The sequence below is a fragment of the Astatotilapia calliptera genome, chromosome 2 (assembly GCF_900246225.1).
Source record: "Astatotilapia calliptera chromosome 2, fAstCal1.2, whole genome shotgun sequence".
In the NCBI taxonomy this organism is placed as follows: domain Eukaryota; kingdom Metazoa; phylum Chordata; class Actinopteri; order Cichliformes; family Cichlidae; genus Astatotilapia; species Astatotilapia calliptera.
Genome location: NC_039303.1, coordinates 13,065,698 through 13,137,786, shown reverse-complemented (window position 1 = coordinate 13,137,786; position 72,089 = coordinate 13,065,698). Strand labels below are relative to the sequence as shown.

Here is a 72,089-nt window from a genome sequence, read left to right as displayed (position 1 = left end):
TCTCGCACTTTTTTTCCCGCTTCACTCCGCATGCGAGCCTTGTGCTTTGCGCTGGGAAGAGGGGGGAGCGGCGGTAGTTACACTGGCAGTAGCACAGGAACAGAGCAGGAGGGGGAGACAGAGAAAGAGAGCCAGGGACAATAACATCACATTAGAAAGGTATAGTAATCATCCACAACTATTTTCAGTTGCGGATGATAAAGGATTCAGAAAGTTTATTCATGCAGGCCCACATGACAGAGAATGTTCTGTATTTGTATAGCACTTTTACTAGTCCCCCCTAGGGACCCCAAAGCGCTTTACACACCCAGTCATCCACCCATTCACACACTGGTGGAGGCAAGCTACAGTTGTAGCCACAGCTGCCCTGGGGCAGCTGTCTGCCCCGGGGCAGACTGACAGAAGCGAGGCTGCCATATCACACCATCGGCCCTTCTGTCCAACACCAGTGGTGAAGTGTCTTGCCCAAGGACACAACAACCGAGACTGTCCGAGCCGGGGCTCGAACCGGCAACCTTACGATTACAAGGCGAACTCCCAACTCTTGAGCCACGATCACCCATCACTATTTCATGGCAAAAAGGCTCAGGCTGAGGCTCCAAAACAGAAAGGGTGATGTCATCGTGGTTGTCTCCATCTATTATGCACTATATTGCCAAAAGTATTCACTCACCCATCCGAATCATTGAATTCAGGTGTTCCAATCACTTCCACAGGTGTCACAGGTGTATAAAATCAGCATCTAGGCATCCAGACTGCTTGTGCACACGTCTGTGAAAGAATGGCTGCTCTCAGGCGCTCAGTGAATTCCAGCGTGGTACCGTGATAGAATGCCACCTGTGCAACAAATCCACTCCGTTATTTGTGGGATTATAACAAAGTGGAAGTGATTGGGAATGACACCAACTCAGCCTGGGGTCTGTGAATGCTGTGACACGTAGTGTGAAGAGATCACCAACGTTTTCCACTGAATAGCTGCAGACCTCCAAACTTCAGTGTGTGGAGAGCTTTAGGGAATGGGTTTCCATGGCGACCAGCTGCATCCAAGCCTTACATTACCAAGTAGCCTACAATGCAAAGCATTGATGCAGCAGTGCAAAGCACGCTGACACTGGACTCTTGAGCAGTGGAGAAGCGTTCTGGATCTAAAAGCTTTTTTGTACCCAGTGAAACAGCCTAAAGACCTTCCTGCTAAATCATTCCTCATTGACCGATTGGCCTGTTGGTTCTGTTGCATGGCAACATCACTTCATTTGCTGATTTCAGTGATATAACTCTGAGACACAGGCTGAAGCTCCATCCTGAGGAGGTTAGAGCTGCAGGCTGGTGAGTTTGGTGTGACACAGTGTTAATCTCTCCCAGTCTCCATGCCGACATAGATCTGACTTAAATATTTTCTGAACTCATTTTCTATATTAATGGAGCATGTTAGGGCTGCCGTCAGAGCCTTCTGGCTATTCTATTACCGTTAAAGCCGTCCAATTAATTCTGCAGAATGTCACGCATCACAAAGGGTGGGCGGGGCAGCAGTCCTGCAATTAGAGGCTTAAGAGTTTGGATCCTATTATTAGTGGAAGGCAGTAGGCCTTCCTTGCAATAAAAAATAGCAGCCTGTATTTCTTTCTTCATATTTAAAGATTATGATTTCCATGGCTGAGCAACGAGGGGGATTTCTTTTAATTAACTTAGTATATAATCACAGTAGATTGTTTTTATCCAGATAACACTCCTCCCTTTACAATTAAGCTGGCAGCAAGTCTTGATCCCTCTCAGTGATAAGATTTGAAAGGCGTGCGCTTCATGAATGAACAGGCCGCTAATCCAGTTAAGTTCATCAGACCTGATGCTATTTACTCAGTCAACACTCCGGCAAACGCAAGAGTTTTGCTGACTCTACTAATGGGCTGCAGTCTTTTTATTAATGAGAGGCATTCAGATAATTCTGTCTTTTGTAGGAACTCCTCCCCAAACATTCAACCAACTAAACCACTATTGGTGGTAACGTTCATCACTGAATTTCAAGACTTCTTCTTGTTGTTTTGATGTTATATCTGGTGACACATTGCACTTATCAACTGTTAAGTTGCAACTAAAAATATAATCAAACATGATGCATTTACAAAATTAACCGTTCAAGTTCAGGTTGAGTTAGTAAAGGGTTGTTTTATGTTTCATCTTTCATTTTTGTTCCTTTATTGCTGTCAGCTTCTTTGCATTTATTACACCTTCTCATTGGCTCCTTTATAAATTTATTCTCTTGGATTTAAACATTTTAAAGTTGTGTTAGTCATTAGTGTACTCCAAAGTTTGCCCTGTCTTCATTCATTGTTAGTTTTTTGTGGTTCTCACTTTATATTTAGTTTGTATTTTTGTGTTTCCTTTAGTCTTGTCTCTGGTTGTCATTTGTCTTTCAGTCTGTCCTCCTCTGTGTCAAATTAATCCTCGTTTCCTCATTCAGTTAAATCTTCCTGTTTTATTTTGGTAATATTTTTTTCTGTTCTTGTGTTCAATTTGCTTCCACTGTCTCATTATGTCTGTTGTCTCCAGCCGTACATCTCACCTGTGAATGTGCATAATGTCTCGGTCTCCTCGTAGCCCTGTGTTCCCTGGCCCTGTGGCCTCTGTGTTTCCCTGTGAATCTATATTTCCAGCTGGTTTCTGTTATTTATTTCTTTATTTTTGGATTCCCTTGCTTGGTTCTTTGTTTGTTCCTGAAATTCAGACTAATTAGCATTAAATGCTTGTTTTTATTTGCCTGCTGTCTCCTCCCTCATGCACTTGGGTCCGGAACAAACAGCTCACACAGTTGACACACAACAATATAAACTAGCATGAGATAATAAATGTAGCTGCAGTAAAGCAGTGACTGCATATTATTTGAATCCAAGGCATGAATACAGCAGCTCCTCTTCACACAAGACATTGAAGAGAAATTTTGCTGCTCTGCAAATGACCCTGAGCTTCCCCTTTAACATGGGGAATTACAAAATGAGTAAAAACATATGAAGTGTGAACATAATACAGCTATTCTTATCCACGTACTTACTTGCTGCACACACACCTTTGTAAATTTGCAGGCTTTTTTTTTTGGACACAACGAGTTTGGAGCAGGAACTTTGAGCATCATGATGTCCACCGAGGCTTTTCTGCCAGTACCATTAGAGAGCATGTGCGACTTTGAGCATCACAATTTTGAGGCCTTCTGTTGCCAGCTCTGATGGTGATTTGGATGTGAGGATAAATTTATCTGGACTGAAACAGAAAATAGATTTCCAGCTTTCTTTCCTAAACTAAAAATGACCACATGTTTGGAATTGTTGATGCATTTATGCTGGAACTGATAGATGATGGAAGATGATTAGAGACATAAAATGAAATGTGCTTTAGTCTGTTTAAGACCTTATGACCTAACTGCAGAAAACATGCTACACCATGAGACCATTATGTAGGGTACAAATTATGTTAAAGCCACAGCGGTGCAGCTATCATAAATGTCATCTTAAAATCTTTTTATTGACATTAAAGGATAGAAAAGCTGTAACTGTACTTTACTCAATTACATTCACATAAATTATAGTATATAAAGTCAGGCATGTCATAAATGATGATCTGGGCCTCCAAAAAGTAGTCCAGGTAGTTAGGACTAACAGTGATCAGTCATTTTTACGTTTTTTAAAAATTGTTTCAGACTTTTTTTTTGGCAAATGTGGCCAATGATGGACGCGGTCTGAGACCCCTCTGGACTCCATCAGTTATGAGCTGTTCTCCCCCTCGTGTATGCTTTTGTTTCTCACCCTTGTCTCTGGTTTCAGGGTGACCCCCCCCCCCCCCCCCCCCCCCCCCCCCCCCCCGTGCTCATCTGTCTGCCTCCTGTATGATTACCTGCTCTACCCTAATGTATTTCATTGAATCATGTCCCCTGTGTATTTAAGCTGTATGTTATGCCTGAATTCCTTTGCTGACCGTCTGCTGTAGTATTAATATTCCATCGTTTTTCTTGTAGTGTCCCAGTGTTTTTGGACCAATTCAGTTTCCTGGTTTTGCCTCTGCCGGCTCCCTTATTGGACCATTTACCAGTACCACACCAGTGGAGCAGGAACTACACCAGTGATACTTCAGTAAAGACTTTGAATGTACGTTGCGTCTGGAGGTGCGCATTTGAGCCGTTACTGTGAGTCTCGACAGCTGTTGTACATCTTGCTGCGAAACCAAGGGACACTGCACGCTCATTGGCTAACTTCATTGACCAATGAGCGTGCACAAGTCGAGGACAATAGTTTACAAAATGAACATCACGAATGGGGGTGGGATTAACTCTGCTCTGTGCCCCTTCTTGTTTGTGACCTACAGTGAGAGTAGGGAGTGGGGGATGAGAGCATGGAGAGGTGGAGGTATGATCAGGAGAGAAGAGGAATGAAAGTCAGAAGCACGATGCAGAGGGTTAGTGTAACAGAGGAGGATGCTGGGAGGAGCAGAATTACCCTTTTATGCTTGCTTACCTGACATTTCAGTATTTTACCTTTTTAAAACCTTGTGTGTCTATGAGCTGCAGGGATGGTAACACAAATATGGACATTAGAGCCACATGCTGAATACTTGAAAATATCTGTTAAGACGGAAGATCATCAATCAGGAGTGATTGTTGGACCCAAAGTTCAGTTGAGACGCACTGTGTGCAGGGCAGCCTTCACCCTTTGCCTCTTTTTTCTTTCTTTCCAACCTTCTTGTCGGTCTTTGTCTCAGTGTTCACTGCACCACTAATCTAATCACATTCAGTTCACTGCATTGTGATCCACTCGGCTCTGCTGGATAAAATACACCTTTTTCTCATTTTGCTGGTGAAGTCATCATGCAGTAATTCCTGCTTTGTTAATCAAATACAGTTTCATTAGAGCAGTTTCGGTTTTGTTCATTTGGTTAAATTTTTTTTTTTTTTTTTTTACACACCCTTGCTTAATATTTATAGAATAAATGTAGACGATCACAGTTAGTTTCCCAGTTTCAGCTGTTTTTCTTTTTTTTATCTGAAGTGGCCTTTGGGCTGCACATAGACCTGATTTGGAAGATCTGATCCCATCAGGTGGCTTTGCGGTTGATCTGGTCCTCAGGCCACCTCTGTGGCTCTCTTCAGTCTGTCCTCGGGCTCTGCAGTGGGCGTGCTCAGTATTCAGCTCAGAATCCACAGCGGACGGCCGGGGAGAGAAATACGACTCCACTGTCACACTTGGCTGATGTCCCTGTGCTCCTCTACTCTCTCCCTCTTTCCTTCCCTGCCTCTCCTTTCTCTTTGGCTCAATATCTAACTCATGTCCTTTATGAATGGGGCTGTGGGGAGTGTTTTTGTACGCGTGCAACACAGACAAGAGGTCATTTATTTCCGTGTACAGCAAAGAGGATGCAAGAGGAGAGATGAAAATGATGCAGGAGACTTAGGAAAACAAAGATAGATACACAGAAAAGGATAGTGAGAGAGAATGTGACAGAGAGAGAAATTATGCTCTAAATAGGAGTGTAACCTGTTTTCCTATAAGCTATTGTTTCCCTCAGCCTGAACATCCCACATCCAGTAAAGCAGGATATGAAGCCTTCACACCAAGGCTCATACACCAGACCTCTAACTGCACTGATACGTCAACAACTGTAAATTTGTACTTCCACAAACCGCAGGCTTTCATAAACTCCTTCACTGCTTAACCATCTTTAATTCACTTTTTCAAATGGCTTAATATATTATTTACTCTGTATTCTCCATCATCCTCTTCTTCTTCTCCATTCTCTGCTGCCGTAACGACCCAAATTCTCCCTCGGGGATCAACACAGTTCACTTTATCTGTATTTTGTAGAGTTCTGAGTAATGCTGATAAGAGCTGAATGCAGACCGGGGCTGCTCCTGTCCACAGTTATAGAGCAGGCAATGGAAGAAGCCTTATGCAGGTTAGATTTAGCAAAAAGAAAATGTCCTGCGATACATATTGATGTAATTATATAAATATGAATAAATATGGAAATGTATTTCTCTGAATTGAAATGCAGTTTTGCATTTTGTAAACATCAGCAGTTGTTTCTCTTTAACAGGCTTGACAGTGGAGTAATTGAAAATGCAGCTAAACCAATAAAAAAACAACTCTGTAGGAGTCTTTTAATTAACTGAATTCAGTAAATTTACTGGCACTTTGTGTTTGTGTTGTTGCAGAAAACACATTTAGTACCAAAACTAACAGAAAAAAACCTGATCATGTCCGTTAACGTGACGACGGTAAACGGGTTGTTCTGTCTTATGTGGTTAAACATACAATTTGTAGTTTATGCCAAAGTTTGCCAAAATTAAAGTTTGGTATGTAACAAATTTTAACATTAGATAACAGAATTCCTTTTTAAATGATGATTTCATTAGTTAAGGGAAAAAAGCTATCCAAACCTACCTGCACTGTAGCAGCGAGTGTCTTTTGCATCCCTGTGAAGGAATTTTGTTCCAGTTTTCTTTGCAGACTTAATTCAGCTGTATCAGTGTTAAACGCCCTGCTTAAGGTCATGACAAAGAATCTCAGTTCACACTTTGACTCCGACAAAACCTTCAGGATTTTCTGGTAGAGGCAGAATTTGTGGTTCTATCAGCTATGGCAATTCGTCCTGAAGCAGCAAACCAACGTGACAGCAGACAATCACACTGTTTCTGTGATGCTCTCTTTCTGAAATACTGTTAGTTTGATGCCAGATGTAACGGGACTCAAACCTTCTACAAAGTTCCGCTTCTGTCTCGTCAGTTCACAAAATATTTTCTCAGGTATCATGAGATGTGAGATTGGCAGATGTGAGATGAGTACAGCGGTTTTCTCCTTGGAGCTCTACCATGGAGACCATTTTTGCCCAGCCTCTTTTTTATTGTTGAATCATGGCCTTTGACCTTGGCTGAGCCAAGTCAGGCCTGCAGATGTTGTTCTGGGTTCTTTTAGCAATTTTCCACTACTACCTACTCAGCGTGGCTTGACTCGACTCAGTTTCTAGGGTTTTCCATTAGGTGGTAGTGGCTGGTGCTGTCATGTCTGCAGTGGCAGATGGTGTGGAGTGAAGAGAATGTGGACTCTGAAACGTAAAACAAACAAACAAACAAAAACAAAACAAAACTGGGACTTGGGACCCACAAGGAGATATAAGCAGATGACCCAACAAGAAACAGAGGACTAAATACACAGAAGGGTAAGGAGGGAATGAGCACCAGGAGGGAAACACAGCTGGGACTAATCACACACACACAATACAAGAAGCAAAACAGACAACACTACAGATGGACTATAGAAATAAAACATGAAACATGACACAGAGAGAAGCAGGCTTGACGCTGGAACAACAGACATGAAAGCATAACTGACTCGATGTGACACGTGGAACACAGGGGAGGCCCAGTAACAAAACCTAACCTAACTAAATCAAAGAATATTACAGTTTTTGCCCGTTGCTTGAACACATTTTGCAAAACTTCGCTCATTGTGTCAAAACTCTAAACACAAGTAAACATGACACAACACTAGGAAATTATACCATTCACATCTGTGCCAAATTGAAACTCCACTCTCAAAACCTAAACTCTGCTGTCAAAACCTAACATTCCTTTGTCAAAATGTAACTCTGTTGACAAAATGACACATACTTGCATCATATGCAAACACTTACACATCAGGGGGAACACACTAGTCTACTTTATATAAAACACTGCAGTCTTTGATTTCCATTGTTTATTCAGAAGGCATATTTTCAGGAGACACATTTTCAAACAACCAAAAAGCAAATAGGCCTACTCAATATTGTACATTGCAGTACTGTACATTGCAGTACCATGAATTGAGATAAAGCAAAAAAAAAACCAAAAAACCATAATACAGTAATAGAAAAAACACTATACTGTAAACACAAAAAATCATGACAATTGTGCATACGTGGGCTCATGGATCCCACGGTCTGTTGGGGTTTGGCCACAGGACCTCATCGACATCGCAAGCAATGTCTTCTCTCGCTAGGCACCGGGGTAAATATCCTCTTGCATGCCGAAACCATCCATGGATTGCTGTCACCTGAATGTCACCACAGGCCTGTTCCATTACCCGCAGAAGAGACATGCGGGCATGTTGTTGGCGGTCATATACGCGCCATCTCCAAGCCAAAAAAAATTCCTCTATAGGGTTTAAAAATGGTGAGTAAGGGGGCAAGTATACCACTTCAAGTTGGTTGTGGTTGGAGAACCAGGCCTGGACCAGAGCAGCCCGATGGAAACTGACATTATCCCATATCACCACAAACCTGGGCTGATCTGGTCTGTTCTGTACAACTATATTATGGAGAGCATCTAGAAATGTGAGTATATGTTGGCTATTGTATGGACCTAGTTTTGCATGATGATGCAGAAGCCCTCGAAGGCTTATGGCAGCACACAATGTGATATTTCCCCCACGCTGCCCTGGGACGTGCACATTTGCCCTTTGGCCAATTACTGTCACGGCTAGACGGTCCTCACTGATCGCCTTGCCAATTTTTGGTGCCGTTTGTGTGTACTTTCTGGTGTTCTCCTCTCCATCCTGTGCATGTGTGTTTTTCTGCTGGAACATGTAAAACCTCACCGTTAAACAGACACCATACAACAACAAAAGAAAAACCCAGTGCAAAAGGCAAACCCCCGGTCCAGTGGCAGCAAACACAGTTCTGGCGGCCGACCCGCAGGACGGCAAAACAAGCGGGACATGCGGTGGGTTAGGCAGTGGCGGAAAAACAGTTCAGGTGGCCTACCTCCAACCCCTTGGTGGAAACGCAGCAGCTCCGGCGGCCTGCCCCGTGTCCGACGGTGGTGGTGCTGCTCCTCCGGCGGCCTGCCCCGGGTCCGACGGCGGCAGCGCTGCTCCGGTGAGCAACAGCGAGGTGTGGTACATGGCCGATGACGCACTGGTCGCTGACGTGGACGCGCTGGACGTGGATGGCATGGAGGGCGCGCCAGACGTGGAGGTCCCTCCGACTCGCTGGCCTCCAGTTCTGGCTGAGCGGGTCCCCCCGGACCTCCGAGCTCCTCCGGCGGCAGCGCGGGCTCCACAGGCTCGCTGAGCTCCTCTCGCTCGCCGAGCTCCAGCTCCGGCTCATTGAGGTCCTCCAGCAGCGGCGCTGGCTCCTCAGCTGGCTCCACCGGCTCGCTGAGCTCCTCCGGCAGTGGCGCTGGCTCCACCGGCAGCGGTGCTGGCTCCTCAGCTGGTGGCTCGCTGAGCTGCTTCGGCTCGCTGAGCCTCCACAATATCCCGCGCTGTTGTGTTGTTTGTTTCGCATACAGATGATGTGTTCACTTTTTCCCCCCTTGATAAATGAAATCATCATTTTAAAAACTATTTGGCATTTACTCTTATCATATTTGAAAAACACACAAATCTAGGAAATGTTTAGTTTTTTTTACATTTACATGAATTAACTGTTAAGCCCAGCAGTACAGATTTAGCTGTGCAAAATATTACTGCCTTTCTTTCTTTTTGTCCTTTTTGAGCGAACAAGTCACAGGTTCTGTGGTTTTACAATATGAAAGAACTTCTGACAGTAACCTGGATCACAGGTGTACCTCATAACGGACCAATTCTCTGTAGCATGATCGACAACATAATTTGCAGCCATCTGTGTTGTAGTCTGTGGACAAAGTGCATAAGTTACAAACTTTTTGTATTAAGATCTAAAATCAGTGTTTTAAAGTGCCTTGAGACATTTGATTTGAGCGCATGCCAAGGATCAGTACTGACTCAGTCATGAGGGTTATTCCTGACTACTCAGAATCGGTGTGTAGTTGCAGGTACCCACAGGACATTTTTTAAATAACTTGGGTTTTCATTTTGCCGTTAGCGTGCTTTCTCATTTGTTAGACATTTTCTGTATTCATTAAAATGAATTAATTTGACACTGGCCCAAAGCAGCTTGCATTTAATCACTGCAGGGATAATAGATGATGTGCAAATGTACTGTATATAAATGATGATATAAAGAAATGGCATCCAGTCATCAAGAAATGAGATATCACGGTGTCATGTGGCACCGTCCCCATCTCCAGCTGCCATTAAGACTGAGGAGAGTTTATCGGCTGTGCAACATGCAGATAAAATGAAGACGTCTTCTTTAATAAAACAGGCGGTAATGTTCATTGTTGAGCAGAATGTCTCCAAATTACAAGAGGAGGAATGAATGAAAAGCAAAAATCTCAGCAGCTGGCAAAGCGAGTGCTGAGTCACTAGTATTGATCAACTACCCCATCAGCTACTGCAGCTGTAATATATTGTGTGGTCATTTTGTACAACAGGGAGGGGAAAATATCACCTAATGCCTCTTTAAATATTCACAGAAGTGTTTGAAACATCGATTTAGAACGGTGTTGAGCCGCTATGAATGATCCCAGTCAGATTATTCAAGCAGGATGTACAAGTGGAGCTGGAACAGAGGTCTACGTTTCTTTTTCCTTGTCTCGTTTCTACCTGTATTTTTTAGCAAAGACATTGATGAACAGGAAGCCACTGCCTGCCAACAAGTCATTGCAGACAGTGCCTAAATCGAATTTTATTTATTTATTTTGACTTCCTTACAGAGGCAGATTTAAGCCGAAGTCTCGGTCACAAACAAGAGCTTCTGCCCATTTTCCAGCCCGGGCGCTGCCTGCCTCCGACTCTCATGGGCCGATGATAGATTGCTCTCTCTCTGCCTTTGTGCTGGGAAATTGCTTTGTTTTGTTAACAGTCTGCCTCTGTTCCAGGCCAGACAGCAGAGATAGCGTGCCTCCTTTCTTCACTTATCTACCAAATATATTTAAGACCATCTTAAAATGAATTACAGCCGAGCATGCAGAGGTGGGAGGACACCGAAACGTCCCTGCGTGTTCAAAGCGGGGAGGTCGAGACTAAAGTGAATTTGTACTTGACCAAATAAATTACATTACAAATGAAGGTCAGATTACATGTGTGTGTATTTACACACTGTGTTCTTGACAAGGATTCATAGTATGAATGCAAGATTGAATAAGAGTGTAGGTCCTCGCAGGAGGACATGCTGAGAGTATGGACAGAAAGAAAACAAAGTATGTACACCGCTCCAGTAAAAATTAAAGGAACACTTTTTAATCAGGGTTCAGCATCACGTCAGTGAAGTTGTCAGTGAGTTGGTCAGATACACGAGAGGGGCAACAATGAGACAAGCCCAAAAGTGTTTTACAGGTGGAGGACACTGACATTTCATATGTCACTGCTAGTAGCATGAGGATATACCTGGACCCCACAGAGGCTGCACAGGTAGTCCAACTCCTCCAGGATTGCAGGTCAATGTGCACTATTGTCAGAAGGTTTGCTGTCTCGCAGCAGTCTCAAGAGCATGGAGGAGAATCCATGAGACAGGCAGTTACTCTAGTAGAGCTGGACAGTGCTGTAAAAGTCCCTAAACCCCTTCACTACATGCATGATGTGAACATCAACCAACATCTAACTACTGTCAGATATCGAGACCTGAGACAATTTCTGGAAAGAAGCAGAACTCAAGAACACCTTCTGGAGGTGAGAGACACAAACATTCTGTGGGATGAGAAACGTGGAGAAAATGGGTGTTCCAGGGTGGAGAGATGGACGTCCCTGGATGGTCCAGCACAGAGAAGCTTGCAACTGCAGTATCAGAAGTATCATGGAAGTACATTTGTAGTGTTTGAGGGATAAAAGCTGTTTTTATATCTCTACAGCCACTCCCTTAACCTTTTCACTTACAACACATAGTAGTGTGTGTTAGGTTTGTAGCTTGAACCTATTCGCTGGAACGTTAAGACAATATAATTACACTGCTAAGCAAGACGCAAGTAGGCAAACTTCTTCATGGTACTCGTGCACGGGAGAGAACCGGACAGGCACCGTTCCTTCGCTTGACCCCAGTAGCTCTCGTCCGTCCTCCCATACACTATCCTTTTATTGAGGTTACATGAATATGCATAGGTTCATTAACATACGACGTCTACATACAAACAAAGAGTACCTTGCCTGTGTGTGTGTGTGTGTGTGTGTGTGTGTGTGTGTGTGTGTGTGTGTGGACTGCTGATCAAAGGGTCAAACATCCTTGGTCAGGAAGAGGGTAGCCTCCCCCTCACCCTAGATGGTTCATCCTAGATAACACGGTGAGGAAGTCCTGCAGTTCATCTAAACAAAGAGCACTTAGACTAGAACAGACGCAACTACGTTAATCCTACCATAAAACAATAAGACACGGTATGACCTCTCATGCTCCCAAAGTGCTGTCTAATACACACAAAGTTTGCAGACTATCAAGGATCAAAACCTCTACCAATCTACAACTAATTACAAAACTCTAAGCATATAGAAGTAAATATTTCTAAGCATAAATGACAATCAACAATACAAATCTAACATTTCCCCCCTTTTTGACCTTTATGCCTGAAAAGTTCCCAGGTATGAATACCTCATGTCCGACAGTTTCAATGCAAACATTTTTATACTCAGCATATGTCAAATCACCCTAAATTACTGAAAAGGCACACAGTACAACAAATGTATTAGCAGTTATCCCATTCCTTGAGCTCATCTCATGGCAAACTGCATCTTACGAGCAAACAAAGAAATTGTTAATTTAATAGTGAAAATAAAAAAGTAACATTTTCAAAAACATCTCAGCTTGGTAATGCTTCCTCCAGGTGTGCACATCACATGTCTCTCTGCAGAGTGGTTTGAGTTCTGCAGGGCGTCATGAATGTCTCTTCCAGTTGTTTCCATCGTTGTCCATAGGACCAGAGTCCAAATGTATGTAGAATAAACATTCAAACATACCAGTTGGTTTTGTTGTTTGTCAACATGGTTCTCAGCTATTTCCAAAGCTGCAGACCTCTCAGCACTCTAGTTTTATGGCCTCCCATTACCTCACTTCAGGCCTTCGTCCTGTGAGGGGGATATTTATGACTCCTTCATTGTCCATACTCTGCAGAAAACACCTCTGTGGAAAGGGTGCAGGGTTGTCTTACTGCTATTATGATCCCAGCAGCCTTCAGAGTGTCATCGTATGCACAGTACAGTGGCACAGCGTTAGGTGATGTTCATAGGAAACTGCTGTCATCACCACCATAGCTTCTGGTTCCTGTGCTTTTCACAGAATCATGATGTCATCCTCGAACTCCTTCTACGCTGTCGATGGAGCTTGGCACGCTCCTCATCCCCTGAGTGTTTATGTTCCAACGCTGCTGAAGGTTTAAGGCAGAGCACGTCGTACACCTTAGTTGTCTTCCTCAGCGTCAATATTGAATCTTTCATTTTATTTAAAATCTCCTGGAAGCTTAGTAGCACAGCTCTCTGTGTGATGTCTGCTGTGCTGAAGATGATCTCTGATCCTCCTGAAGCCTCTCTCCTGGCCTCAGCTCCCATCTTGTGGACGATCCTCTCCTCTATTTTGCAGGCAGTTTCATGGTCCTTGCTGTGGCTCCAAGGTCTGATCTCATGATGGGCCCCAACCAGCTTGACCTTTGACCTCAACCACTGCCTGGCTGTCAGCTATGCCTGGAATGGTTCACGCTTCTCACTGGGCCTCTGAAGATTTCTCAGGAGATTACTGCTGCACCTGTATTTCCTTGCTAAGAAGAAAAACTTCTATTTGGAGAGCATGTCAACAATCATCAAACCACATTCTTTAGTTCAGTGAACTTCACTTATAGGCCATCAAAGCCTCATCTGAACATGGATGCACCACTTGCATAGGTTTAATACTTGTAAATAAACGGCTAATCACACAAATCACTGCAACAATAATAAAAAACATTGTTTAATGTTAATCCTTGGACTCCACCTCTTGACGCATGGACATTCCCATGCATCAACTCACCAAACCTGGATCCCTGTCTTAAAGAAAAAGATTAGCTAGATCCTGTCCCAGGCAACATCAGGGCATCTCCTCCCCTGGAGCAGCACCACACTGGACCTATAATCCTGCAATGAAAATGTTAGTGTGCTTTGCATATTAAGTTCGCTTAACACCTGGCTCTCCCAGGAGCCTGCATACACACCATCATGGCCTGGAAAACAAAATCTGGAAGTAAAATCAAACTCCATACCTGTAAACAATTGTATCATAAGGACAAGAAGCATTCAACATCAGCAAGACAAGTGTCATGTGCAGGTTTTCTCAAATCAGTAAACTACAATTATTTTCATAAGTCGCCTCAGACATGGATCATCCCATGTACTCAGGCAACATTAATGTAATCGGTGACTGCTCTTAAGCAAAGTCACTCCACTTATATATTACTATGGGCTCAAAAGTGGCCAGCTAATGAGCCCATATCAAACTATCCCAGAAACACTGTATCTCTTATTTGTTTACTCATGTCACTTGTCCGTTTCAGCTGAATCTTCCACAGCATTCTCAAAGAAACTAACATTAGCAATACACATTGACTGTAGTCAGACAGAGGTCAGACACAGGTCAACAGGTTCCAGAGGTGCCATAAAAACACCATAAAGTCAACCCTAGCTGTGGAAAGAAGCAACACCAGTTCTCAACACAGGAAATTTCACACATGTTATTCACATTATCAAAGTAACCTTCACATTTTCCCATCAACACAATGCAACAGCATCATCAATTCACATGAAGAACTGGCATGCTGTAAGAAAAGAAAATGCAAATATTAGCGCTTGCGCAGGCGTATGCATACTTTGTCACAGTTATCTCTGTGAGCAACTCAAGCCTATGAATAACACACCTGATAAATGCACAGACACAGAAAATGGCATTTAAAAGGTTAAATCATCATGCAACCTCGAGTGTTGCTGTCATCTTTCTGCTCCTGTAAAAGGAAACACATGGGTTCATCTGCACCTTTGTCAGGTGGGGGTTAGCTTCACACAATCATGTTCAGTCAGTCAGTCAGTTATTTTAAAATTCTTACTCATTCACTCAGTGGTTCCTTCTTTTGCTAATTGTGGAAATTATCATCGCATTCGTTTCCACGCTCAGCAAAACGACGTTATTTCAAAAAGAAAAATAATTTAGACTGGATTTCCTCGTTGAATCCTTTTTGGGGGGGACTCTCATTTCCTAATTGTCCCAAATAAGTGGCTTTCTCCTGAGCCCATTTTAAATGTGGAGAAACTCACTTGCAACAATTTCCTGGACGACGTGTAACGCTTTTAATTCCCGACTTGCAGATCTGCTCAAAGAAAAGAAATTCACAAGCAAAAATCAGTGCTTGTTCAAAAATGAAAAATAAAAAATAACAGAGATTATCAAACCAAACTCTCAGTGCACTGTGAAAGTATCAAAATAAAAAGGCCTTGTTAAGTCATGACACAAACTCCTCATCATCTTCACAACAGGAGAAGACTCATCAGCTAGATTCACTCCAAACCAACCATCAGCTGCACAACACACAACATAACCCTAATGTCATATTAGCTATGAGTTTAATCACCAGGTCTGTGCTCTTCACTCATTTAGGCCACAGATCTATTTTATTCAATTTTTCCTTTTTCCCTTCATCATAAAACATGTGACATGCTGTCATGCACTTCACAAAAGACGTTTGTTCTGACGTATTCAGAGTTGTGTATCTAAATACAGGATTCACTCGCACATCAAAACAGGAAACTCAGTGTTTTAGAGTCTCCACTCAACACACAACAACTCCAACACATCTCATTCACTCGTGCTAGAATTCAGTCACCTTTCATTAATCTAAGAACGATCAACTAATTTGCATATCAGCTATTAACCCACTAAGTTGACAGGACGACAGAAAAGCATGTTCAAAATAGTATCACAAAAGACAATTTCCCTCATACAGTAAATTACTTATGCTGCCTCAATCAAGCAGGAAGCTTCTCCCAATTTACCATTTTAACACTAAATTTATTGCCTGATCACTGATTTATCAAACCAGGATTTTTTTTTTTTTTTTTCCACAAAAGTTAAATTGTTGTCCTGCAACTTGGAGAGTCAATTTTTTTCTTTAGGATAAATTCAGCATTTGATAACAAGTGTCTGCTAAATTGACACTATTGTAACACTGATGAAAGATAACAAGCTAATTTTCATTACATGTGTTTGTGTTATTAGGCAGGTCTAATGCATGTCTGTGGAGCTGCATCTCCAGCAGAGCATGTTCTTAAAAGCTGCCTTTTCTACACACTTCTCTGCTATTATTTAATCATTTCTTAACTAATGTGCTATGAGTCTTCATGAGTCATTTTGTGTTTGGAATTGTTAGTAGGGTTAATGCATGTTCTGCTTGTGTGTGTGTGTGATTTTGTATATGTTTCTATTTTCGCAATGTTTCAGACTCCGTCTCAATTTTCCAACTTAAGCAGTCAGTTCTCTTTTCCCCAGGTTTGCTAACCCAAATTTTGATTTCCCACATTAAATAATTCCTATGTGTTCTCACCTAGTCTTCTCACTCTGTTGTCCTCTCCCACTTCAACAGTCCAACAGCCGGCAGTTCTCCTTCAGCTTTGTCCTGTGTCCCACTGTCTCTTCTTGCCATTTTACTCCACAGGTGGCAAATGTCAAACTCCAACTGTTCAGTTCTCCTCAAACGTTTTCTTCACATGCACAGTGAAGTCACAGCCACTCTCACTATTGTCCTCTGATGCGGTTGACTTCGTGCTAGTGGCTGAAGTGCTGCTGCTGCTTTCTTGGGCGACTTCTTAGCAGCTGCTGCCGGTTTCTTGGCTTTGGCCGCGGCGGGCTTCTTGGCTTTGCTCTCAGTAGCCTTGTTCATCTTGAAGGATCCGGAGGTCCTGGTGCCCTTGGTCTGCACCAGAGTGCCCTTCGCCACCAGGCTCTTGATGGCGGTCTTGACACGGGCCTTGTTCTTGTCCACATCGTAGCCTCCGGCAGCCAGAGCCTTCTTGAGAGCGGCCACAGACAGGCCGTTGCGCTCCTTGGAAGCGGCCACGGCTTTCACAATCAGCTCGCCCACGCTGAGGCCGACCTTCTTGGGCTTGGAAGTCATCGTCTTCTTCTTCTTGGCCTGAACCTCGGCGCAGGGCGTGTTTATGATGGAGCCTTTCCCACCACAGCGCTGGCACGTTGAACGCATCATGAAGGGTCCATTTCTTTCATGTCGCTAGCCGCATGTGGCTTGCCCGAGTCACTCAGTCCTTTTTGAGCATTTCAACATGCTGCCGCCGCAGACCCTGGCCTCAGATCCAGCAAGTTTAGCGCGCTGATCTCCAAAAAAGTCCCGAAGGCCAGAAAGACGTCAAATAAGTGTCTCGTGCTGAGAACTCAAACAAAAACTCCTCTTCACGCTGCCATCTTGCTCGCCCCTCCGTGAAATTCAACCAATCAGACAGGAAGATGGGTTTGCTTTCTTCTTCTGCTGCTGTTTATCCACATTGCTGCTGCTTTGCTGGGACTTTTTGTGCTCAGGACTTGCTGCTGTCTCTTTATCATGTTATTGCTTTGGAGCTGCATTTCTTATCTTCAGGGAGGAGTGAGCTCGCTTGTGAGGTTGAGAAACACATGGCACTGTAAATAAGTCAGCCAGAAACTTGGCCTGCATGTTTCCAATGATGTTAAACTATAACTTTCTTCCGACTGTTGCATGTGGAAAATTGATTCAGGTCTGCTTTTCACCTGAAAGTGACAAACTAAGACATGTTCATTATTATCATCACTGCTTAATCAACACACATCTCTCTCTCTCTCTCTCTGTCTGTGTTTGTGTGAACAATCCTTTCTTAAAAGCATAAAATGACATTGTAGTTGTTTTTCGGCTGATCAACACAAAACCTTTTTCCTATGATTATTTTTCATCTACAATATAAATTCTCTCTCTTTTTCACTCTTCTTTTTTTTTTTTTTTTAAATAGCTGGTGACCTGCAAAATCACCGCTCTCACTCACAATCAGAGGCAATCACTTTTGCACAGTGCACAAAAACACTGTGATGTCAGACACATTCACACTCACTTTTTCATCTGCATAAATAAACCATATGGCTGGAGATATGTGCCATGGTGATCCATAAGCATGATCACCAGTTTATTTAATTATTTTTAATCCAACAAAACAAATAAACAAAACATGATGCTGATGCTACACACACACACACGAGTCAAGGTGCAGAAAAACTGCTCATGGAAACACTGCACACTCTCTGTTTCCCTCTCTTTGAGTAGTTCTCAGACAGCTCTTGATCTGATAATGTGTAGCTTGCTCATCAGCTCAAAAAACAAAAACAAAACTGCAACGCAACATCACACAGTAGTTGCTCTGCCCACAGTGGCAAAGTCTTACACTTTCATATTCAACACAGCTTCTCCATCATGTATTTTTAGATGTTTCATACAGGGTTGAGCATATTAGTTGTTTTCACAGGTGTGCTCTATATCTCAACAATGGTTCATAATAAGACGACAGTCTTCCACACAGGTCAAGTGCCTCTATGCACTTCATGAGTTTAAATATTTACCTATATCACTTCTCCTCACATGTCATTGTACTGAATTTAAGCAACCACAAGTTTAATGTAGGTTACTTTTAACAACTATCCACCTCAATGGTTTGGCACACAGGCTGTTAACATTTTGTGTCAGGAAGGGGTGGGGGGAAAGCCACCCACCAGAGCACAGCTGCTGATGTGGGCTGGCCTTTTCCACACACTCTTCAAGGCTGGTGTGTTTTCTGAAAACTTCTAACATTTGAATCTCTTCCATTTATAAGCCTGCGATTAACCGCACGGCTCAGGTCCGCGTGAAACCCGCGCGACCGCATTCGCGTGCACCCACGCAGCTGTGGAGCCGTCGCTCTCTCTCTTTTATACATAAATACTTTGTGCTGCCAGGAGCAAAGTCCAGCACAAACGTCTTTCTCCCTCTAACTCACTCTTGGTTGCTTAGAAACCCATGATAACAACAACAGTCGGTGTTACAGACCACGTGTTCTGCTCCGCACACACTCACACAACAACAACAACAAAAACGACGACGACGACAACAACAATGACAACAACACAAAATAGGCCTACTCCGGACTCACACCGGACCGCTCGGGACCCTGACCCAGTTGTGGGACGCTCACCCACTCGCGCGACAAAACCCAATGAAGGGACGCTCGGGACACACACCCAGGGCGATTTCAAAACCGGACACTCACCGGACGCTTGGGACCCTTGGGCGATTTAACCAAAACTTCTTTTTCGGGACACTAACCCAGTTATCGCTCCACAAAGCAGCGAACTTCTCAACGCCTCACAAAATGGCGGAGACTGCACAACGACACGGTTATAGAGTCGGCCTCTTTAAACTTACTTGGCGTTGCTTAGCGTGTAATATCAGCCTGAATCCCGCCGATCGCCATTCATCGAGGAGAAAGACAGACAGCGAATCCACAGGAACTTCCTGGCTGACGTCAGTCTTTCAGCGTGCCTCTCCCCCCCCCTCGGTGAATGCGATCCCAGGGAGCCGGCATCGAAGGACCAATTAATGTTAGGTTTGTAGCTTGAACCTATTCGCTGGAACGTTAAGACAATATAATTACACTGCTAAGCAAGACGCAAGTAGGCAAACTTCTTCATGGTACTCGTGCACGGGAGAGAACCGGACAGGCACCGTTCCTTCGCTTGACCCCAGTAGCTCTCGTCCGTCCTCCCATACACTATCCTTTTATTGAGGTTACATGAATATGCATAGGTTCATTAACATACGACGTCTACATACAAACAAAGAGTACCTTGCCTGTGTGTGTGTGTGTGTGTGTGTGTGTGTGTGTGTGTGTGTGTGTGGACTGCTGATCAAAGGGTCAAACATCCTTGGTCAGGAAGAGGGTAGCCTCCCCCTCACCCTAGATGGTTCATCCTAGATAACACGGTGAGGAAGTCCTGCAGTTCATCTAAACAAAGAGCACTTAGACTAGAACAGACGCAACTACGTTAATCCTACCATAAAACAATAAGACACGGTATGACCTCTCATGCTCCCAAAGTGCTGTCTAATACACACAAAGTTTGCAGACTATCAAGGATCAAAACCTCTACCAATCTACAACTAATTACAAAACTCTAAGCATATAGAAGTAAATATTTCTAAGCATAAATGACAATCAACAATACAAATCTAACAGTGTGAGAATCTGATTACACAGCAACTTAGATCGATTTCTCCCTCTCTCTCTCTCTCTCTCTCTCTCTCTCTCTCTCTCTCTCTCTCTCTCTCTCACTCACACACACACACACACACACACACACACACACACACACACACACACACACACACACACACACACACAAACAAACAGAAATGAGGAAAGCGATTTCAAGTAAAAATCTTTATCCTTGATGCGCTGGCAGAGCTGCTCCTCACTCAAAGGAGTAAGAATAAGCATTTTTTGGAACTGAATAATTCAACCCATTTGACAGATGGAGTGAACAGTCTGATGCAGAATAATGGCAAAAGGACATGCTCTATTGGTATTTTACGGCTGGCACGTCTGCTATTAGGATGCTAACAGGGATGTTTTTATCAAGGCTGCATGCATTATGAGAGGCTAAGACGTTAAAGATTCATAACTCTGGAGGATCCTGCACACCTTTTGGTCCATCCTACTTTTTAGTTTTTTGTGTCTTATTTCTCTGCTTACACACTATAATGAAACCAACCAAAGTTGTCTCCAGCCTGCTGCATTTGGTGAATATTGCTGATTGCTTTCTTTTGACTCTCAAGATGAGTCAAGAGTCAAGATGAATTTCATGACACAGGTGTTAAAGTGTTCAAGAGCAGGCAGAGGAAGAATGGGGCTTGGTGGGAGGTCATCTAAACACCTTATTCTGCTTCTTTAAATCTCAGAGTCAAACATAATTCTGTTAACCAAGGAGCTCCGCAGTAGTTTGATGCTATAAATTTGTAAAAAAAAAAAAAAATTTAAAAAAAAGTTCATTCACCTGTCTGTCACATCTTAAACTGGGGAAGATCTTTTAATACAAATCACCAAATAACAATTCTGTTCCAGTTTGTAGGGATCCTGCATCCTGATGAGCTGAGAAACAGCAAATCTGAATCTGTAAGCATACAACTGAGCATGTTGTAGGGCACGGTGGCCTGGATGTACTATTTCAGGGAGCATACCTTGTAAAATGCAAACTTTTCTACAAATCCGATACACACTGATACCAGGAAACATCTACAGTTGAGCAGAGATGCTGTGAGTGTGCTGCCCTCGATATCTGATAAGCATCTCTAACTCGAATCCATCAGTGATACGTGACTGAATCAGTGTTCTTGTGTGTGCTGCAGAGGCTCGAGGCTGATGGCTTCTGTCCCAAAGTTAACTGACAACAGAGACACGGCGGTGTGTGCGTGTGTGTTTAACATAAAAAGATTCCTCGTTCTCGGTGTTTCATGTGACTGAAACTGCTGCTGCGAGGCTCAACTGTCAGTACAGATCTCCGGTGAAGACTGTGATTGCAGGTGCACACACACACACACACATCGTGGGACAGAGTATATGCTCCGTGTGGCTTCAGTTCCCAGAGGCTAGGATAACACAAATACACACAAACACACACACACACACACACACACACACACACACACACACACACACACACACACACACACACACACACACACACACACACACACACAAAGACATGCACCAACCTGCATCTCTGGATGCAATGAAGCCTCAGCTGATGTTAAATCTTGTGTTTCTTTTGCTGGTTTTGGAGTTGCCTGTCTAATCTATGACCCAAATATAAGTCAGGTAGCCTGTTTTGTGTGCTTTCTAACTTAACTGTGTCTTTTGTGCACTTTTGTTTTATTTTTACCATATTTCTGTGGTCTCTGTATGTCTCTCTTTGAGCTTGTTCTGTAATCTGAGCCAGTTCTAATTTCCCCAAATGACAAACTGTCCGTGGTAGTTGGTGCTGTGACGCACAACTCACACTAGGCTGCTCACCTGGCATCATATTTTAATGCTTCTGAAGACATTTAAGTGTTTGATGCTGTGCACTCAAAAAAATAATTCATTGGATGAACGTAATTTTATCTTGCCACTTATATTCCATCTAAACAAATCATGTTATATTAATCCATCTTGATTGTGTTGTGTCAACACAATATATGTGTGTAGGTTTAACATAATATTAACATTAACATTCAATTAATTTGACTTTTGTTCAATCAACATGTTTGCACCACGTTAGTCTAATTAAATTTATTTAAATCCATCTTATATTGTTTAAACACTTTGGCACATCAAAAATCTGTCTTGTTACATGAACTAGTAAAATAGTTGTTTGTTACACCAATGATAATCTTGTTGAATGAATGAAATGTAACTTATGTCTGTAGTACATGTTGTATTCATATTAAGTAATGTTCAACAAAAGAAATCAATGGATTTACAGCAACTTTCAATCCACCCATCTTCTTAGCTTTATCTGGGCTGCGGAAGTGATAGGGCAAGAGGGACAGGGTACACTGAAATAATGGGAATTGGCAGGCTTTTGAATTTGCACAAATGAATTTAGTTAATGCTACACAAGCCTCTCATGTTTCTCTTATTTACATGATTAAATAAAGTACCATTTACTTGATTATAAACAATACTGAGACTACTCATTTTTCTTGCATTGATTTAAAGTGACTAAATTAGAATACTAAAACCATTGTAATCATGTTTGACCACAACTGGAAATGATGCAATATATTCAAAGACAACAACTAAATTTGATTGGATAATAGGACCTACCTTATCCAATAAGACAACAGCATAATTTAAGGAGAGCGCAATTGACCGCCAGATTCTGGAAGACTGTTCAGCCACATGCAACCTTTGGCACTGAGTCAGGCATAGTGAGAAGGTAAGTAATTTAAATACATTTGTTTTAGTTGGGTACGTTTTCACAGAATTGTTGTAGTGCATGCTATATGAAACGTAATCCGTAATGCATCTACATGTTGTTTTTACAGTGCTAGCTAAAGTTGGTATTAGCTTTGTGGCCAAAGCTGAAAAATATTAACAAATTGCACATAGTCGGGAGAAAGCAGCTGTTGTCGGTCAGATATGGAATTTATGCATGTGACAGAGAGCACTGACGTTTTTGATGGCTTAGCAAGTTAAAACGTCACTGAGAGAGCAATAGTGTTTGTGTTACTCGTGCTAGCTATGGCTACATTGGCTAATTAGTCTGGCTGTAACCGTCAGAGTTTCAGAAGCTGGGAGGGCCACAGTGCCATACCTTAATTCTTGCTGATGACATGCACTCAAGTTATAATAAGCATCCTGCCACCTTAGACGTGGGTTTGAGAACCTGTGCCCATAAATGCCAAATCATTTTTCCATTTAGTCATTGTTTTAGGTGAAGTGTCACTTACTTGATCATGCCCAAATAATACAACAGATATCTACAAGGAGATAAGTTTGTTCAACAGACTATGTCTTATTAAGTGATGTATTGTGAACTTTCCAACATCGGCCCAAAACAAATTAGGACCCTTTTTTTCTACTTTGTGTAGAACATATGTGAGCTGCTTCTCAAAACATTATGTATAAATGAGGGAAAGATTGGTACTTTAAAAAACCATTGATGCTCTTCTGGACTGGAATACCTTTTTTCAATTAAAATTAATGTTTTTTGTGATGGTGGAATTTTTACCTTTATGATTACAGAAGTCAAAACATCAGATGATGATAGCTTACCATCTAAACTCCCCATCTCTTGGCAAGTCTGAATTAGAGAGCTCAGCTGTATCGGCCTTTCTAGTGGATTTGCTTAAAGAGGAGATAGCTTAAGTCATTAGGTACATATTCCCTGACATTCTAGAGGTCAACTTTGCACAGTGTGTGACATTAAAGGGCATAACTTATAGAAATGGAATGGTACTGGCCCAAAGGGCAGCAGGTGGATTGCCAGAATACTGAAAAACCATATCTGCATTGTACCACAGCATATTCTACATTGTCAGAGAGCTTGGTGGCTGGTACAGCGAGCACGACAGAGCTTTTGAGCTCCGCCCAGTATCCACAAGAATATTCACTCTCGCTTCACTCTGTGAACTCCTTGATACTTATCCATTGGTTGACTATGAGATTGGATCAGTCCACATTGTGACTTTAAAATGGCATATAGAAATAAAAGGTGTTCATATAAGTGTAATAGGTTCAGTCGCATGTATTTCATTAGATAAATTCTTCTTTTTTATGTCTGATCTTTATAACTTTGAGTATTGGGTATGGATAGCTTTATGAAAACTAAACTGAAATGATTCTTTCTGAATGTCTGATATTAATTCTTTTTTCCTACAGAGTCCTATGGGGAGTCCTATGGTCCTAAAGACTGTTTTGGCTGACGGAACCTGTCGAAGGCTCACTCTCTAATGGAGCGCCTGAATCAACTGAGGATCTCATCGTTGAAGTCAAGAGACAGTGTTGTCTTCAGGGCAGTTTCAGACTTCAGTTTATGGATTCCTTGTTTGGGAATGAGTTTCTTAACCTTACCTCAGTTTCAGAAGTAGCAGACAAGGGGACTCTTAAAGCTATTGACATGTCAAAGCCCACCACATGGACATAAAAAAAAGAGTAACAGAGTTGGTGAAACTAAAGATGGAAAAGACTTTTTCATACAGAAGACATGAAGTTGTTCGTGATGCACCAATGGTGGAGGCTTTCATGGCAAGATGGCCTGCTCTATTTGATTTCCATGAGGTAAGGTTCGCCTCATACACGGTGTTCTTGTGGTATTAGCCTAAAATGGTTAAGGCACAGTTGTTATTTGACAGCCCATTTCTTCAGCATGAGTGATTGCGGCCTTCTTCCAGGTATTAAACCTTTGAAGCTCATTTCTCTGTGCTCATGTTTTCAGATCAACGCTGAGTTTAAGAGAATTGCCACCATCTCCCCTCAAACAAAGTTCCTGGCTCAGCTGGATCTCCACTTGGACAACCTGGTTGGTCAACAGAAGAGGAGCGGTTAGTTGCCTGGATCCAGCCACTCTTACTAGATTGTATGATGTCATCTCAACAAGAACAAATTAAGTTGCTGAATTTCTTGCAGATGCTACATGATTTAATTACGTTCACCATAGAAACATGGAATTATTTAGTTCAAATTACAAGTTTGGATCTTATGCATGTAACAACCACCCAATTTGATTTTGGGGGTCGAAAATCAAATTGGTTTATTTGTTTTAGTATCCGTTCAGTCATCTTTTTGTATTCATATCCTTTTGATAGATAAGAAAAAGAGAAATCTGGCTTCATGTTGTGATTTTGGAAAACCACATGCTTTTGTGTTTATTGTCAGAAAATATTAAAACACAGTTAATATTTCTAAAAATGCTCCTGTGCTGCTGAAGTGCTCTATAAGAGCACTAACCCTGGATATTGATATGTCAAAGACACAAAGGTAACCAAAATAAACCTGTTAAAGTAAAGCAAACATAGTAGCAGATGGATAAATGTTAAGAAATGCGGATGACTCAGAGGGACACCAAAATCTAATGGAAGACTATTTAACTCCCAGTTAGCTCATCTGAAGCTTTGTTCATTTACATACAGATGTGTGGAGTCTAGATGAAGTATAGATTCTCTGATGGTTGTGAGCAGTTTCTCGAAGTTTCTGTCAGTCGTGAAATTAGTTGTAAAGACTGCCAACAATTGTAAACTATTTGCTAAACAATAGTAAACATTCTCCTTTTCTGGTGTAAGCTGCCCAAGTTTTACTGAGTGGTTTGTTAGCGAGTGTTTACAGACAAGCTGGCATCTTCCATGCAAACTACATGCTAGTGACCAAAGTAATCTGAAGGACCTCTTTGTCACCAATATCACCAGCAACCTGTCACCAACCAGCCGGGGAATGCAGACTTGGTAGTTCCCAGATGGTTGCTGACCTTCTTGTGCGACCGAAACCTTACTCAAACTGTCTGACTCTTCTTTTGCTAGAAGTCTGTTTATATATTTGCCACAGATGATTTTACTTTGGCTACACATTCATTAGAACTCATTTTATCAAACAGGTTTGGAATTCATGTTTTATATATTGTTTTTATTGCTTGCATAGACTTTATAACGCGTAAAGTCAAAGCTCAGGAAAATGGTTGGAGCCTCTGAACTGGTAGAGAGCTGACAGACAGAGATGAACAAAAGGAACCCGCTTTCTGTTCTTGTGTGTGTGCAAAGTCAGAACAATTAGCACTATGGATCTGTATGTGTATGCTTCACAGAAGTTCAGCTGAACGGAGCCTCAGTATTTTTTGTCTTAGTGGACAGGTCTACAATGCACCACACTGATATTTGCAGCAGCACAGAGAGAATCGAATAATTCAATGGAAAGACATCAGGGACACATTCACAGACAAGTTTTATAAAACCCAGGAAACATAAAATACAACAGAAAGCAGTTATAAATAACAACAAAGTCAATTAATAATAAATCCCTTAAAAATTAATTAGTCTCACAGCAGAAAGCCTGGTAATAATTTCACCAAAGCGCACTGTGATGCTTTGGAAGATTATAAATCCATTAGCAGCGTTGGAAATGATCTTCAAACAGCAGTGAAACACACTGAAGTCAAGATGTTATCATTCATTTTACAATTCCATCTTAATCCACTTAACATCTTTAAATTATCTGTATATTATTACAGCCTCCTTAATGAATGGAGTTGTCAACACTGACAGAGAGATTAAAATCTGCCCGGAGACAGCAGCAGGATGCAGCAAAGAAAAATCATCACACAACGAGACAGAGGCTGCAAAGCTGAACATAACACATGAGACGAGGTACCTTCAAAGTAAGAGAACAAAACAGAACATGGCGCACACAGACCGGAGACTACCAAAGTAAAACAGGAAGTAACAGGAACACACACACAGACACGACTGGGGAAAACAGGCAACTAGACAAACATGACGGCAATGCAGGAAATGCTGGGGAGGAAACACATAGGGGCAAGACCCAGATAAATAAGACACAGATAAGACCAAACATGATCAGGACCAAATACTAAAACAACCATAACTAGAAGTACTAATTAAAACTTCTCAGCAAACGAAACTAGGGAAACGTAGAGATCATAAAGAAATAAACCAGAATCCAAGAACCCTTACAGTAATACTTTTTTTACTCAAACAAAACGATTAAAAGGCGAAGGTGTGGTTAGAGTTAGACTAGATGACAGCTCGAGTTTCCTGGCTCTGCACTGTAAAATCTAATTAGTTCACAGAACCCAAAAAAACTATGCAAACTTGTTGCCTCAAAAAAGTTCTACTTAAGATAATTAAGCTAGGGCAATTTACTCATTTTGAGTACACTGTACAACCTCGTTAGTTCCCAAAACTCAAAAAAATTGAGTAAAGTTTACTTAAGATGACTGTTAGGACAACTTATTCATTGCAAGTCTGCAGTATTAAGAATAGGCTGTACAATACTAATTGTGACTGTACAATAGTACAGTACAATAGTACAGTCACAATTAGTCACAATTTCTGACTGTACAATACTAATTGTTTACCTACTGACAAACATTTCAAGTTCAACTAAATGAAAACACAATTTGTGGTAACCTGAATATGATTAAAAATAATTAACAACACTTTTTGTAATGATGTTAAAATGAGCCCAACTTTTATTTTCAAAGGCAAAAAAGTACAACAGCCAACATACTGGACACTGTTCTGCTGAACAACAAACAATTATATTGCCATCACTGTTATATTCTTACAGTGAAACAAAGTCTCAGATTTTATTATTCTGAAAATAAGTTTAGGCCTACCACAAAATAAAATATATTTATTGTTCTGTCACAAATGCAGTCAGTGATTTAAACAACACATTTGTTTTTCATTCCAACACAGGAGCTGGAATGTTGTAATGTTTTAAGGATGCCTTGTTTCCAGTCCAGGCATTACTGCCTGAATGACTAACATGGATCAAGGTGATCCAAATGTAAGTGCAGAGAAAGTCTTTAACTTCCCTTAAGTACAGTGGCAGTGGATGGGGGTTGGAGATGCAATGAGCTTGAACCTGCAGGCGACTATCTTCACTGACCACCCCATCTGTGACGGAGGACTCATCTCTCCTGGTGTCCTGCAAGCAAACAATCATATTTTTTGGAACATGAACTTAATTGCTTTCTTAAAAAAAAAATTTCTGCATTTGGCATAGAACAGACTCCAATTTAGACAATCTCAGGCTCCCTCCCCACCGGAGAGGTGACATTCAATGTCCCAATTGTCAGTCTGGATAGCCCTGACCGCCACCCAACATACAGTAGTGTCATGAAAGCATCATTTTAAAAAGGGCTATGCAAACATGGCCAATAACTTTCATTCTAATGATCTGCAAAATGATTTGGGCACAAAACAAATTTTGCTGTTAGAAAACCTGCAGACTTCACTATACAGGGAGTGCAGAATTATTAGGCAAATGAGTATTTTGTCCACATCATCCTCTTCATGCATGTTGTCTTACTCCAAGCTGCATAGGCTCGAAAGCCTACTACCAATTAAGCATATTAGGTGATGTGCATCTCTGTAATGAGAAGGGGTGTGGTCTAATGACATCAACACCCTATATCAGGTGTGCATAATTATTAGGCAACGTCCTTTCCTTTGGCAAAATGGGTCAAAAGAAGGACTTGACAGGCTCAGAAAAGTCAAAAATAGTGAGATATCTTGCAGAGGGATGCAGCAGTCTCAAAATTGCAAAGCTTCTGAAGCGTGCTCATCGAACAATCAAGCGTTTCATTCAAAATAGTCAACAGGGTTGCAAGAAGCGTGTGGAAAAACCAAGGCGCAAAATAACTGCCCATGAACTGAGAAAAGTCAAGCGTGCAGCTGCCAAGATGCCACTTGCCACCAGTTTGGCCATATTTCAGAGCTGCAACATCACTGGAGTGCCCAAAAGCACAAGGTGTGCAATACTCAGAGACATGGCCAAGGTAAGAAAGGCTGAAAGACGACCACCACTGAACAAGACACACAAGCTGAAACGTCAAGACTGGGCCAAGAAATATCTCAAGACTGATTTTTCTAAGTTTTTATGGACTGATGAAATGAGAGTGAGTCTTGATGGGCCAGATGGATGGGCCCGTGGCTGGATTGGTAAAGGGCAGAGAGCTCCAGTCCGACTCAGACGCCAGCAAGGTGGAGTACTGGTTTGGGCTGGTATCATCAAAGATGAGCTTGTGGGGCCTTTTCAGTTTGAGGATGGAGTCAAGCTCAACTCCCAGTCCTACTGCCAGTTTCTGGAAGACACCTTCTTCAAGCAGTGGTACAGGAAGAAGTCTGCATCCTTCAAGAAAAACATGATTTTCATGCAGGACAATGCTCCATCACACGCGTCCAAGTACTCCACAGCGTGGCTGGCAAGAAAGGGTATAAAAGAAGAAAAACTAATGACATGGCCTCCTTGTTCACCTGATCTGAACCCCATTGAGAACCTATGGTCCATCATCAAATGTGAGATTTACAAGGAGGGAAAACAGTACACCTCTCTGAACAGTGTCTGGGAGGCTGTGGTTGCTGCTGCACACAATGTTGATGGTGAACAGATCAAAACACTGACAGAATCCATGGATGGCAGGCTTTTGAGTGTCCTTGCAAAGAAAGGTGGCTATATTGGTCGCTGATTTGTTTTTGTTTTGTTTTTGAATGTCAGAAATGTATATTTGTGAGTGTGGAGATGTTATATTGGTTTCACTGGTAAAAATAAATAATTGAAATGTGGTATATATTATTATATTATATATATTATATACATTATATTATTATCATATCTCAAGTCTAATGACAGAAGACAGGAAAATATCAGTAAAGAAACAACTTCCCCAAAAGCACAAATAAAACAATAAGTAAAACAGGCTGATCTAAAGTATGATTAAAGTTCAACTTGATTAATACAAATGTCACTGAAAATTGTTAATATATTGGAAAACCAAAATACTCACCACTGAGTTGAAGTCTTTCTGTCCAACAGCAGGAGTGCTGGTCCTGAGCCTCAAAGACAGTAAGAAGCAAGCAGAGGGAGAAAAAAAAAGATTTTTTTAGAAGCTGATTTGATCCTTAAAGGCTGTGCAATCATTATAACTTACAACACAGAAGGTCAATGTAGACCCCATACAACCAAATTAGACTAACACATATAGTATTAAAAACACCATCTACTACTGTGTCTGAATGTGTGGTATTGGCACTGTTAGTTTAGGCCTTAACCCTTTAAGACCTACCATAGAACCAAGTCCGCCAGAGCTTATATCATATTTTTACATGCTGTGGAGCCATTTTTGGGAGCATTTCAAGTTGCTATACATCAATACAACCATTATAGCCCAGATTTTAATAATATGTATTCATTAAGTGCATAGTAATTACATAAATTGCAAAAAAAGTGCAATAAACTACAAACAAATTGAAAATCGTTTTAGCTTTTTTAACATATATTTGTAGTTAGAGAAATTTAAGAGGCTTATCCCTCAAAACTGTAAATACAAAAAAGTTGCACAAAATAGTTTCCCACCACAGGAAATTTATTTTGAGTGTCTTCATAGTTTTATTTTTGAAATACACCAATTTTTATATACTGCAGGAAAAACGAAAATAAATATTATACTGCAAATTTGCAAAAAAGCAGCATATGCATCAAAATAAACTATTTCCAGCAGTGCAATATGAGTCCTAAGCATCCCAGAAACGACATAGAAAGTCATAAAGTCAAAGATAACTTTTAAAAAGACGAGTATAAGCCCTGAGGCCCTGATAGTAAAAAAGACTACATTTCCGCGAAAATGACGTCACTTCCGGTTTCGGGCAGGTAATGGCGGAAATGCAAAAGTTCGCGCTGACGTCTATTCCAACGTAGGAAGTGTTATGACCAGCTGATTGGATCGGTAAAGCGTGTTTCTGGAATATTATGTTTTTGTTCCTGCAAGCGCTTTTTATGGAGTTTTTGCAAAGCTTTATGTGGAAGGAAACTGTGACCTAGGACAAGCTGATGGCATAAGATGTAAGTACAACTCCTCCGGTTTCATATGCAAAAAAGAATTTTGCGCTAGCTTACGTGGTTGCAGTGCTACCGGGATTTAAAAATAGTTACGCAAAACAGAGCGTGCCCGCTCCGATCGGCTGTAAAGGGTTAAGAGATATGTGTTTAAAAAAAGACCATCTAATTTAAATATAATCATTACATGCTTGTTAAAAGTTAACTTCCAATATATAAAGTTTCTAATAAACAAAATGACCAGATCTAACATATGGCAGAGTTTATATGTAACATAATGTTTCTTATGATTCAACTGTGGAATTTAACTTAATTCTTTAGAAGGACAAGCTATATTACTTTATTCTCAAGTATAAAGCCAACCTAGACTTTAACCATTTAACAGGCCACTAATCTGGATTATATCTTTCACAACAAAACTTGTTTTTAACACATTTTTAACAAAACAAATACTATTGTTATTATTATTATTCAAAATGTAATTAAACAGAAAAGTGGTTAAATATAAAAGTTAAACGTGTTTATAAGCTAATCCGTAACTACCGTCCTTTGCTAGGTCCAGAGACCTAGCTAGCTAAGATGAGCACTTGACTGTCGGAGAAACTTGATTTGTAAAGTTTGTTTAGCTAACCTATACAGGTGAATGAATTTACCCTGACTAAAGAAATCAAGAGAAACGCCCCGGGCTGCTCAGTCACTAATTATCATTACTGTACTTTTATTACGAGTGTTATACTGTAAAAGCAACAGGCTGCACTCTGCTTCAGCTCCTGTGCAGAGCTGATTATTAAATGTGCAAACAGCATGTTTTCAGTCTCTTCCCACATCAGTAAAGACATTAACACCATTTTTTAAACGCTTGTACTTTAGTAACTCCTCATCAATCAGTAACTATGGATTAAAGTACTGTAGTGTACTGTAATACTGAAAAAAATGTAAGAGAGGAACTTCAAATCCCAAGTGTGTGGCACAGAGAAGCTTTATTTCAATTTTGAGGGATAAAATTTACATTTGAGTTTGTGATGATTCTGTTCTCTTTGTGATTACAGGAGCTGCCCTCAGATTCAGACCTCATCTAGTGACAGCAGACAGATCATCCAACATGTTCACATGTTAACTGCAAAATGAACTGATGAAAACAGTACAAGGGTTAAAGTACCACATGTGCTGTCAGTGAAAGCTGCAGCTGTTTTATTGATAAAAAGTGACCCATGTAACTGTGTCACTATATATCAGCATTAACAGGACCTCAGTTTGGTGTTTCAGAGAGCTTTCATAAAAGCAAATGGTGGATTCTACAAATCTATAAGGGACAAGATTTTTAGTGCCAGACGTTTCTATTTGTAGTTTGCCTGCAGTCAAAGTTCATTCAAGTATAGTTCTGTGTAGAGAAACGGATGGACCCTCCGGTCATGAAATTTTATCTGGTTAAATTGGAAATGCCCCAAATTGCTGCTGGCTGTAGATGTGAAGTCAGCAGGCTAGTCAGTGAGTTTCCACTTTTAATTTAACTCCAGATTTAAATTAAATGCAATTAGCAATACAAAGCTGGTTTATAAAGATAAATGAATAAAAAAGGGATACAATGAAAGATCATGTAATATCCTATGACTAAGGAACCACGAAGACCATGTTTAACTCACAGTTACTTCTTTATTAAGAGGGCCGGGGCATGCGCCCCACAGACTGAAAACTCTCCACCAACTGTTGCCCCCTGGTGGACGAATCCCTGCCACAACGTAACATTTCTCCCCCCTTAAACTGAAACTAATCTGTAGTTTTAATCACTACAGAAAATACCCATAAACAAAACTTCACCTTTATAAAAATGCAACAACCCCGTCCCCAGCCTTTACTGAAATTTCACTCTGTAATAATGAACCTTTAGTCCAACCTTAGGTTAACCTATAACAGTTCACCGTAATCTCCTTATTATTGTCAATCACGGCACAAAGTCTCTCAGGTGCTCAGGAGGTCTCTTGGTTCTTTGTGATCGCCGTAACCCAGTGGCTGGTGATTCCTGTGAATCACTACTCTCCATGTGTGGCTTCACCACTGGTGTAACTTGCACCTCCATGTGTCTCTCATCATCGTCTCCTGTCTCAGCGCTGATGTTTGGGGCTGCCTTTGGGGGCTCGCCCGGGTGGCCTTCAGGCATTCCTGCTGCCAGGCACGGCTCCAGGCGGGCAAACAGCTGATCTATGTAACGCCTCACCACTGTCCCATTGCCCAGCATCACCAAGTAGGAAACAGGCCCTGTCATCTCCTGTATAAGTCCTGGTAACCATTTGGGTCCTCTGCCATAGTTTCTGGTATAGACTGTGTCTCCAATAACAAACATGCGCTCCTTGGCATGTCTCTCATGATACAGTCTTTGGCTATCTTGTTTTGCTGTCACTTTCTGTTTCAAGTCAGGGTGTATGAGATCAAGAGTACACCTCAACTTCCAGTCCATCATCAACTCAGCGGGAGACTTCCCTGTTGTGGACTGTGGTGTGATTCGATAACTAAATAGAGCCCTGTTTAACTTGGTTGTGTGTCTCCAGTACTCTTTTTCATGAGTTCTTTGAACGTTTGCACTGCTCTTTCTGCTAACCCATTGGATGCTGGGTGATATGGAGCGGAGGTGACGTGAGTGATTCCATTCTTTGCCATGAACTCTTTAGTTTGTGCACTTACAAAACACTGGGCATTGTCTGAGACCACCATCTCAGGAAGGCCGTGTGTGCTGAAACAGTTTCTCAGGCAATCTATGGTTGCAGCTGCTGTAGCGGATGGAACTGGATACACATCTAATCATTTGGAGTGGGCGTCGACTATTACTAAGAACATTTTACCCAAAAACGGGCCAGCATAATCGATATGTATCCTTCTCCAGGGCTTTTCTGGCCACTCCCAGGGGTGTAGCGGTGCCTCTTGTGGCCTGTGTCTATGTTCTTGACATGTACTGCAGGACCTCACCTTGTCTTCAATGTCATTCTCCATATGCGGCCACCACATGTAGCTTCTGGCCAGGCCCTTCATGCGGCTCATTCCTGGGTGTGACTGATGTAGCTGTTCCAAAAGGGGGCATCGACCTCGATCACCACCTTTGCCCCCCACAGCACACATCCATCCTGCACACTCAGCTCCTGTTGTCTCTGTCTGTAGGGCTGAAAATTAGGATGCTGCATAGTGGGCCATCCTCTCAAAGCATACTCACGCACTCTGGAGAGTATGGGATCTTTGGTTGTCCATCTTTGCAGCTGTTCAGATGTCATCACGCCCTCCTGGTCCTGATCTACCATCAACACCTGTTCCTGAGCTGCCACCTCTTTAGGGAGGTTCTCTGGAAGAGGGAGATGACTCAGACCATCAGCATTACTGTTATTTTTGCCTTCTCTGTATTTAATGACATACTCATAGGCTCTTAATAACACCGCCCATCGCATGATCCTCTGTGACGCCATTTGAGGGACGGCCTTCAACTCATGGAACAAACTTATCAATGGCTTATGATCCGTGATAATCATGAACTTCCTGCCGTACAGGTACTTATGAAAATACTGTACACCAAATATTACAGCTAATCCTTCTTTATCCAGCTGTGAGTAGTTCTTTTCTGCTGCATTCAGGGTACGTGATGCAAACCCAATGGGTTTTTCCTGACCATCTGGCATGCGGTGAGCTAGCACTGCTCCCACTCCATATGGGGAAGCAAGAAAGAATTAAATCTTTTTGCTCATAAAAGTGTACCAATAGACTGCTTGACTGCAACAGTTCCTTTGATTTGCAGAAAACCTTCTCCTGTGCTGGTCCCCCACACCATGGTTCCCCTTTCTCAGAAGCTTGTGCAGTGGGGCCAACAGTGTGGACAAGTTTGGCAAGAACTTATTATAGAAGTTCAACAACCCCAAATAAGCTTTGAGCTCTGTCACTGACTTTGGGGGCGGCGCCTCCTGCACTGCTTTCACTTTTGCTGGCACTGGATGTAAACCGGTCTTATCCACCCAATGTCCTAAAAATGTCACTTCCTTCTCCATGAATTGACATTCGCTCCTTTTTAAGCGCAGGCCCACCTCCTCCAAGCGCTGCAGCATCAAGTACAACCTGTTGATATACGTGACTCATATCTAACTTGGTGTATTTTTCTCCTCCCACCAGCCCCGCTATCATGTCCTCCATTCTTGGAATGGGGTATTGTTCCTGCTCCACTTTCTTTTTCATAGCAAACGGAACTGATCGGGGCTTATAGAAGCATGGTTTGGCATCACCGGTTACATGCATCTTTGCTGCAAACCCCTTCAGCGTTCCCAAATCGTCCTTAAACACTGTGTCATGTCTGGCCAGTATCCGCTGTAAGGCATCATCTCTGCCTTCTATCTTATGTACAGGTTGCCAGTCTAATTGGAGGGCCTTAATCCATCCCCAACCCATCAAACTAGTTCCAGCCCCTTCAACCACCAGCACATCCAGTTTTCTTTTACTGTTTCTGAATTCCACCTGCACTTGGACTGCTCCCCACACGGGTACCTTGTGGCCTCCATATGTTCTCAGTTTGATTCCACACTTGCTTACTTTGGGTGCATTACTGCCTTCAAAAGGTTTTTTAAATGACTCCTTCGACATGATAGTGTAGCCACAGCCTGTGTCTACTTCAAATGTCACATTCTGTCCATTTACTTTTAGCTTCTGTCTGATGGGTTCCTCCCTTGGAATGCTAATCTCCTCATGCACATTATACATAGTCACACTACTTGCCTTTATGTGGTGCATTTCAGCTCCTTCCTCCTCACTCTCCACATTCTCCTCTTCTAAGAAATGGGCTCGTTTTCCTTGTCTGCCACGCCCTCCTTTTTGTTCCATTTTCATTCGGCAGACCCTTTTTATGTGTCCCACCTTTCCACAGTTGTGGCATTTTTCTGAAACAAATCTGCAGTCCTTGGCCACATGATTTAGTCCTCCACATCTGTAGCACTTCCTGACAACCTGTTGTGACGTCGAGCTGCTGTCCTCCATCTTGTTCACCGCTCCCAATTCTTTAGTGAATCGCGACTGTTCCGTCATGCTCTTCAAGTCCACAATGTCTCTGTTAGCAGCCTCCATTGCTTGAGCAAACTTCCGCGCCTTTACAAATGTTAGTGAATCCTCTGCTAACAATCTGCGCTGTATCCTGTCGTCGCTTATTCCACATACTAAACTATCCCGCAGCATCACCGTCAGGGAATCTCCAAAGTTACAGTCCTGTGCGAGCTTCCTCAGCTCCACTACATAATCGCCCACACTTTCCTCCGGCCTTCTATTCCGTGTGTTAAACTTCCACCGCTGCACAATTTCACTCGGCTTAGGGTGAAAATGATTGTTCAACAATCCCACCAACTCAGCATAAGAACAATCCCCTGGCTTGACCGGACTGAGTAGGTTCCTAATCAGGGCATAGGTCTGTGCGCCCACACAGCTCAACAGTACCACTTGCTTCTTCTCCCCCTCCTTAATATCATTGCCACAAAAGAAGTAATCCAAAATCTCACAATATTCCTCCCAGGATTGCAGCTCGCTGTCGAACGGTGCCACCGAGCCCACTGTGGTAACCATTATTCCACACCAAGGGTTACGCTCCGCTTCCAACAGATGGTAGCGCTGTACCACTTGCCAACCTCACTTCATAAGTCACTTATCACGGCGTAACTTCACAGCAACACCTGGCTTTTACCCTCGTCGCCATATGTAATATCCTATGACTAAGGAACCACGGAGACCATGTTTAACTCACAGTATTAAGAGGGCCGGGGCATGCGCCCCACAGACTGAAAACTCTCCAACAACTGTTGCCCCCTGGTGGACGAATCCCTGCCACAACATAACAGATCAGTTTTAGAAATATCAGTAAGTGGTTCTTTAGAGCCAGAGAGACACTGCAGGAAGTCTGAGATCTTCCACTTTAGAGGAAATGTGGAGTCCCAGCAATTTTCAGGGTTCAGGGAGAAAGGCTAAGAAGATGCTTTGCTCTTTAAAAGCATTTGTTGATGAAAGGTTGCATTAATCATCTTACTCATGTGTAAAATTTCACTTTTTGTTGAGCCCAGAGCACACAGAACCTTTTACGTCTCCTCCCAGTCGCACTCGGCATGTGTCCAACCCCCCCGCTGTGTCAAGAAATGATGGATAAAAAACAACTGCCTGTTACTGTGATGCTTCCACATCTCCACAGTAATGCTCCATTTAAATTATCCAAATCTTTTTCCTCTGTTCAGCCATAAACCCTCAACACAATTTTCATATAACGTTTTATCTGAAGTAACTCACGTTTTTACATTTCATGTTTTTACATCTGAATAGAAAAACTTTTCACTGTTAGTTAAAAACACTAGAAATTTTATATTTAGCCATTAGAAGTGCCCCATTTTTATGATCGTTGATAGAAACCACCAAACATCAATCACACATAAGATGGACTGAGAAGAAATACTTGTTTTAGAAATATGTGTCTGAGTTTGGTTAAACTTTTCATTTGCATGAGCTTTGGACTTTTTTTAAATAAAATGTGCAGCAATGTTCAAATAAATTTGTTATTTTTCATATTTTCTTTCTGCAGAAGTTGTATTTAGAAGAACAGAGAATTTGTCATTTGGGCCTCTCTTAATTATGGTCAAGGCTCTATTTTGGGTCGTGCCTTGTTTACACTGTATATGTTGCCACTGGGATCTATTCATTTACGAGAGCGAGCCAAGGTAAAGCCATACCTTCCTGGTGATGTCTTTGAACGTGTTATTCATGTGTTCATTACTTGCAGACTGGACTACTGCAATTCTCGGTACTTTAGTTTGGACCAGGCCTCTCTTTATCGTCTCCATCTGGTCCAAAATGCAGGTGCTCGTCTGCTGCCTGGCACTAAACTGAAGCAGAATGTTGGCCTCTCTACAGTGCTCGAACATTTTAAATCGTTACTAAAAGACATGTTTTTATGGTCTGGCTTTTAACACAGATTGAACTAAACATTTTGGTTTTAACAGCCTTAGTTGTTGTTGTTGTTCTAGTTGTTTTTATTGACTTTATTTGTTTGTTTTGCAATATTTTACTGAATCACTGTTGTGCATTTTATTTATTTTAGTGGCATTTTACATTGTTAAGCACTGTTGGTAATGTGCTATATAAGTAAACCTGACATTGACCTTGGTCAAGCTTCCAGTGACTAAACATCTCTCTTCCATTTCTTCTCCACATAAATGGACCACTCAGATACAAATATATGGCAGGTAGGGTTAGAGATGCCTGTGAAGGCTAATTCACGCCTATGGATGGAATTCAGGGCTGGCTTTAATATTCATAGTTGTTCCACTTTGGCTTTCCAGCCCCTTTCATTCGTTTATATGAGTCAGTGCTTCAGTCAGTGCTGAACAAAAATGACCTCGTGGCTTCAGCTTGTGATTTATATAAAAAGGAGATCTTAAAGGTGTTTTTTTTTCACACTTGATAACTTCTTTTAATGAAATGATGAAAATTTCATTTCTGACAAATACTGGGCTACCCCTGCTGCATTTTGTTACTCAGAGAAAAAAAAACAGCTGAGCATGAGGGAGTCAACCTGGAACTTTTTTTCAGATTTGTTTTCATTTTTTTTTCCTGTGGAATGACCCAAAACCACCTTTACACACACAGCTGACACAAATCACTGAGGTGCCATTCAGAGATAGTATTTCACGCACTCCGAGTTCAGGTGTGCTTCTTTCAGGTCACCGGTCACTCAACATCTCAAAATCTACTCTCCATCCTGTTTTCCTACAGCATCAGCCCCTCAGACCAACATCTGACCGCTGCTGAATAAAATGCAGATCACATTAAGTGTGTGAGATGGAAAAAGAAGTGAATCAAATAATGAAATAATTTCTTTTTCAATTTCTGAAATCCATGTCAGCCAAAGACAGCACATTCTGTTTGTGACTGTGATGGGGGAAAAAGCTGATTACTTTGGATCACCGAGCAAAATTGGTGCAAATCTGAAAGTAATACAGAAGGAAATTACTTATTGTTAAGAAAAAAATAGTCATGAAACAAAAGTAATGAGTAAATTATGTTAATATTTTTTTTAAAAATGATAATACAAAACATTATTTTTCAACCATTTATCCACAAATCTACCCATTCATTCATTCATATCCTACAGCCACTTCTCTCACTAATGTTTGCAGAAACAGGACTAAGGAGTTGGTCTAAACACTCTTTTATCTCTCTAATAGCTTAATTGTTGTCAGTGTCATTGAAGTGTTCACATGCAACATGCACACCTGCTGATTCACTGGCAACAAGCTTGAAAATAGGTCTTTACACAGCATGGAGCTGTCACTGTGGGTTGTGAGGGACTTTAATTGTGATAAAATGTGAAAATGCTCACTTCAGACAGTGCTTGAAAAGCAGTCTGTTTAGTCTGCAGGCAGTTTGGATACAGGGAGCTCTGTGGTGATGTAACATAGCCTGAGACGCCCATGTTGGAGGTCATTGGTTGTTGGTTAAAAGTGACTCCAAGAAGCTCTGACTAGGACTGGTCATTGCTTCCCATTAGGAATAAAACAAGAAAAATACAGATGATTCCTTTTAAAATCTATTGATCTAAAGGCTTTTTAAGTCAGTTCAATTTGGTTTACAATAATAAACGTATTGTAAATTTAACAAACAGCTTATGGGAACTCCACAGTTGTTGTTCTTAACAGCTTCCTACACTGCCTGGTCTGGCTTTGTCTCAGTAAAGACTCCCTCTCCAGCTCATCCTTGGGAACACATTCCCAGGCCAGGTCTGCTCTGGGCCCTTCTTTTGGCAGGACATTCCCAAACCACGACTGCTTTCAATGTCAAGGAGGCTCCACACTGAGCCTCTTTTGAGTGACTGAACTCCTCACCTTATCTCTAAGGGAGAGTGCAACCACCGAATCGCAGACAAATCAAATTTTTCTTGCTTGTGACTGTGATGTGATTCTTTTGGTCACTTCACAGATCACATGGCCATAGCTGAGAGTAGGAAGGTAGATGGATGGTAAATCTACAGTTTTGCGTTCACGTTTAGCTATTTCTTTCCTATAGTAGACCTTTACAGGATCTGTATAACTGCAGAGGGTTTGTCAATCTCCAGCTCCACTTTCCTCTCACTTGAGAAATATTCAGGGCAGTAACTCATCCCTGAACTATTCTTCTGGCTTGGAGATGCTAATTCTCATTCCCAGCTCCTGACTCTCTGCTGCAGACTGCCCCAGTCCACGCTGGAGGTCACTGCACGCTGAGGCTAGAAGATCATTTACAAGAGCAGAAATGTGATCCCTCCATCACATGGTTATACCTAGAAACTCTGCATCCCTGGCAGAGTCCAACTCTTACCAGATTCATGTCTGACTTAATGCCAACACTATGAACCAGCAAATTACTCTGAACCTTACATTTGAGGTGAGATTCATCTTCTGCAGACTGAACTTTCATGCACATCATCAGAATCAGCAGAACTCAAACAAAGGCCAGACACAATGTGAGGCCTATATTTATTCTCTTGTTTTTATTCTCCGTAGAAATGTAATCCTGTTTCAATAACCTGCTATTATTCCCTCAGAGCTCTTGTACAGGTTTCACTTACAGCTGTTCATCCTAAATCCTGTGGAGGTGTTTGTGCTGTTTTACCCAAACAGACTGCAGGCTGTCTCTTTTCACTCTTTATAACCACACAAGGGACACATGACAATAAATATGTGTGAAGTCATAAAATATATCTGCATTTACAGAACATATTGTACATATGGTAGTGTTTGTATTCTTTTAGCAATTAGCTAATGTGTGTGTCTGTGCGTGTGTGACACGGCTACCTGTGTTCATGAGCATGAAAAGCAGACGGTACAGAGGGATGACCTCCACCGCCATCTGTGATTCTGTGGCAGCCTGCCACCCTGCTAACAGCGATACCTCCATCCATCCATCTGGCAGTGGACACATACCTGTGTCAGGATTTTTCACATTAATTTAAAGTTCATTTTTGTCTGATCTGTCAGACATTCAGTGACTTCATACTCAACTCATACTACACAATATTTACTATTGACATTCATAATCTTGTTATTACCGTCAACGTGTGTGTGTGTGCGCGCGCACATGTGTGTGGTTTCAACCAACACTGTTATGTGTATATCTGATCAACTTTACCTCTTGATTCTTATTTCATCATATCAGGGTTTCTTTGGCTGCAGGTGGTTTTGTGCTTTGAAATTCAATATCTGGGAAAGCATGGGATTCTTGGTTTGAATGATAAATATCACAAAGATGCACTTTCATTTGACTTTGAAGCCACTGGTCAGAAAACAGAAGCAAAGTGAACAGAAACCTGTGTATATTCATGAAGGTGAAGCCTAACTGTACCTCTGCATTGAAAACTCCTTTAAGAAAAAAATCAATGCAAAGAAGAATAAATTAAAATACAAGGCAAACAATAACTCCATCGCCCCTGCATGGACCCTGTGTGGTATAAAGTGTATCAAATGAAAAGCAGTGCCACAAGCATGATGAATGGGGAAACTGTTGCCAGCATTGCCTTGGACATAACCTCAAGGTTTCCCAGAAGTCAATCAGTTTGATGAAACAAGTTTGAGATACCAATGTTTACAATATATGAAATAAACTGTACACAGTAAATCAAATATATACACATCTTCAGCCAGCTGCACACTGAAGAGCTCTTTTTTCTGGGAGAAATTGGCAGACATTTATCAATGAACCCTACATTGCACAGAACATGATAGAAACAAATGTTTAAGTATTTTGGACATCTCTCTCAACTGTGTCTGTGTTGTGAGTTTGGCTGCTGCAAATCAGCTAGGAACAAATATGCAGTTCATAGCTCTCACTATGATTTAAACCCTTATTCTGTTTAGGTTAGTGTTTAAGATATGTAGATATATTATAAAATTTGATAAGATTGTCATATGGTAGCTAACGGTATCAAGATTGAACTTTTCAAAGGTGTTTCCTTTTTTTAAATCTCTCCACAGAGAAAAAATCTGCCCTTCTCTTCAGATTCCATATGTTCTGTATTTATCTAGTTAAACTTCCATTAATATTCCATCCGTCCGTTTTCTGCTGCTTATCTGGGTTCGGCTTACGGGGCCAGCAGTCTGAGCAAAGAGGCCCAGACTTCCCTCACCCTCGGCACCTGCTCTAGCTCATCGAGGGGGAGACCGAAACGTTCCCGAACAAGCCGAGAAATATAATCTCTCCAACGAATCCTGGGTCTGCTCTGGGGCCTCCTCCTTCTGCTAGGATATTCCCAGGATACCTCACCTATGAGACATCCAGGAGGCATCCTAGTCAGATCGGACCAGCAGCGGCTCTACTCCAAGTCCCTCAGCCCATTTCTAAGAGAGATTCCAGAGACTCTTTGAAGGAAACTTATTTCTGCCACTTGCAATCACAACCTCATTCTTTTGGTCTCCACCCAGAGCTCATGACCATAGGTGAGGATAGGGACATCTACTCTCCCCTCAATTGAGAACAAAACTCAGAGGGACTTGAAATTACTAACAATTGGACCAGCACATTATCCCTGACCCGGAATGGCCTTTCCACCTGTTTCTGGCTGAGAACCATGGTTTCGGACTCAGAGGTGCTAATTCCCATTCTCATTCTTGCAAACCTGCAAGCTGGAGGTTACCACCTGATGAACTCAACACAGCAATACAAACCAAACTCTCACTACGATTTTACAGGGACTGAATGGCCTGTAACAACTAGCCAGACACCCCATATTTCTGAAGCTTGAGCGTTTGATTGCTTTTTCCAAGTCCACAAAACACATGTAGACTGTTTGGGGAAACTCCCACACACATTCGAATATCCTTGAGAGGATAAAGTGATCGTCCAGCATTCCACAACCAGGTCAAAACCCACTTTGTCCTTCCTGAAACTCTTTTCCAGCACCCTGGCATAAACTTTCTCAGATAGGATGAAGACTGTGATCGCTCTGTAGTTGGAGCACACCCTTCTTGAACAGGGGAACCACCATCCCAGTCTGCCAGTCCATAGGCACCGCAATGCAAGATTGCAGAGACATGTCAGCCAGGACAGCCCTACAACATTCAGAGGCTTCAGGAAATCTCATCCACCACAGGGGCCCCGCCACTGTGCCATAGTTTAACCACGTCCGCGACTTCACCCACAGATAAACTTAGTGTAACATTTTTTAAATACTTTGCAGAGATCCGTGGTGCCCCAAAGCTCCAGTTGAAACAGTGCTGGACACCAAGAGAAACAGTCTGATCTGCAGGACTGCAGCAACAATAGCGACCAGGTGAGAGCAGTTTGTCTGTTTGGAAGCACTTGGTTCTTTTGGAAAAGATTAATTTGATGGTGGCCAGTGTGACAAAATGTGCCAAGCGGTCCTGATCAAGAATGAAACCAGGGCACCACCAAAGGACATGTTGTGTGTCCGGGAGGAGAAAATGAGGACGGGCTGCGCATGGTGCTGATGTGTGTGCAGGTGTGAACCTGTGTGCTTATCTGTATTAAAAGGTGACTGGCCCAGTAAAAGAATCAACTTGAAGGAGACACACAGAGATTGGATTGTGTGTGTGTGTGTTTGTGTGTGTTAGAAAGAGAGTGAGAGAGAGGGCGAGTGAGTGTGTGAGATGGAGTATCAGAGTGACAATAGCGTTTGACAGTTTAGCCCCATGGTGTTTGAATATAATGGCCTGTGTGTTGCTGGCTGCTGGCTCAGTTCTCACCTTTGCTCTCATGCATACCAATGGGCAGCCATTCTCATTCATGGGCTGTGCAAACTGACTGAGTCAAGGGCAAACATGCTTATGCAGTGCAGGGGAAAAGAATTAATCTGAAAGAGTAAGGAGACTCTGGTTGCAGCTCAGTGCATTTAATGAGTATTTATGCCATCTAATGGAATACAAAGCATGGAATGAATATTTGGGAGAAACCAGCTAGCTGCACTAGCATAAACATACAGCAGGACATCGGTGGCCTCGTTTAAAGAGAGATCAATGCTGAGAGTCTAACCCTGCATTACGTTTTCATTTTAAACCTATAACTGCTTCTACTTTTTCTCTGGCATTTTATGGCCACTGAAACAGATTAAACCTGGGGCTGCGTTTTAGTCTGGAAACAATAAACACCCCACTGAACGAGCATGTTTGTCAGTGCCTGCTTTGTTATAGCCTCATCTTAGTTAGACAAGGCTATAACACATTTTTAAGAGTATCCTTGACTACCGATTAATTCAAAATGGATGAAGAATAAAACATCATTGACCTTGTTGTCTGTGCTAGCAGCTGTTTTTTTTCTCATGCTCCTAGCTTTCAGGTATGTTTGAATGAATTCTTAACTGGTACTTGAATCTCATCTGAGCACAAATCTTTAATAACAAAAGCAGATTCCTTTGTTTCACACTAACGGAAACATCAGACTGAGACTGGAAATGTTTCACATTCTCCTGCTGAAATATAATTAGCATGGGGAAGATGAAGAAGTAATAATCTTTGACCTGAGTTACCTGCATCAATTATGAAGAGAAGGCACAGAAAGGTTATATCCAGACAAATCATCATCTCTCTCTGCCACTTCGTTTACAGCAGTTTTACTTTCCTTTCACCGACATTCCGGTTAGCTGTCTCTCAAATGAAACCATTTCTATCTGGCACAAAATTAATCATAAAGAAAAGATGCGCTAATTTGTTTACTACTTCCCCCTTTTTGTTCATCTTAATAGTTTTTTTGATTTGTTGTTTGGGATTTCTCTGATGCTTTTTACAGTCTGACCTTGGATGTGGAATTCTTGTAGCCTCGTTTCATTTCTATCTAATCAAAAGCAAAACAAACAAAAAAAATGTTAATAGTATTTTTAAAATATACACTTTAATTTTAAAACTGTGTATATACGGTATATTCTTTGTATTTATTATCTCACTCTTTTTGCCTGTTTAGGCACTGTCCTTATCTTCAATGTCATGCTGCTCTGTTGTATCTTAATTGCCCCTTGGGGATAAATAAAGTCTCTCTGATTCTGAAAAAACTGTTGGCTCAGTTGATGAAGTAATTTGTTATATCCTTATTCCTTTGTTATTTTATCCAGAATGCTGCAAAACTCTTCTTTGTAAAAATAAAATAATAAAAGTTTGCATAACTCATTCTTACTCATTCTGTTTGGATACTTCAGTGAAACTGCAGCAGGAGACGGATTGGTCATAGTCCAAGTAAGAATTTTTTTTAAACTGTTGGTGTTGCAGAAATTAAAGTTACAAAAGTGTGAAATAGAGATTTTATCACTGTGCAACATTTCATAAACTCTTCTTCTTCTCCTCTCTCTCATGTGGGAGATTGCTGGCCCTCCCTCCCAGAACTGGAGTTCTCTTCCTGTTAACTCAGGGGTGAGGGGTAACGTCTCTCTGTAATGTCTTTATTCATAAATATATGAATACCAAAAAAGAAAACCTTGTCAAATTAGACTGCAGTTTTAACTCCAGTTTCTGTGAGTGTGATGTAACTGTATCAACAGGTTTACTGCTCACATATTATATATGAACATCTTTAGTAACTGAGTAGCCCCAAAAGTTGATTCTGTTCATCTGGACATTTTCAGTCATCCAGGTCACTTCTTCACTCTCAGCTGACTGCAGGTTTCCAACCTTATAAACTATACATTTGCACAATGACTGAAACTAGCACCACTAAATGACCAATGGCCTGTGAGGTCAATTTTTTTTTTTTTTAATCTTTAATATGCAAGTACAAAACAATATAAAACACAAGGAGCATGAGACCAAAACCGAGCCCAGAAACCTACAAAAACAGTTCAAAACAAAAGATGCTGGAGTCCAGGGAAGCAGTGTCCATAGAGAACAGAAGGTCGACCCGGGGGGCGACAGCACAAAAGTTCAGTTCAGCTATTCCAGGGGCCAGCCACGTGAAAAGTGGTAGCAGCGGCAGAGCAGGTCCGGAGGCCGGCCGCGTGGAAGGCAAACAGTCTGTCCAAAAGTTTGTCAGCACCACGCAGTCCTCAGCTGGCGGAGAAAGCTCACAAAGGCTTCCAGCTGAGGTTGGCAGTGTCTGAATGGGTTGCTGAGCTATTAACTGGGCTGGTGTCTGACTCTTGGCTGCTCTCCTCCGGGGAACAGGAACGGGTGCTGGGCCTGGCCGAACACCAGCCATCCCCACCCGAGGAACAGACACGGGTGCAGGGACGAGCTGGTCTCTGGCTGCCCTTACCCTGGGAGCCGGTGTAGGTGCAGGAGCTAGCTGGACTTCTGCTGCTCCCACCCGAGGAACTGAGACAGGTGCAGGAGTTGGCAGGGTCACAGTTGACCTCACCCGGGGAACTGGAACAGGCGCAGGCAACAGCTGGGTGTCCATCAACCCCACCCGTGGAGCAGGTACGGGTGCAGGGATGAACGGAGCCTCTGCCAGGCTGGAGACAGAAGCAGGGACCAGCTGGTTCTCAGCCACCCTCACCCAAGGAACTGATACGGGTGCAAGGGAAAGCTGGGCCCACGCTGGGTACAGGAACTGGAGGTGGAGAGCGAAGCGCAGGAACAGTAACTGACACAGGGTAAACTAGGTTGATGGTGCCGAACACAGTACTAGCAATCAGAGACTTATGGCTGGCTGGTTTTAGCAACTTTTTTGTTCTTACGCTGTCTAGGTTACAGTTAGCAGTCTTTGGAAGAGTGAGTTCAGGAGCAGTCACAGGTACTGGAGAGTTCACACAAGCAGTGTCTGGATAACCTGGGTGTGAAGCAACACTACACACAGTCGTACAAGATGTAGCCCGAGACGTAGACCCAGAGTCCGTGAAACTTGGCTGAAAGGCATTGGCACACAGAGTTTAACTGACATGACCGGGGAACAAAAAAGTTAACCTGTGCAACCAGCTCTGCAGTGCTCAAACCAAATTCCTTTGCCAGTTTACGTATAGCAGACAAAACCTTGCAACTCTTAACCTTAGCAGGCATTGAATGCACAGTTTCAAGGAGTCCACGAGGAAAAACAGAAACAGTCTCATGCTTAGCAGGCACGGTCGAAGGGGAGTGTACACAGGTAGCGTCCAAGTTAACTCTTTCAAGTTGTGGCACAGAAAAAAACCACAGCCTGAGAAACTGACAGAGCAATACTGGGAGTCACAGGTACAGGAGCTGGTGTAATGATTAAACTGTTCATAGCAGAGGAATGGATAATGGTCTCTGTGTCGCCTGGCTCAGGCAGAATACTAGGAGTGGATGTTACCTGGGCTTGCTCAGCAACACAGGTCTCGTTCTCAGTAACTATTTGAGAAGCTGAGAGAGCAATGGCTGGTTGAGGAGTTGGCTGGGAAATATCAGAAACGTCAAAAGACAAAATAGGCTGGAACATAGAAGGTCCTTTCAGGGGGTTTGTGCTCCTCAGCATGCACTGTTACATCTTGAGCTGACGATGCTAGTGGTGTGTGGCTGAGCTCAGACTGGGAAACCTCAGAATCTACAAGCTGAGTAAAACAGTTCTGCGGGGCTACAATGCTGGTAACAGTATCAGAATCAGAATCGTGTTTATTGGCCAAGTATATGTGCAGACACATACAGGGAATTTGGTTCCGGTAGATGGTGGCTCTCAAGCACAGCAATGAAAATCACACACACACACACACACACACACACACACACACACACACACACACACACACACACACACACACACACACACACACACACACACGTGTCTATATATACACATTACACATACATACACAAAGCTGTGTAAACCAACTATAAATAACGAATCTAAACTTATATACATAAAATACAGAAATGAATGAGGTGGAATGAATACTACAAAATGTACATAAGGTGCAGTTGCAGTCTGGCAGTGTGACAGGTTAACTGTTAAGAAGGGAGATGGCGAGGGGAAAGAAACTGTTCCTGTGTCGGGTGGTCCTGGTCTGCAGGCTTCTGTACCATCTGCCAGAGGGCAGCAGATCAAAAAGTCTGTGTGCAGGGTGTGAGGGGTCTATGATGATTTTCACTGCCCGTTTCCTGGTTCTTGAAAGGTACAGATCCTGGATGGAGGGCAGGGGGGTGCCGATGATCCTTTCTGCTGCCCGTACAGTCTGCTGCAGTCTGCTCCTGTCCTGTTTAGTGGCTGCTCCATACCAGACTGTGATGGAGGAGCACAGGACAGACTCAATGACCGCAGTGTAGAACTGGATCAGCAGCTCCTGTGGAAGACTGTACTTCCCCAGTTGTCTCAGGAAGTACATCCTCTGCTGGGTCTTTTTGAGGGTGGAGTTGATGTTGGTCTCCCACTTCAGGTCCTGGGAGATGGTTGTACCCAGGAACTTGAAGGTCTTCACAGTTGACACAGGGCTGTCTGATATGGTGAAGGGGAGCAGAGTTGAGGGATGTCTCCTGAAGTCCATTGTCATCTCTACAGTCTTAAGAGTGTTCAGCTCCAGATTGTGCTGACTGCACCAGAGTACCAGCCGCTCAACTTCTTGCCGGTATGCAGACTCATCACCATCTTGAATGAGGCCAATGACAGTGGTGTCATCTGCAAACTTTAGGAGTTTGACAGCCGAGTTCTTGGAGGTGCAGTCGTTAGTGTAGAGGGAGAACAGTAGTGGTGAGAGGACACATCCTTGAGGGGCACCAATACTGAGGGACCGAGTTTCAGAGGTGATCTCCCCCAACCTCACTTGTTGCTTTCTGTCTGTCAGGAAGCTGGTGATCCACTGACAGGTAGCTGGTGACACGCTGAGCTGGGAGGGTTTGGAGGAAAGAAGGCACAATGGTGTTAAAAGCCGAACTAAAGTCCACAAACAGGACCCTGGCATAAGTTCCCGGGCGGTCAAGGTGTTGCAGGATGTAATGCAGCCCCATGTTCACTGCATCATCCACCGACCTATTTGCCCGGTAGGCAAACTGCAGAGGGTCCAGCTGGTGGCCTGTAATGTCTTTCAGATGGGCTAACACCAGTCGTTTGAAGGATTTCATGACCACAGACGTCAAGGCGACAGGTCTGTAGTTATTCAGTCCTGTGATGGTGGGTTTCTTGGGAACAGGGATGATGGTGGAGCGTTTGAAGCAGGAGGGAACTTCACACAGCTCCAGGGATCTGTTGAAGATGCGAGTAAAGATGGGAGCCAGCTGTTCAGCACAGGTTTTGAGGCAGGAGGGTGAGACGCCGTCTGGTCCGGGGGCTTTCCTGGGTTTCTGTTTCTGGAATAGTCGGCTCACATCCTCAGTGTGTATTCTGAGTTTCAGGGAAGAGGAAAGGGGGGTGAGAGGTGTGGTGGAGGTCGTTGAGTCTGGATTGGAGAGGGTGGTGGTGGTCGTTGAGTATGTAGGTGGGTCTGGTGTGGAATTACGGTCCTTTGTTCAGCTTACTCTTCTGTGGAAACATCCATATTGGCTAACTCAGAGGAAATACTTTTTTATTACCAGAATCTGAGGGCTCAAAAACACAAAGATCACTAACGAGAGGAACTGGTGAATAATCTGACACTGAGGTGCCTCGCTGTGTAGCGTCTCTAGAGTCCAAACACAAAGTGGCTGGGATGGTCAATTTGGTAAAGTAAATCCGTTGGGCATCTTTCTTTGCCTTTAGACAACAATTCTGATGGCAAAAGAGCCAAACAGGACAGGCAAAAAAAAAAAAGAAAGTTTGGGCTGAGTGTGTGATGCACAGTCACTCTTTCCCAGCCAGCTCAGCTGTACTGGAGCGACGGCGGCGTGAACGCCGTTTTCGAATCCTCCAGCGGACCGGGCTGAACGTCCTCCGATCCGACTCTTCATACTGGAGAGGCAGCTCCGGGGGGATACGTACGGTGGAGACGAGGAAGTCCTGAATGAGGTGGTGTAGCGCGCCGAATAGCCAGGGGAGTCCAGAAACCATCCTCTGTAAACGAGTGGCTAACAACTCCTGGTATTCTGGAACTGGCTACCCACTCTTGGCAATGATACTCCACCATGTAAATTAAATCTGCCCGGAGCTCAGCAGAGGGATTGTAAGCTGCTGGGTCCATGTCGTGGTCGCGTTCTTTTGTCATGGTTGTGGCTGTGTGCAGGCAGGATGAGGACCCAAACGCAAGCTCATGGAGGCAGGAATGAACTCAAAACACAGCTTTATTGCTGGAGAGAAAAACCATACAAACGAAACTGGAAACTATAACATATTACACGGAGAAACACACGGCCATGAATGAGGGGAATGTGACACAGAACTTCTTCTTCTTCTTAAATGTTATTGGCGGTTGGCAAACAACTGATTGGTGCATTACTGCCACCACTAGTATGGAGTGTGGACTGGAGTGATGCCCCCCCCCCCCCAAAAAAAACAACAACAACAACAACAAAACAAACAAACAAACAAAAAAAAACCTCAAAGCCTTTCAAACACTCTTCCCGCTTTAAAAAAAACTGAAATAAAGCCTGGTAACTCTTACTGCCAGAATCCTTTTGCAATAGGTCAACCAGATCCAATTTCATTTTCATATTAATAAGGTTTTGGGATAATTGTCTCTTCTCCACCTGATATTTCTGACAGTGCAATATCACATGCTCTATAGTTTCCGTTTCTCCACAGAAGGCACATTTCCCCGTATTATGTTTCCCAATCAAGAATAGTGTTGCATTCAACCCAGTATGACCAAATCTCAATCTCGATATGACCATCTCTCTCCTGCTCCTTCCAGTGGTCCTCATTTCTCCTACCCCCTTTTGTATTGTATACAACCACCATCCTCTCCTTTCCTCCTCCCACTGCTTTTGCCATCTATCCCTCATTTCTTGCTGTATGATACTCTTCACTTCAGCTTGACCAAAACTAACAGCTAGGTCAACTGTCCCATGTTTTGTGGCTTGCTTCACCGCTCTGTCTGCCATTTCATTCCCCATTATTCCATAATGGGCTGGACTCCATAGAAATACAACTGTAAGACCCATCATGTTTATCCTGAACAGTGTTTGCCGAATTTCTGCTAGAATATCTGCTCTCGCATCTGAGTGACTACACTGTAAACTAAGCAATGATGCTCTTGAGTTTGAACAAATGATAGCTTTTAATGGCCTCATATCTTCCACCCACTGAACCGCCAACAGAATTGCAAGCAGTTCTCCAGTGAATACTGACAGTCTATCAGTGATCCCTTTTCTTATTTTAACCATGAACTCTGGGACCACAACTGCTACACCAATTTGACTGGCTGAATCCTTAGATGCATCCATAAATACACATAGGGTTAACGAGGGAAGTGGGAGCACACGGGGAACACAGGTGACAATGATAATCATAACAAGACATGGCAGGAGTAAACGCAACACTGACGGGAGACTGTCAAAGTAAAACAGGAAGTACACAGAGGTTCAGACAGGAGGAGAGAGAGCACGACATAACGGGCGGGGGAAAACATGGAATAAAACACAAGGAGGGGAAACGAGGGCTCACAGATACACAGAGGGGCACACAGGGGGTAATCAAATAAGGAACATCTTAACAGAACAACCTAGAAACCAGGGCATAAATAAAGAACAAAATACATGAAAACTAAGCATGCTGGGCCAACATGGCCGAGGATCATGACAAGAAGAGGTGAAGAAGTCACTTGGATGAGTGATGAAATGTTTCTCCCACTAAAAACGTCCAGATGAACTTACTTGGATGATTGATCATGCGTCAGGACAGTAACTGAGGAGGTTTGGTTGTAAACTGTGGTAATAATAATAATAATAATAATAATAATAATAATAATAATAATAATAATTTCTATGTTCTTTTTCTTTGCTAACCTGGAGTTCTTCTTAAAACGCCTTTTATCGTGATCTTCATACTGTTAGTGGACTGTTGGTGAGTCCAATGACCAAAACTCTGCTCTAGCAGCGTAACCATTTTCTATGATTTTCTATGTTTTTGCACATTGACAGACATCTGGCCTGACACGCAGGTACCTCTAATTGGCTTTTGAAACTTTCCTCGGTTGCTGGCTGCTGTGCTGTCTCACACTTCAACAGACCATTTAAGAGAGTCTGAGATTCACTGCTTTTCTTTTCTATAACCTCCTAAGACCCGAACTCTTCCACGGCATGCATTTTTAATTTCTCTTTGATATTTGGGCATATTGGGCCCGATGAATGTAAAAACAAAGAATTACCAGATTTTTTTAACCTTATTTTTGTTTTTAAGAAAAATAAGAGCCATATATGAGGATATTCATTTAAAATTTTGATAGAACAGTAGCAGTGTAGAGCAAGATTGAGTATTTTGGTCTAAATAACCCAAAATGTAATGTCCACATATGTGGACAACAGGTCCTAGGAGGTTAAACCAGCAAGTGCTGGATACTGTGAAATCTGTGCTGCTGCAAAAATAAAATGGAAGCTCACAGAAGCACCTGACCTGCATCAGTTTATTATCTTATGCAGGCTACCAAACTCTGGACACATTGGCCATTGTGTCCTTTGAGTTTCTCAGATCGAAAAATGGCTTCAAGTCATGAATTAATAAAAAAATTATTCACACATGCACATTTTATGATTCATGTCCATGTTTCGATGTGAACTCATCCTTGAGCCGTGATATCTGTTTTCCAGTTCATGTCAAGCCTAATCCTTTCATTCTGTTTAATAAAGTTGTATTTTAATCAGACTCCAAAGTGCTTAATCTCCCAAACTGTCTGAGAAGCTGCAACTTGCTGACGTGAATTATTCCTCGGAGGGAATGATCGTTCATCATGAGCATCTTATTCCGGCTGAGAAAAGGCTGTAATGTGCAACATCTGGATATGCAAATCACTAACTAGAGCTTTGACATTAAGTGAGGTAGCAGTGCGTGTACAGAACAAGCCATCCAGCCTCTGCGAACTGTGTTTCTCACAGAATTTAGCTGTTGTGCCAGTTAAACAGCATTCATAGTTCAGGCTGTGTTTGCTGGGGTGACAGATACTCACACTGCCATAAACACAGCCATGCAAATCAGCTTTTATGTTAACACACACACACACACACACACACACACACACACACACACACACACACACACACACACACAGCTCATTCATTTTAAGTCTGTAAAACCAGAAACAGATAAACGATGCACCAAGTCCTGTGCAAAACTATGGTTTCATTCAATGTTTGGAGCATTTAGACTTTTTTGTTACTTGTTACAAGCTGTTTTCCTCTAAGAATCTCAATGCCACTACACAGTTCATTTGCAAAAACATTCATTAATTCATTCGGGAAATAAGTTCATAATTATCTCAATAGACCGATCGGACCTGGTGTGTGTTGGTGGTGTGTAAGCATGACTTTGGTGATCCTCTCATGTGCACTTATAAGTACCACATATGTATATGTATATAAACCACAAATGTTATTATTGCATATATGCAATAATAATGTAGACATTTGTGGTTTTGAGTGAAAGGTTTCCAGTATGAAGACTGTATGACTGCAGCAGTTTTCTGTGTGTCATGTCTGTAGCTGTAAAAATGTTCTATCTATGGGTAAAAAAAGTAACACACACACACAAAAAAAAACAACCTTTCAACTTAAAGACACAAAGAAACAAAGCCTACATGAAAGAGTTGTGAGCTTTGAAGCACACGTCCCACCAATCAGAGAGAGAGAAGAGCATCTCATCATTTCAGCAGAAACAAGCCCGAGGGACAAACCATCCTTCTGTGTTTGACTTCTTGACTCACATTTGACAGAGCGGCTGACACAGAAGCAACACAGCATTCACCACCAACAGCTGTCTAAATACAGAAACCTTAATAACCGTGGAGCGCCATGACCTGCCAATCAGAAAAAACCCCGTCTTGCGCTGTATCCTTGGACGGCTGCAGACAATTACAGTATGTTGTCTGTTCTTGGCTTCATAAGGTTATCTGCTTATATATATATATATATATATACAGTGGGGCAAAAAAGTATTTAGTCAGCCACCGATTGTGCAAGTTCCCTCACCTAAAATGATGACAGAGGTCAGTAATTTGCACCAGAGGTACACTTCAACTGTGAGAGACAGAATGTGAAAAAAAAATCCATGAATCCACATGGTAGGATTTGTAAAGAATTTATTCGTAAATTAGGGTGGAAAATAAGTATTTGGTCAATAACAAAAATACAACTCAATACTTTGTAACATAACCTTTGTTAGCAATAACAGTAGCTGGTACTTTGGCCCATTCCTCCATGCAGATCTTCTCGAGAGCAGTGACGTTTTGGGGCTGTCGCCGAGCAACACGGACTTTCAACTCCAGCCACAGATTTTCTATGGGGTTGAGGTCTGGAGACTGGCTAGGCCACTCCAGGACTTTCAAATGCTTCTTACGGAGCCACTCCTTTGTTGCCCGGGCGGTGTGTTTTGGATCATTGTCATGTTGGAAGACCCAGCCTCGTTTCATCTTCAAAGTTCTCACTGATGGAAGGAGGTTTTGGCTCAAAATCTCACGATACATGGCCCCATTCATTTTGTCCTTAACACAGATCAGTCGTCCTGTCCCCTTGGCAGAAAAACAGCCCCATAGCATGATGTTTCCACCCCCATGCTTCACAGTAGGTATGGTGTTCTTGGGATGCAACTCAGTATTCTTCTTCCTCCAAACACGACGAGTTGAGTTTATACCAAAAAGTTCTACTTTGGTTTCATCTGACCACATGACATTCTCCCAATCCTCTGCTGTATCATCCATGTGCTCTCTGGCAAACTTCAGACGGGCCTGGACATGCACTGGCTTCAGCAGCGGAACACGTCTGGCACTGCGGGATTTGATTCCCTGCCGTTGTAGTGTGTTACTGATGGTGACCTTTGTTACTTTGGTCCCAGCTCTCTGCAGGTCATTCACCAGGTCCCCCCGTGTGGTTCTGGGATCTTTGCTCACCGTTCTCATGATCATTTTGACCCCACGGGATGAGATCTTGCATGGAGCCCCAGATCGATGGAGATTATCAGTGGTCTTGTATGTCTTCCATTTTCTGATGATTGCTCCCACAGTTGATTTTTTCACACCAAGCTGCTTGCCTATTGTAGATTCACTCTTCCCAGTCTGGTGCAGGTCTAAAATACTTTTCCTGGTGTCCTTCGACAGCTCTTTGGTCTTGGCCATGGCGGAGTTTGGAGTCTGACTGTTTGAGGCTGTGGACAGGTGTCTTTTATACAGATGATGAGTTCAAACAGGTGCCATTCATACAGGTAACGAGTGGGGGACAGAAAAGCGTCTTACAGAAGACGTTACAGGTCTGTGAGAGCCAGAGATTTTCCTTGTTTGAGGTGACCAAATACTTATTTTACACCCTAATTTACGAATAAATTCTTTACAAATCCTACCATGTGAATTCATGGATTTTTTTTTCACATTCTGTCTCTCACAGTTGAAGTGTACCTCTGGTGCAAATTACTGACCTCTGTCATCATTTTAAGTGGGGGAACTTGCACAATCGGTGGCTGACTAAATACTTTTTTGCCCCACTGTGTGTATATATATATATATATATATATATATATATATATATATATATATATATATATATATTAGGGGTGCAACGATATTCGTATCGATATTGAACCGTTCGATACAGTGCTTTCGGTTCGGTACGCATATGTATCGAACAATACAACATTTGTAATTTATTTTATCAACTTTCCCTCTGACGATGCTGTCTGTGTTGAGCGCTCAGTGAATCTGCGTTCGACTACTCCGCCTAGGCTGCACTGTCGAGCGCAGATCCACTGAGCGCTCAACACAGACAGCATAGTCAGAAGGAAAAGCGCAGGGCAAGCTAGCAAGACAGAAGTTAAGCTCTCCTTGCAACATGGACCTCCCCCACCCTCATTCAGATCTGGCGTTTGGAATTATTTTGGTTTTCATGTGACGTATGACCCTGAAGGTAAGCGAGTCATGGACTAAAGTAAAACAGTATGTTGGATGTGCCATGCAATGCTCAATTACATGGGTGGGAACTAGTGTGTTAGCGCAGTTAGCTCGTTAACGTGTTGGCCGTCTAGCCCCATGCACGGGGCGATCGGCGGTAGCTCGTTAACGGAGATTTGCTGTGTTGTGGCGTTAAGGTCATTTCAACGAGATTAACCTGAAAGCACTAGTGGGAACACAACGAATATGATTGCACATTTACGCCGACATCATCCTAGTGCCAAGACAAAAACAACAAGCATGCTACTAACTTTAGCCGAGTCATTTAGACAGCTGTTAGCACATGATTCTCCTTATGCTGCTGAGAATATAGCCCAGAAGAAGCGGATAGTATAGCTTTTATTTTGGAAAGAGACATTTCTCTGTAATAGACTCTCTTTTCCAAAGATGAGTGATTCCTCAATCAGATACAGGGCTTGCAATATCGCTAGCCCGACGTCCTGGGGCAAGCGATTTTTTCAGTCGGGCTACCAAAATCTATCTCTTCCCTGCCCGTCGGGCTATTGTAGGAAGGAAAATATATGTCAATGCTTTTGCATTCTTTCAGAAATGTAGCTGGGTAATTATGTCATTGGCATCGGTGAGCCACTGTCAATATGTGACATATTGAAATCGCGTTTGAATTTGCGCTTGTTTTTTTGCTTTCACTTTGCAATCGTGCGAACTGTGTAGAGAGCGACAGCACTGATCTGTGAGTGATGATAATTTGTGCACCAGTTCCTTATTAATCGTTAGCTTACTATGCAAACATGACAAGTGAAATCTCCCGCAGCAAGCTTAAACATGTGAGAGGTTGATCGCGCAGAGAATCGCTGAGCTTATGTGAGTGCGTGTGTAAAAGCAGCAGGATATATATTTTAGTTCTGCTGAGCCAAATAAGACAGGTCAGGGTGAAGAAGTGACAGCCAAAGAAAAGCTTACCACAAAACGGAGAAGTTATGACAAATCAGACTATAAGGCAAAAAGAAAGTGCAGCTTTATGGTTTCATGGACAAAATAATTTCTGTGGCTGCAGTATGACGAGCTAAATAACCAGGGCTGCACATAAGTTGTCTGCTGGTGCGCATTCGCTGTCAAAATAAAAAACACGCACAAGGGTTAGGGTTAAATTTAAAAACTGTACTTTTGAGTTAAAATATATATTTATAATTTTAATAAATGAGAAATTAAAAAGGCATGAACATTTTTTGTATCGAAAAAATATCGAACCGTGACACCAAAGTATCGAACCGAACCAAACCGTGAATTTTGTGTATCGTTGCACCCCTAATATATATATATATATATATATATATATATATATATATATATATATATATATATATATATATATATATATATATATATATATGTAATTTGGATCTAAATTATAAATCCTGTAGATCAATAAGCTCAATCGTCACACCAAATATGTCATCCTGTATAAATGAACTCTCAGTCCCGAGAGTCGTCCCCTTGATTCAGCGGATTGTAGATCCTCCTTTATCAACAATAAGTTGCAGTGATGGTTTCCTGTGTGACTTCATCAGTCTCTCACATCACTGTGGGGACACATTGACCCACTCTTCTTCACAGCTTCAGCTCATCAAGGTTTCCTGCATTCATTCATTCACAGCTCGCTGAACGTTGCACCACAGCCCATCACAGCCTCTTAGTCTGGACTCTGATCTGACGACTGCCGCAGCTTGATTCTTACCTTTCAGGCGTTCTGTTGGGATTATCAGTCTGGATTATGATCGCTGGTCTGAATAACAGGCCAAATGCAAACACTGCCAAGCAGGAAGGTTGTAATTGGAATGCAGAAGGAAATAAAAAAAGAATACAAGGGATGGAAAATTAATATACTTCATGCAGTATATGTATAGTCAGTACTCCTTGGTGTAGTGACTACACCAAGGCGGCAGCCGTCTGCGGCTGGCAGATTGCCTCCCTGAGCCTGGTTCTGCCGGAGGTTTCTTCCTGTTAAAAGGGAGTTTTTCCTTCCCACTGTCGCCAAAGTTCTTGCTCATAGGGGATCATCTGATTGTTGGGTTTTTCTCTGTATTATTGTAGGGTCTACCTTACAAAATAAAGCTCCTTGAGGTGATTGTTGGCGGTGTATAAATAAAATTGAATTCAATTGAATCTTTAGTATATACAGTATATAGTACTGTATACTGAATATGAAAAAAGTTCAGTGAATCCAGCCATGAAAATCTCAAATCCCCACTTCAGCTTCTTCAGGTGCACATCTGGATCAGAGCGAGCTGCTGGTTTTAGATCTGTGGAAGTCTCATTCAGAACATTCGGCACTGGAAGCAGTCCAAAGTGTACAAGGACACAACCTTAAAGAAATGTTATCAACGCTTAAATCACGTACGGTTTCCATTTTTTATGGGAGGAGTCACACTCTTCATTGCACCTTGTTTATTGGCTCTGAGCAGGTGGTCTAAACTGCACTTGAACTAAGTAAATAACAAACCAATCTTTTCTTGTCATATAGCTTTCCTCAGAAGTCCACACTCTACTTACTGATTTCTACTTCACACAAAATGTGTGTAAATACTTATAACAGTCTATATTTTTGAGAGTGAGCCATGAATTGTATGATTACTGTGATGGAAACTTATCAAAGAAAAGCAACTGCTTTAAATCACAAGATTAATTTTAGCTACTGAGGTCTTTTATTATATAGAGAGACAAGGACAAAATACAAATTACAGCAGAGAGAAGACAAAGTGCAATAATGTGCAGTAGTGTCACATAAACACAATAAAAAACAAACACTCAGTCCATCATGGGAAGGCCCTGAACAGCCTGAACTATGAGCTCTTTAAAAAATGAAAGTCTGAAGTCTAATCTTAAAACCAGGGGAGGGGCCCGAGAGCTGATAAGTATGCACAACATTGACCTGGAACCTACAAATCACCATTACACTGTGTAATAAAGACACATACATTAATGTGAAATGCATGTTAGTCTCTGTTTGACCTGTAAACAGCAGACTGTATAAACAGCGTACACAGACAGGTAGCTGGGTAAGCTGAACTGTGCTTAAGCTGCCCTCTTCATCCAGCAGTGCAAACATTTAAACAGCACTTTGGTCTAGCTCTTTTCATTTCACAGGTCATTTCAGTCGAGTGCATAAACCAGTCAGATCCTCTCTGAAATGTCGCTCTCGAAAATAATCAAACAGTCGAGGCTGAGGGGGGCAACACAGGCTCTGAAGCTGCTGCAGATCAACAGTTCTAACTGGCAAAGGCAGAAAGACTGTGCACAAAACTGCATGATATATTTAAACACACAAAGACAGATATATAAATATGTATCACCTTTTTAAAGATAGAAACTAATCACAAGCTAAAGGAGCGACAGAGGGAAAGGTATCTCTTTAAAACAAAGAACAGGCAGAGAAAGAGAAGAAAACAGGCTGAGCTGAAAGCAATCAGTGAATCCAGAGCGAGGCGAGCAGTGTCTGCAGAAAGAAGGAATGAAAGGAGAAAACTCATTGCAAAATAAATAAAACTTCATCCAAGTGTGCGAAGAAAGAAAGAAGATTGAAGGCAGTAAAAAGTCTGAATTTTGCACATCAAGCAGCTGAAGAACCACTTTTCTCTGCTGAAGGTGGTGAAGACCAAAACAGAGCTAAAAGAGTATAAAGTGGACTTTATCAAACGTGTGAATATCACTGAATTAGATATCGCTCTTTGTTTGCTGAAGCCTCTTTTTTGTCCTTTGTTATTTTTCTGACAAGAAAGGAGGGGCGGGAAATGGCCAAGGCTCAAACCCGGGATCCTTTCAGCACCCGCAGGTTTGTTAACGTACACGGGTATTTTTGTAAACAGAAATTGTCTGTTTTTGTTAAGAATAAAAGAAATCCGATCTACACAAGCAGTCTTGAAGAAATATCTCCATCCACATGTAAATGCAAAAAAAGAACATGCCAAACCAGTAGGTGGCGATATAATCCTAACTGTGTAGAAATGTTGGCCAATCAGAAGTCTAGAAGCCAGGGAGGGAAAGAGTTAAAAAGATGGTGCATAGAAGAAGTCTTTCTAAATGGAGGGACAATAACTGAGTGTGTCTATGTAAGTGTGTAAAAACTGCAGATAGTAGAAGTCACAGCAACAGTATTTTGTTTCTATCATTGTAGAAACTCATCTCATGTAAACAATAAAGTGGCGCACAGCATGCTGTAAAAAAGGCGCACACCTTTGACATTGTGTGCCTAAATCTCTGTTTTCCTAGTCCACATGTAAAAGCAAAAACAGGGGGACGAAAGGCCCAAACGTTGATAAACACCAGAACGAAATACCCGTGTTCGTGTGGACGTAGCCTTGTTCTTCAACCCGGACAAAATGATAATGCAGCTTCAATGTTAAAAGCAGCGTGTCCAGAGGCAGATTAAATACCAGTTTCAGAGAAGCGCTTATGTGTAGGTTTGACTTTTTTTACTTTCTGATTGTGTTTCTCCTTTCTTTGTAAACTTCTTCGTTGCCTGTAAGTCACTATCCTCATTTTCCACAAAAGACAAAAAGAAAAGAGAAAAAGAAAGAAGCCCTGAAACTAAATTGTGATCAGAATATAAAATGTGTTTGTGTAAGAGAGAAAGTGGTAGAGAGAGGTAGGAACACAGCATCAGCGGACGTGGAGGTGACTCTACTGTCGACTTCAATCACAGCACCCAGCCGAGCTGTTAGCCGGATTCATATGCTACACTGACTAAACCATTACTACCACCATTAATCACAGCCTCATGTCCACTTACATCACTAGGCTCTGCTCGATGTCTGCAGAGGAAGAGGGATACACAACCTTTCAAAGTAAGAGTCTGGCTTTGACTTTACAAGGAGAAATGATTTTGCAGCTTAGCTAGAAGCAGAAGGACAAAAGGAATGAAATGTAGTATGATATTAAAGCCATGCTTACAAATGCAAGAATATCACTGCATTAAATACAAAATATCAACGACAATGGAAAAGTACAAGCTAGCCATGTTTGTCAATTAAAAGACGGTTAAAGTGGGCAGTATTTTTATAAACATCTGCGTCCTTTTTATTAGAACTATTACAAATAAAACAAAGGAGCATGACAGTCGACAGGCCATAATGACCATTCTTTTTCACATGAACTCGCTTTGAAATAAAAAGTCATTAAAACGGGCACAAACACAAGAGCTAAAGCTTCCAGATAGAGCAAGAAAAATTAATCCTACTTAAGATCTTTATCGTCTTCAGGGATGGAGGGATGAAACGATGACACTTATGGGAAATGGGATCTTAATTTGGAGAAACACTGAGCACTCATGGTGATACTAGTGCGACCACGGAGGCTGCTAATCATCCTCACCGCGGTGTCATTTGGTCACAGCAATTAAACTAAGGTGGCACCATTAAAATAACGATTTATCAATGATTAAAGATGCTTCACGGAGCAGCGAGCACATGTATTTGCCAGTTTATATTTTAGTTTGGATCCAACCACACAGAGAGCTGGCTCTGTCAGGGACAGATAACAGATTCACGGTTGGTATTTGCTCTCAGATGAAGAGGATTTCTTCTGGATGAAGCCTCATGCTCGTACACACACCTCGGATCCCCGAGGTTGTACGAGCTTGCTGTGAAATGCACATAATATGGCTGTTTGTGTATAACCAGGAGGAGAGCTAGCAAACAGAGCAATGTTCTCAGTATGATGCTGGGGAGAAGCCTCACATTATACCTCCTGTTTTTCCTGCAGCAGCAGGAACATATAGGAAGCTTGACTTGTGGCCAGAGGCATTGCTGTGCTACAGCTACAGTAAACCTGTTACTGTTACTAAAAGTTTAAAGACGTTTCTGTGCATCACAAATATGCACTGCTTTGGATTAAGCATTGGATTGTTATTTTAGGAAATAAAGGAGAGAAAATAAAGATAACCACACAACTGCATGTTCAGCTACAAATATTAAAAAATAAACTTCTCCTCATCTCAAGAGAAACAACTATGGTTGCTACAAACCTATTCATTATTTTTAGTCGTGAGGCCAAAACGCCATAACAACATGATGGACAACCACTAAACTTACCTCCTGTTTTTGGGCGCAGATATTTACATCACATGCAAAGATATGCAAGAAGACTGCAGGGATATACCAAAGCATATCTTTGCTGGAGCTCCGGTTTGGAGATGTGGAGCTAAAATGAAATCATACTAAAGATTAGACAGGCATTCTTTTTGGGAGGCAGAGGACAAGAAATACAGAACAAATTCCTTTAACATATACGTTTTAGTCTGTAGTCTGTTGATGGAATATGGAAATAACAAACAACACTACTTATCTTAATGACCTTATAGTACCATATCACCCCATTAGAGCGCTTCACTCTCACACTGCAGGCTTACTTGTTGTTCCTAGAGTATTTAAAAGTAGAATGGGAGGCAGAGCCTTCAGTTTTCAGGCCTCTCTTCTGTGGAACCAGCTTCCAGTTTGGATTCAGGAGACAGACACCATCTCTGCATTTAAGTTTAGCTTATATAGTTAAGGGTGGATCAGGTGACCCTGAATCCTCCCTTAGTTATACTGCAATAGGTGTAGGCTGCTGGGGGATTCCCATCATTAGTTATTATTAATCTCTGGCTCTCTTCCACAGTGTGCCTTTGTCCCGTTTTTCTTGCTTTTAAAGGTAAATAAAATAAAAAAGACATACTGTCTGTAAAACAACAATCTGCAAAGTAAGCAGTGAATGAAAGGAGGAAATTCTCTACAGTGAAAACGTGTGTTTAGTCTGATGTTGTACCCGTGTGAAACCCGCCTAACGAGCGCGCTTCATACCACTGATTTCCTCTGCCCTCATTTTAAGGGTCTCTTCTGTTTTTGGTTGCTCTGTAGACTTCTGTGTTTGTGGCAGGCGAAGCTGCCGTGTTGGGTCTGTGCACTCCGTGACTCACACTGAGTCACAGTAAGACGCTGCAGCTGAAAGTGGCGTATCCCCCAGGGAGCACCAGCCTGTCAGACTACTGCATCTCATGTCAGAAAACACACTTTTCATCGTCTAAAACTTTCATCCTCATCTTTCAAAGTTTTATGGAAATTAGTAGCTTGATATTTTTACTGTTTACCTTTATCATTAAAATGATTACCGTTTAACACCAATAGTTATTCAAGTAATTAAAGTTTGATTCAAAAATAGCGCAAAGATCAGTGCATGTTATGAACAACTAGATTTAAGATGTCACAGCTCTTACAGGTGGAAACTCTTGTACTTAGCAGAGGATGCCTGAGCTGTAGCCGGGGCTCAGTGTGTGGAGCCACTGCACCACACGCTGGTAAAGGACGACTCGGCGTACAGGTTAAACATCCTGAGTGAATGTATCTGTCTTTGATACAGACCATATCAGCATCAGTTTCACAGCTGAAGGTTAATTTTTCAAGTATTGCCTGTCCACTGGCTGTCACAGATGAAACAATGCACTAAGGTACCATTGCTATTCATTAAGGAACTTAGTGGCTGGCACTTAACTGTGAGTAAATGGAGGATTGCAGCAGATCAGCAGGTTCTGAAACACTCAGAACAACAACCACGCCACATTCAAAGTCACTTAGATCACCTTTCTTCATCATTTTGATGCTCAGTTTGAACTTCAGGAGCTTCTCTGCATTCCTAAATGTATTGAGGTGCTGCCATGTGATTGGCTGATGTTTGTGTAACCCTGTAAAACCCAACCCATCAAAAAATTCTGATTTATTATAACTGAGATGTTTATTAACCCTTATAACAAAATCCACATTTTTCTTTTTTCCTATATCATGTTGTGTATGATATATTTTTATTATATATTTTTTATATCACATTTGTTACATTGGGCGTTTTTGGCAACTTTTTGCTAATAGCAATGGTAATTTTAGACGAAAAAAAGGGTTTTGTCCCAAACATTTTGAAACTATGGCAAGTATTGTTATGTTGTAAGTATGTTCATGAGATAGAGGTCTCAGAAACTCACGTATCAAATATGATACAAAGGGAATTATAGGGTTAATGAGTAGTTGAACTGGTGTACCTAACAAAGTGGCTGTTAATGCAGATAAAAAAAAATCGAAGTTAGGAAAGAAAGTGGTGAAAGGAATCGAAGCGTTTCACTGAGGGCTAAAGAGGTCACTCTCCATCTCTGCACCGTATGGCTTCTGTCACTCTTTCTTACTTCGATCACCTGATGCCCGCTTCAACTGACACTTGAAATTTCTCGAACCATCCTGACTAATTTCCTCTAGGGCAGGTTTTCTCTCATTTTGTAACCAAGCAGTTTCCACATACTAAAAAGGGGACATTACTGGATCTGCTGATAGAGCTGCAAAGCTTCTTTATCTTAACTGGAGGTTTAGGACGCCATTGTTCCCCTTTCTATAAAAGTTATGCTTCCTTTTCCTCATTGCAGCCTCATCTCGTAAAGTTTCCTTCACCTGGCCGTCTCTATTTAGTTAAAACACCTGTTCTCTGCAGGTCCACATACATTTACATACACAAAATATTTTTTTCTCTTATTTTGAAAAACCCCCCCAGTATTTTTACTGGTATATTTACATGTGTGATGTAAATGCATATTAACATCACACATCTCTGATGTGGACATTTGTTCTGGTGTTTGTCACCATATACTATAGATTTTTATCATTAATGTTAGATTTTTACATCCTCTAAACATTTTAAGACTGTTTCTTTTACATTTTTTTCTTATTTGTGACAAAAAATAACATTAGTACGAGAAGCAGGTTAACATTCATGCAACACTGTGTGGGTGGTGAAAGTTTTCTTATCAACAGTAAGGCTGCAGTGTAAAGGGTAAATGGACTGACTCTTATATAGCATACTCATGTTGTATACTATAGACAGTGTTGGGGAGTAACGGAATACATGTACCGCCGTTACGTATTTAAAATACAAAATATGAGTAACTGTATTCCGTTACAGTCACCATTTAAAAAGGTGGTATTTAGAATACAGTTACTTTGTTGAAATAAATGGATTACACGGCGGTATTTTCCTGTTTCATATTGTCGCAGGTCAGGACTAGGGATGGGTACCGGTTCTGACATAAACGGTAGTAACCAGACCGAAAAGCAGCGCACATTTCGGTGCTTTATTTCGGTGCTTTTTTTTCCTGAACTGTGATACACTTTAGATTCTAGCCAATCATTTTACGTTTCCGAGGATAGTAGGCGGGGCCAGGTACGTACGTTCTGTTAGAGCAGAGCTACAGATTTAAAATGTCCAATGCGAAGCGGTCAAAAGTCTGGCTGTACTTCACAGCAAAATATGCAAACTCAGCAGCCTGCAACAAGTGCTTTAAGCTGATACTGTGATACTGTCAAAGGAGGTAACACCTCAAATCCGATGAAACACCTGGCGACGCATAGCGTTTTTTTTAAAAGCCGAGAAATGCGCCGTATTTGATAGCTTGCTGCGAGACCTCACACCGAGCACATCTACAGCGGGTGGGTTGCCTGTTATGCAACATCCCCCAAAAACACGAAGAGGAGAGTCCTGGCCCCTAGCCCTGCCAGTGTAGCAGAAATGATGACGGATGATGGTGGCAGCAGCCGTTCTTCTCTGCGTGAGTAGCTAATTTATGTTGAGTAGGCTAACCACGTTATTACATTAATGCATGTAAGGTGAACTAGCAAACATCATCATAGCTACATGCGGCTGTCCTCTTGTTTGATGGCAGATACTCCCTTCACCCTGGCTAAAAAGGCTAAAATGACCAAAGAAAAAGTGGAAAACAGTTAAACATGAGAGGTTTAGGACAAAGTTTGTGTTTTTTCCATTGTTTAAGCACTGCTTCCAGCCAAGAGTGATACCATATATGCCCCATAGCTGCAGAAAAGGCTAACATTGTTATATTTTTACAAAAAACAGCTGAACATGAGAGGTTTTTGGACCAATTTTGTGTTCTCCATTCTTTAAGCACCGGTTTGAGCACCGTTTGAGCACCGGCACCGTTTCAAAAGTACCGATTTGGCACCGGTATCGGATAAAACCTAAACGATACCCATCCCTAGTCAGGACTGTTTGGGTTTTGTTTGACAGCTATGTTCTGTTGTTCCAGGCGACAGCGTTACGGTTGCCATGGTTACAGGGTGACGCGTGCTGTTTCTGTGTGTCTTTCCTGGGTGACAGAGCGCCTTGTTGTTGTTGTGCTAAGCTAATAGGCAGAATGCTGCAGCCATAGCCCTAAAGAATGTAGCCTCTGAAGGATATAAAAAAACAACAACAGCAATAGAATAATATTAAACACAAAGTGAACCCGTCTTCCTTCATTAAATAGGTTCTTTTAGATGTTAAGGAGGAATTGACTTAACCAGGCTGGCGGAGAATGAAGACAACCGGACACCTGCTGCAGATGGGGAATCAGTGAACTTTTATTGAGACAGAGACAACCTCTCAACACAGCTCACATCAGGAGATTCCCAATATTTGCTGTGAGGATGGGTATATATTCTCTAAAACTTACAGGAGGGGGTTGTGAGGAAAGTGCTGCATTAGCAGAAAAACAACTCCATAAAAGGAAATCGGCCTTGGGTGTTCTAGTCTCTTCGCTTGCAGATATCTTACACCTGCAGGATGAGGCGATCGCTTCTTATCGCTCTCAAGGCCAAAGTCGTGAGCACATTTTTATTACACAGTTGCACAGTAACTTTAAAGCTGAACAATATTTAAAGCTGAATAATGTTTGATCAGATTATATTTTCTTCAAATCCCCCTTTTGACCCATCTTAAATGGGTCAACACACAAAAATAAGTAACATTCAAAGGAACACAGAGACGTGTCGAAGCCTGGCTCGAAAAACTCCTCGGGTCTTATCATTTGTCTTTATCTGTCATTGCAGATGAGGAGAAAAGAGTCCAGGCACCACCCTGCCCAGGGGTCGGCTGCAAGCAGTCTCGGTTCCCGACGAAAGCAGTAACAGCTGTCCTGCACACAAGGATACAACGAGTTAGTGCAACCAGGGTAGTGACACAAAATTAACAGTTCCTGTAACTCAGCAACCAAAAAGCATAAGTAATGATAAAAATGTGGAGAGTACAGAGTATACTATAATAATGAGAGATATAAACGTGAAAATGTGAAAGAATAAATCAACCGTAAAATAAACTCAGAACGGTAACTGCTAAGGACATTCAAAAGTGAATATGTTAAAAAGTGAGGAAGGGGTGTGGAATAAAACAATTTATATCCAGTGGTGGGAGTACACATTCGCTCAGGCTTAAGTCCGGAGACCCTGAGAACATCGCTTAACCCTCACAACCCGACCAGACACAGTTCAACCAGATATATCCTTCAAGAGGAAGTGGGTGAGGGAAACAATTAATAACAAGCCTAATACAAAACACCACAGAGAAACAACCATTCTAGAAGCATTTAAACAAGAGAAAGACGATAATGTTCGTCACCCTCACGATCAGAGTTTTCATCATCCGTTGGCGAGGAGGTGGGAAGTTGACTAGCCAATAAAGGCATCTGCCGGGCGAGATCCTTATCCTCAGGAGTGAGAGCTGTAACAATCAGTCTCTGGAAGAGGGATCGAATGCATGGAATACAACAGCAACCGCAGGTGACTAGGATAGCAACAAAAACTGAGATGGAAACTAGGATGGAAGCTACAAGGGCCTTATATTTGCCAAACATGTTAAGCCAAGAGTCCCACATGGCAGTATCAACGCCCGAGTGTTCCTTCATTTTAACAGTAAGAGCTGTGAGACCAGTAATAGCTTTAGTGAGGGAACCATCAGGAGCTGTGTTATTGGGGATATAGGTACAGCACTCCTGACCAAAAAGGCTGCAGACTCCGCCTCTTTCTGCGAGGAGAAAATCCGTTGCGACCCTGTTTTGGAAAGCCATTAGGGAAGTGGCAGATAACTGTGCATGCACAGCTTCAAAACCATCTCGAGTGTAATTAGCCAACAGTTGCACATTAAAGTGAATGTAGTTAATTCTGTCTACATTCGCATTTATTTCAACCATCCAAAGTATCGAGGCCCATCCTGCTTTAACCTGGTCTCGCAGTTTATATTCATCGGGGACCCCACGGGGTATACCTACAGCATCAATATAGGTTGGATTATGAGCTGAACCTGGGATTAGAGAACGTTTAGAGCGGCGTTCAGAGGAGGATGGGAGGCCAACTTCGTGTACTTCTATAGAGAGATCTACTGGAGTGACTAAAACAGGTAAAATAAGAGTTATGAGAGCGCAAAGACCTGACGCATCCCGAGGGAAACCATCATATAACTTGTTATTGCCACACCACCACCACAAATCAGCCCTAGCCGTAGGTCGGAAGTTTGGTTTCATAACCGTCATCTCAGTGCACCAAGAAGAGTTCAAGCTACCTAGTTTTACTGCATTGCCAGTCAGGTTAATACAAGTGAAATTGTTCACAGCTACATCTGAAGAAAAGAAAGGTGGTTTATTAGAGACCGAGCGTTGAGTTTTAGGAAAGTGGTTTTCCAGATATGAGCAATGACCTCGTTTTGTATTGTTCATAAGATGCAGGAGGCATGCACTATTGACTGGCGCCGGTACCACCCGTAAAGTGGGGCGGGCTCCCATACAAACTATGCAGTCGGAAGCCGTCTTGTCAGCAGCTTGTTCAGCTAGTAGTAACCAGTTGTTTGTTGTTCCAGAAATACCGGTTAGAATTTGGAAGAGGTCATCTTTAGACATTTTATTTGTGTCTACAATGCGTATTCGGCCGTTTCTCCCCCCGTTTGTATATGTCACCGGAGGGCCATTAAAGGTGGGGTTATCATCTTTAACTACAGAGCTTGGAGCTGCACCAACGCTAGGGCATATTTCCATTTGCCAATACAGGGCGGTGCGATCAGTCCAAGGGGCAAGTATAAATTGTTGACAGGAGGTCAAGGCCAGATCCTTTAGGGTAAAAATTAAGCCTGAAAGATCCGGTTTTTTTGCTATTCTGAGCATATTTTGGTTTCTCCAGTGCAAAGCCTGACCCCTAGAGTGCTTGGACCAATCGAGGTCCGTTTCTGACACTAAACTGGACCACTTCCACTGATGCCAACCTCCCAGGGTTATATACCACACTGAGGAGGAGAGATGTACTGCAAGGTTAAAAAGATCCCCCCCTTGGTCTTTGGTGACGGGAGTGACTGGGAAGCTAGCGAAATCTATTTCGACTACCCAACTTTTATTGTTGGGGACACAGAGAGTAATCATTCTAGTCGTACTTGGGGTACAGGAGGTAACCGTGTCTCGTTTCTTTCTAAATGGATTGGGCGTGGGCAAAACTGGAGAGGAAGTGGTGGGCAAGACCCTAGGGGCTACATTTGTCAGATTGGGACTGTCAGAAGGGGGCGAAGCTTTTGAACTTGAAGGTGTCAGAAGTGTCGGGGGCCCTTCACAGATCAGGATTATGCCAATGGGAATGAGACCCAGGGCCAGGAAGCAAACAAAGACGCAACATCTTTGCCTGCCTGTCATTTCAGGGGGAAAGGGCCAAGACATGTTTACTTAGCTTGGATGTCTTCTAATAGAGGATGATGGGGCAGAGAAAGGTGGTCCAGTTCCCCCCACCTCGCCAAGGGCGTGTTCTAGGAGTTAAAGAGCAACAAAAAGTATCAGTGACACAACTTTAAATGAGCTTTCAGCGGTTAAAACTATTGCAATGTAAAATGTAAATCTTAAAAACTCAAGCCAATATAAAAGCAAAGTCATAAAAGATGTTAAAAATAAAAAAATGTTTAGTTCAGTATGAAGAACACCCCCTTTTGTAACCAGCCGGCTTGTAGGTTGAGCTTTGGCTCCCTCAAGTGGTTGGTGATGCTGTTGCAGCTCCTTCTGACAGGTCCTTCTGCACCTCTCTCAAGGTTCTTCCTGGTTCGGTGGCAGCAGCGCACTGTGTGTAATGAAACCAGGTGTCACCTTTCCCTTCGAGCCTGACAGCATGGGAGGTCCGCTCTGTTATGCGGTAAGGGCCTGTCCAGCGAGGCTCAGCCCACTTTCTCTTTGTGACTTTCAGGAGGACGTAGTCCATTCCAGGTGTAGCCGCCTCTTTCAGCTCTTGCTGGTTTCTTTCAGCGACCTGTGAGGAATACTGGGCAACAAAACTGCGGAGCATGTTATAATATGTCCTCGGATCGAGGTCTGAATCAGCTTCATCCGACATTAACAGGCGAGAGGAGGGGCCAGGAAAAGGCCTGCCATGCTCCAACTCAAATGGAGTGTAACCAGAGGTTTGATTTACTGAGCATCTTATGGACATTAATGCAAGAGGCAATGCCTTAACCCAATCTAATTTGGTCTGTGCACAGATTTTAGCCAATTTAGTTTTTAGAGTTTGATTCATCCTTTCCACTTTCCCCTGGGACTGGGGGTGGTAAACTGAGCCAAACTTATGTTTCAAACCTAATGCGGCTTCAACCCTCTGCAGATCGTGGTTCCTGAAATGTGAACCATTGTCCGACCTTATGACCTCGGGAAACCCATGCTGTGGTATATAATGATTAATCAGACACTTCACCACAGTTCTACTGTTTTCACTTGCTGTCGGCCAGGCTTCTGGCCAACCTGAAAATGCATCCACAGCCACCAGCAGGTACCTGTAACTACCTACTCTGTCCACCATGTCTGTGTAATCAATGATTATTTCTTTCCCTGGGCAAAGTGGGATGGGGAAGTACCCTGCTATTGGCTTGAAGGCGGGCTTGATTCCAAATTGGTTGCACTCCTTACAGGTTTTAACCATGTATTTTGTCATGTCTTTTAGATAAGGGTGCCACCAGGCGGCTAAGTTCCTCATCATTTGTGCAGGTCCCACATGCCCCACTCCATGTGCCTCTTCCATTGCTGTCTGTCTGACCCCTGGCGGTAGAATGGGCCTTCCGTCTGGGCCACGCCAAACATCTGTGTTTGTGGCCCCTCTTGTTACCCATAATGATTTTTCCTGGGGGCTGGCTTTGTCCTGTAACTCTCTGATTGTGGCTAGGCCTAGTTGTATGGGTGGTCTTTCTGGAGGGGGTGTGGCTTCTGGGTCCATTACCATAATCAGGGAGGGTAAGTAACCAGCTGTCTGCTTCGCTACTAAGTCGGCCTGTTTGTTACCTAATGCCACTAAATCCAATCCGGCACTGTGTCCTTTGCATTTTACCACTGCCACCTTAACAGGTAACAACAGTGCTTCCGCTAATTCCCTCATTTCTATCTCATGTTTAATAGGCTTTCCGCTGGCTGTCAAAAAACCAGCTCTTAGCCACTGCTTGAGCTCCACATGCACTGCTCCCACAGCATAAGCTGAATCACTGTATATATTCACTTTCTGTCCCTTTCCCATCCTTAAGGCTTCAATCACCGCTCTCAGTTCAGCTCTCTGTGCAGACTGTTGTCCTGTCAACTGCTCTGCTTTCACTGTTTTCCATCTCATGTCTGTCTGTTCCACTATTGCCCATGCAGCCTTCAACATTCCACTTTCAGTTCTGAAACAACATCCATCTGTGAACCAATCTTTTTCTGCATCCATTAGAGGTTCTGCCTGCAAATCTGGCCTGATTTTCTCCTGTACCTGCACAACCTCTTCACACATATGTGGTTCCCCTGATCCCATGTGATCAGCCATGTTTATGCCTTCATGTGAGTAGGTGATGTGTGGTGCTTCCAAAATGGTACTGAGGCGTCTCTGCCTGAGTGAAGTGAGTGTGAAGGCCTGTGAGGAGACGTAGGCCACCACACTGTGTGATGTCAAAATTTTTAGTGGGTGGTTCATCACTATGTGTGCTGTTTTCTGAATGATTTTTGCAAGTCCAGAAACGTGTTGTGTGCACGGTGGGTGGCGTTTTTCAGTGTTGTCCAGCATTACGCTTACATATGTCAACACTTTTCTCTCTCCCCCTTTTTTCTGGAACAGGATACCATTGATATGGGTTCCAGTTCCAGAAACATCAAGATGAAAAGGCAAAGCATAATCTGGCACAGCAAGGTCAGAGGCGACAGAAAGCTGTTGTTTTAACTTTATAAACGCCTGTTCTGTTTCTGTAGTCCATGAGAGGGGAGCAGAGAGGTTTCTCATGCCTTGTTCATTTACCAAAGCGCGCAAAGGGGAAGTAAGGCCAACATAGTCTGGGACATAGGTCCTGCTGTAACCAGTCAGGCCCAAAAATGACAACATGTCTTTTACAGTTAGAGGTTTTGGATGGTGCAAAATGGAGTTCCTGTGTTCTGGGGACAAGGAAAT

General features: G+C 42.3%; 2 protein-coding genes across 2 annotated transcripts in view; both read right to left on the bottom strand.

The window, feature by feature from the left end:
* Nucleotides 1-16,262: 16,262 nt before the first annotated feature.
* On the bottom strand, nt 16,263-17,394 carry LOC113028933 (histone H1-like). The gene is made up of 2 exons (XM_026179418.1): nt 16,607-17,394; nt 16,263-16,492 (listed from the first exon to the last, which is right to left on the bottom strand). Exons 1-2 carry the CDS (start codon nt 17,078-17,080, stop codon nt 16,430-16,432), a joined length of 537 nt encoding a protein of 178 aa, XP_026035203.1. The 5' UTR covers nt 17,081-17,394; the 3' UTR covers nt 16,263-16,429.
* Nucleotides 17,395-69,595: 52,201 nt separating this feature from the next.
* The window catches only part of LOC113032263 (uncharacterized), a 3,837-nt gene continuing 1,343 nt past the window's right edge, over nt 69,596-72,089 (bottom strand). Inside the window, exon 1 of the mRNA XM_026185067.1 lies at nt 69,596-72,089. This exon is cut by the window's right edge and continues 1,343 nt beyond it. Coding sequence (XP_026040852.1) covers nt 69,669-72,089 — 2,421 coding nt within the window. The 3' untranslated portion in view covers nt 69,596-69,668.

Bases quoted from the DNA above. Each gene is read 5' to 3' on its own strand.
- LOC113028933 (XM_026179418.1), bottom strand. From the start codon at position 17,080: ATGATGCGTTCAACGTGCCAGCGCTGTGGTGGGAAAGGCTCCATCATA. The intron at 16,493-16,606 runs GTGGCTGTGACT...AGTGGGACACAG, and splicing joins ATCAGAGGACAATAGTGAGA to GACAAAGCTGAAGGAGAACT.